Source organism: Phyllobates terribilis, unplaced genomic scaffold (genome assembly GCF_046119375.1).
Source record: "Phyllobates terribilis strain yellow unplaced genomic scaffold, ASM4611937v1 Scaffold_4__5_contigs__length_816908805, whole genome shotgun sequence".
NCBI lineage: Eukaryota > Metazoa > Chordata > Amphibia > Anura > Dendrobatidae > Phyllobates > Phyllobates terribilis.
In genome coordinates, this window is record NW_027362764.1 from 190738290 (window position 1) to 190810378 (window position 72089).

Genomic DNA, 72089 nt, shown 5'->3' on the forward strand with positions numbered 1-72089 from the left:
TTCAGGTATCTTGAAATTGCACCCAAGCCAGACTTGTGCAAGTCCACAATTCTCTTCCTGATATTTTGGCTGATTTCTTTAGTCTTTCCCATGATGCTACACAAAGAAGCCGTGTATTTTAGGTGTTCATTAAAATACATCCACAGGTGTGTCTCTAATTAACTCAAATGTTGCCAAAAAAACAATCAGAAGCTTCCAAACACATGACATAATCATATGGGCAGTCCAGAATTGTTTAAAGGCATAGTAATCTTAGTGTATGTAAACTTTTGAGTTTGCAGTAAATAATAAAAATGCCTTTAAACATTCTGTCTCTCTCATTATTCTGGCATTTGGCAAATATTCAAAATTATGGTAATCCTAATTGACCTTAAACGGGAAAGGTTTATTGTGATTTCATGTCAGATATTGAGAAAAAACATGTATATGTGTCTTTTTATATAGTGTATGTAAACTTGTGGTTTCAACTGTACGTATTTGATCACCTACCAGCCAGCAAGAATTCTAACTCTCAAAGACCTGTTAATTTTTCTGTAAGAAGCCCTGTATTATTTGCACCTGTTTGAACTTGTTACCTGTATAAATGACACCTATTCACACACTCAATCAATCACACTCCAACCTCTCCACCATGGCCAAAACCAAAGAGCTATCTAAGGACACCAGGGACAAGATTGAAGACCTGCACAAGGCTGGGATCGGCTACAGGACAATAGGCAAGCAGCTTGTTGAGAAGACTACAACTTTTGCTTTTAACCTGGTCTTCTGCCAGCTCTGCTCACTGTATGACTTTGCTAACTTCCCTCTCCCACTCTCTGACCACAACCTTCTTTCATTCTCTGTCAAGAATTGTCACCCCACTCAGGACACCCCCACTTTCCACACATATAGAAATATATGAAGAAAAAAGGGGAAAAACTCCAGCGTAGAATAAAGTTAAAACATAGTAGTTTATTAAATCCAAGATAAAAAAATCGAGTTCATCTGAGAAATACAAGCAACATCACATGTATCACATGTATAAGTATGTATATGTATGTATTTTATACATGTGATGCTGCTTGTATTTCTCGGATGAACTCGATTTTTTTTTTATCTTGGATTTAATAAACTACTATGCTTTAACTTTATCGTACGCTGGAGTTTTTCCCCCTTTTTTCTTCATTGTGCCGACCCGAGCCAGGGCGGCTCCCTGCGAGGATCTCTGGATAGAGGATTTGCAAACTGCATTCCGGTGAGCTGACTCTCCCTTTCTTTCCTTCCCTGTTTCCATATAGAAATATATGTGCCATTAACACTCAGATACTTATGAAAAATTTGCAGTCATCATTGGTCCCAATCTCCTCCCTCTCATGTCCTGATTCTGCACTGAAACATTATAATGTGTAGCATCAGCATCTCTGCCTCCTGCCGGGCAGAGACGCCGTTCCCCTCACCGCTGTGGTCCCGGTCCGGCATCTTCCTGTTCTTCTGCTGCTAAGACGCGCACTGCGTGCAGCTTCCCGGGCACTGTGCTTAGGGCGCGCGCGCTCCCTCCCTCTTAAAGGGGCCACGTGCGCTGTCCTAAAGAGTCCCCGGCCAATAGCCGGAGGACTGCCCCTATATTAAGCACCTCCTCCAATATGGAGGTGCCTGTGCAAGGTTGTTGTTTGTGTGCTAACACTCTCCTCAGCCCTCAGGTTCCTTGCCCGCCAGTCTGTCTAACAGTCCTGCCCGCCAGTCTGTCTATCAGCCATGCCCTCCAGCCTGCCTACTCAGAGCACCTGCCAGTTACCTGCCGTGCCCGCCAGCCTGCCAACCCGGAGCACCTGCCAGTTACCTGCCATGCCTGCCAGCCTGCCTACCAGGAGCACCTGCCAGATTACCTGCCGTGCTCGCCTGCCTACCCGGAGGTCCTGCTAAGTTACCTGCCGTACCCGCCTGCTCGTTTACCCGGAGTACCTGTCTGGCTATCCCCCGTACCCGCCTGCTTGTCTACCCGGATCACCCGCCAGCCTACCTGTCGTGCTTTTCCGCTGTACCGGTCAGCTCCTGTCATCTGACCTGTGGGAGTCACCTGCTGTCACACAAGGTCGGTCCCAGAGTGGCACCTGGCTCACCTGCCCGGTCCCTCCTTGGTTCACGGAGTTGACTAAGCCGCCATGTGACCAGGGTCCGTCCAAGTAGGCACTTAGTTATGCCCCTCTGGTCCCTCCTTGCATCAAAGCACAGAGGTTCCACCACCCGGATCCGTAACATAATGAAGATATAGAAGATGAAGACAAAAGTGATCCATCCACAGTTTCCATATTCATTGGCATTACTGTTGAGCGAGTATGCTCGTTTAACCAGGATGCTCGCCGAGTAGTTTCGGAGTTGGAGTGGGTTGGAGTAGTGGTATTACAACCACTAGGGTCAGCACTGGCAGACCGTGTATTCAGTAATTAGCCAGAGGTCAGTACACGGGAGCAGCAGTATAGTTTGAAGGATAAGCAGGTTGTGGAGTCCTTCAAACTATATCCTTAAAACAATACTGCTGCTCCCGTGTACCAACTTCTGGCTAATTCTTGACAACGCGGTCTGCCAATGCTGCCCCTATGGGTTGCAATACCACTACTCAAACCCAGGTCAGTTCACAACATATACTGTAGATGACAGAAATTAAACCACACATGACTTACTCTTATGATTAGGAAGGCTATTAACCCCTTAACAACATTAGACTTACTAATACGCGTCTGTGCCCTGGGACTTAAGAGCCAGACCCGTATTAGTACATCATCGCGATCGTGCGCACACACAGGCTGTGCGGGCGCGATCGCCGCCGGGTGTCAGCTGATTCTCACAGCTGACACCCGGTACTATGTGCAGGGAGCGGTCCCGCACCACTCCCAGCACATTAACCCCCGCAATGCTGCGATCTAAGTCGATCGCAGCATTGCGGTGGCAAGGGGAGGTGATCGCAGATATTCACCTCCTCTTCCGGCCTCCAGCGCTGTCTGCCGTGGCTTCCAGGATGTTGCCATGACGACCCGATGTCGTCATGACAACATCCGGGTCACCAGACAGCAGGAAGATTTTTTGGACATGCGCAGTGCATCTCCAAACTATCTTCTCCCTGTCCAGCGCTGACAGCCTGCACGGCACAGGGATGGTGCTCCATCCCTATGCTGTGCAGGCGATCAGAATAAAAAAAGTGAAAGTCCCAGAGTGGGACAAAGTAAAATAGTGTAAAAACTGATGAAAGTGAAAAAAAAAAAAAAAAAAATTGTAAAAATCTAAAAAAAAAAATTAAAAAATAATCCACCATAAATTAAAATATAATGTACCCATCAATAAATATTATTATAAAAAAAAACAAAAAAAAACAATAAAAGTACACATATTTGGTATTGCCGCGTCCGGAACAACCTGACCTATAAAACTGTCCCACTAGTTAACCCCTTCAGTGAACACGGTGAAAAAAAAAAAAAAACGAAGCAAAAAACAATGCTTTATCATCATACCGCCAAACAAAAAATGGAATAACACACGATCAAAAAGACGAATATAAATAAAAATGGTACCGCTGAAAACATCATCTCGTCCCGCAAAATACAAGCCACCATACAGCTCCATCAGCCGAAAAATAAAAAAGTTCTAGCTCTCAGAATAAAGCTATGCTAAAAAATAATTTTTTTCTATAAAATTGCTTTTATTATGTAAAAGTGCAAAACATAGAAAAACCATATAAATGTGGTACCGCTGTAAACGTACTGACCCGAAGAATAAAGCTGCCTTATCAATTTTACCACACGCGGAACAGAATAAAAAAAAACAAAAAAAACAATTCCTGAATTGCCGGTTTTTGTTTATTCTGCCTCCCAAAAATCGGAATAGAAAGCGATCAAAAAATGTCATGTGCCTGAAAATGGCACCAATAACAACGTCAACTGATCCCGCAAAAAACAAGCCGTCACATGACTGTCTGCCAAAATCTGGAAAAATTATAGCTCTCAAAATATAGCGATGCAAAAACTAGATTTTACAAAAAATGCGTCTTTTAGTGTGTGACAGCTGTCAGTCATAAAAACCCCATATGATTCTGGTATCACTGTAATCGCAACGACCCGAAGAATAAAGTCGTCTAATCACTTATACTGCACGAGGAACGGCGTAAAAAATAAACTCTCGGGTTAGGGTTGGGCTAGGGTTAGGGCTAGGGTTAGGGCTGGGTTTGGGGTTAGGGTTGTGATGGGGTTGGGATTTTTTTCAAAAGTAAGAAAAAAAGATGACGATATGGCGACTAGTGTTGAGCGCAAGTGCTCGCTACTTGAGTTTGCATCGGGTGCTCGGGTATGCATTGAGTATCGTGGGTATTTGAGTGACATGCTCGAGTCTCCGCCCCATATGCTTCGCGGCCAAAAAAACTTTGCGCGGATTGCCTGTCATGCACGAGCGATCCCCGCATGTTTTTTTTTGGGTGTCTAATAACCGTGAAACATGTGGGGCAGGGATACGATGCATGGACCCGATGCAAACTCAAGTAGCGAGCACTTGAGCTCAAGACTAATGACAACTTATTCAATATGATGATCTAATGTTATCAAATTCTGTGTCGTACCTCTGGGTTCAAAATGTTCACTATACACCTTAATAAAATCCTTGAGGGGTATAGTTTCCAAAATGGGGTCACTTGTGGGGGAGCTCAAATTGATTTGTAAAAATGAAAAAGTGAAAAAAAAAACACTTTTTCATTTTTACGAATCAATTTGTGAAGCACCTGGGGGTTCCAAGTGCTCACTATGCATCTAGATAAGTGCCTTGGGGGGTCTAGTTTCCAAAATGGGGTCACTTGTGGGGGAGCTCCAATGTTTGGGCACACAGGGACTCTCCAAATGCAACATGGTGTCCGCTAACAAATTGAACGGCTCAAATTGTTACCGGACACCATGTTGCGTTTGGAGAGCCCCTGTGTGCCCAAACATTGGAGCTCCCCCACAAGTGACCCCATTTTGGAAACTAGACCCCCCAAGGCACCTATCTAGATGCATAGTGAGCACTTGGAACCCCCAGGTGCTTCACAAATTGATTCGTAAAAATGAAAAAGTGAAAAAAAAAACACTTTTTCATTTTTACGAATCAATTTGTGAAGCACCTGGGGGTTCCAAGTGCTCACTATGCATCTAGATAGGTGCCTTGGGGGGTCTAGTTTCCAAAATGGGGTCACTTGTGGGGTAGCTCCAATGTTTGGGCACACAGGGACTCTCCAAATGCAACATGGTGTCCGCTAACAAATTGAATGGAAAATCAGCTCAAATTGTTAGCGGACACCATGTTGCGTTTGGAGAGCCCCTGTGTGCCCAAACATTGGAGCTCCCCCACAAGTGACCCCATTTTGGAAACTAGACCCCTCAAGGCACCCATCTAGATGCATAGTGAGCACTTGGAACCCCCAGGTGCTTCACAAATTGATTCGTAAAAATGAAAAAGTGAAAAAAACAAACACTTTTTCATTTTTACGAATCAATTTGTGAAGCACCTGGGGGTTCCAAGTGCTCACTATGCATCTAGATAGGTGCCTAGGGGGGTCTAGTTTCCAAAATGGGGTCACTTGTGGGGGAGCTCCAATGTTTGGGCACACAGGAGCTCTCCAAACGCAACATGGTGTCCGCTAACAATTTGAGCCGATTTTCCATTCAATTTGTTAGCGGACACCATGTTGCATTTGGAGAGTCCCTGTGTGTCCAAACATTGGAGCTCCCCCACAAGTGACCCCATTTTGGAAACTAGACCCCCCAAGGCACCTATCTAGATGCATAGTGAGCACTTGGAACCCCTAGGTGCTTCACAAATTGATTCGTAAAAATGAAAAAGTGAAAAAAAAAACACTTTTTCATTTTTACGAATCAATTTGTGAAGCACCTGGGGGTTCCAAGTGCTCACTATGGATCTAGATAGGTGCCTTGGGGGGTCTAGTTTCCAAAATGGGGTCACTTGTGGGGGAGCTCCAATGTTTAGGCACATCAGGGGCTCTCCAAACGCAACATGGCGTCCGCTAATTATTCAAGCAAATTTTACAATCAAAAAGTCAAATGGCGCTCCTTCCCTTCCGAGCCCTGCCGTGCGCCCAAACAGTGTTTTTTCCCCACATATTGGGTATCTGCGTGCCCAGGGGAAATTGCACAACAAATTTTGGGGTCCATTTTTTCTTGTTACCCCTGTGAAAATAAAAAAAATTGGGTCTAAAGTAACATTTTTGTGAAAAAAGTTAAATGTTCATTTTTTTCTTCCACATTCCAAAAATTCCTGTGAAGCACCTGAAGGGTTAATAAAGTTCTTGAATGTGGTTTTGAGCACCTTGAGGGGTGCAGTTTTTAGAATGGTGTCACTTTTGGGTATTTTCTGTCATAAAGACCTCTCAAAGAGACTTGAAATGTGATGTGGTCCCTAAAAAAATGGTTTTGTAAATTTTGTTGGAAAAATGAGAAATCGCTGGTCAACTTTTAACCCTTTTAGCTCCCTAACAAAAGAAAATTTTGGTTCCAAAACTGTACTGATGTAAAGTAGACATGTGGGAAATGTTATTTATTAACTATTTTGTGTGACATATCTCTCTGATTTAAGGGCATAAAAATTCTAAATTTGAAAATTGCAAATTTTCAAAATTTTCGCCAAATTTCCATTTTTTTCACAAATAAACGCAAGTGATATCGAAGAAATTTTACCACTATCGTGAAGTACAATATGTCACGAAAAAACAATCTCAGAATCAGGGGGATCCATTGAAGCGTTCCAGAGTAATTACCTCATAAAATGACAGTGGTCAGAATTGTAAAAATTGGCCTGGTCATTAACGTGCAAACCACCCTCGGGGGTTAAGGGGTTAAAGACAAAAAGAGGATTTAAAGTATATAAAGAGAGGTCAGCTCTGCCATTTTACAACTACAAGGAGCCACATAAAATCTGTAAAAAAAAAATCAGATCAGCTAAAGTAGATAGTGAATCAAGTTGGATGAAACACGTAAAATGGGCTGCGCTGCTGGAGTAAATTAATTCTTCAAAAATGATGATGATAATAATGTTCTTTATTCACAACGCATTTCAACGCCGTACCGGCGTCTTTATCAGGTGAAGAAAACAAATGTGTAAAACATGATAATAGATGGATTTTTAAAGGCCCAACCCCAAAATGAATGCCAATTAAATATGGGAATGCCCATAGGGATGCTTAAAGGGGTATTCTCATCTCCAAGAACCTATCTCAATATGTAGTAGGTGTAATAATAATAATATTAGCAAATGCCTCCAATTAGAAATGTAGTATAGTATTTTTGATTCGCTATGCCACTTACCTCATGTGCAGGCAATACAGGACCTTAGGTATCCACGGTTACGACCACTAGCAGCTAGCTAACTAACTGTCACTTTATCAGTGGACGTAACCATGGATACCTAAGGTCCTGCAATGCCTGCACATGAGGAAAGAGAGATAGCGAATCAAAAATACTATATTATATTTATAATTGTAGGTATTTGCTAATATTATTATTATTACACCTACTATATATTGGGATAGGATCTTGGAGATGGGAATGCCCATTTAAACCAATAGGGAAATAGGGAAGGGGAGGGAAGTTCAATTGGCAATTGAGAAATGATTAAAGTTATAGAAAAACAAAACCTACTTATAAAAGATAAAATGTTAATGCAGTATAGTCTCCTTTTTTTCCCTCTAACTTTAATAATTTCTCAATTGCTGGTTGAACTTTCCACCCTTTTCCTATTTCTCTATTTGTTTAACCGGTTCGCGACGGCCCACTGTAGATAAACGTCGGCGCTTGCTAGGCTCTGTGCAGCGCTGACGTTTAAAAACGGTGGGTGGTCTCGCAGCGCTCAGGACCTCCAGGGTCCTGCAAGCGCTGCGATTCCGGTGCAGAGCGTTAGCTCTGACAGGGAACATCATCGGGACCTGATTGGATCAGGTCCCAGTGATGTTAACCATTTGGTATGTTCTATATGCCACGATCTATAGTGATCGCGGCATATAGAAGATAGACAGAGGAGAGTGGGTCGTCTTTAGAGATGAGCGTTGTTCGACTCGAACTGTTTGCCAATCTAAAATTCGAGCTGTTTTGGGCGGTGTTCGAGCTGTTCCGCGAACACGAACGATTTGAAAAAAATTCGGCTGTTCGAGGTTATGTTCGATAACTGTTCGTGCACCAAAATCATAACTGGATTTTTTCTCAGTAATGCTGAAAATTAATGTTAATACGCAGTTTGAGTGTACAGCGGGGCGAATGGAGGGGCAGGGGATGGATCTCTGCAGGAATAATGAAGATCTCCATTTTTTTTTTCTCTTTCCCGCATTTACAGTGGGGAGGTGCAATCTGTCAGCCTATCAGCAGAGCACACACGGAGCGAACTGCTTTTTTTCACACAAGCAAGGGCATGTGTCATTGGCAGTGTATGTCACATGTCCTTGCCCTATAAGACCCAGCCATTTTCCCCGTCGCCACCATTTTCTCACTGCTGCAGCTGCGTGTTAGACGGCACCGCTGTTGCTGTGTGCGCTATACCTTGTTAATTTCAAGCCAATTTTCGCACAAATCTACAGATAGCTTGGGAGTAGGGAACAGTTGTGATTGCAGTCCTTTTAAGGACTAGGTTACAGCATTTCCTACAACTTTTATCAGGCAGGTCTGTGCTCTTAAATAGATAGATTGGGAGTAAAGACTAATTGTAATTGCAGTCCTTTTCAGGACTAAGTTACATCAGTTCCTATCAGTTTTTGCCAGGCAGGTCTGTGCCAGTGCTGTGCAAGTTTTTTTCACAGCATTTGGCTAAATCTAGCAAAGCTAATCCTTTTTGGCCTATTGCAGAGTGTGTTAGTCAGTGGAGTAGCCTATCTGTGTTGCAAGCTACACCACCTGTGTATAGAATACCAATTTTTTACCGCACCTAGTGAAGTAAAACCTTTTGGGCATAGCATCATTCTATTAGTCCATCTATACTGACCTCCATCAGTTTGCAAATTGAATATAATTTTTTTATGCATCTAGCTCTGAAAAAATATTTGGCCTTCTAGCAGTGTGTGGGACTTGGTCTATTAGTCCATCTATACTGACCTCCATCAGGTTGCAAATTGAATATAATTTTTTTCTGCATCTAGTTCTGAAAAAATATTTGGGCTTCTAGCAGTGTGTGGGACTTTTTCTATTAGTCCATCTATACTGACCTCCATCAGGTTGCAAATTGAATATAATTTTTTTCTGCATCTAGCTCTGAAAAAATATTTGGGCTTCTAGCAGTGTGTGGGACTTGGTCTATTAGTCCATCTATACTGACCTCCATCAGGTTGTAAATTGAATATAATTTTTTTCTGCATCTAGGTCTGAAAAAATATTTGGGCTTCTAGCAGTGTGTGGGACTTGGTCTATTAGTCCATCTATACTGACCTCCATCAGGTTGCAAATTGAATATAATTTTTTTCTGCATCTAGCTCTGAAAAAATATTTGGGCTTCTAGCAGTGTGTGGGACTTGTTCTATTAATCCATCTATACTGACCTCCATCAGGTTGAAAATTGAAAATAATTTTTATCTGCATCTAGCTCTGAAAAAATATTTGGGCTTCTAGCAGTGTGTGGGACTTGTTCTATTAGTCCATCTATACTGACCTCCATCAGGTTGCAAATTGAATATAATTTTTTTCTGCATCTAGCTCTGAAAAAATATTTGGGCTTCTAGCAGTGTGTGGGACTTGGTCTGTTAGTCCATCTATACTGACCTCCATCAGGTTGCAAATTAAAAATAATTTTTATCTGCATCTAGCTCTGAAAAAATATTTGGCCTTCTAGCAGTGTGTGGGACTTCATCTATTAGTCCATCTATACTGACCTCCATCAGGTTGAAAATTAAAAATAATTTTTATCTGCATCTAGCTCTGAAAAAATATTTGGCCTTCTAGCAGTGTGTGGGACTTGTTCTATTAGTCCATCTATACTGACCTCCATCAGGTTGCAAATTGAATATAATTTTTATCTGCATCTAGCTCTGAAAAAATATTTGGCCTTCTAGCAGTGTGTGGGACTTGTTCTCTTAGTCCATCTATATTGACCTCCATCAGGTTGCAAATTGAATATAATTTTTTTCTGCATCTAACCCAGACGATAGTTTTGGCCTAATACCACAGTTTGGCCACTCAGCTCTGCTCGGTTCCCATCCATTGTTTTTTTGTGCAAACAACTCCAGAGTTGTGAATTAGTTAACCACCAAAATGATTGGAAAAAGGCCTGCTGCTGGTGGAAAGGTGAATAGGCGTGTTGGGAAGGGGAAAAAGGTTGTGTCCGTGGGGTAGGTGTTAAAGCCACAGTAACATCTGCAGAAGAAAGACCATCGTCCAGCCAAACTAAAATGTCTACTTCTTTTAGCGGACAATGTGATAAGATCCCTTTCTTACGGCCACGCCAATCGCTACAAATTCCAGATGAGGCACAAAAACAGCAGGTGCTTCAACGGATATCAAGTGCTCCTTTAAGTGGGCTCTCCTCCACATCAACTTCAACATCACAAATACTCCAGTCCTCAGAGGTGTCACCCCAATCGCACTTGCTTCCTCACAGCTCCCAAATCTCCAGCTGCCCGTCTGAGTATGAGGTAGAACAGATGGTTGAGTCTGCAGAGCTGTTTACTCATACTATAGCCTGGGAATCAGAGGTCGGCACCAGCGCTTCTGTGAATCCAGACGAGGAAATTATCTGCACTGATGCCCAGAATCTTTATGAGTCGGATCCAGGACCAGACGCAGAAGGTTCTGAACATAATGTAGACCCTCATTCCCAAACTGTAACTCCTGTTGGTGGAGACAATGAGGAAGACGATGATGAGGCTCAAATACCTGATTGGAGCGACAACTTTAGTTTTTTGTCAGGGCAGGAACAGGTTGGCTCTGAGGACAACGGGTGTGATAACACACAGGGTGATGATGATGAGGTTGGAGATCCCACTTACTGTCAACCCACAGTCAGCCAAGAGATGAGGTCAGCAGAGGAGGTGGAAGAGGATGCTAGTGACGACGAGGTCAGGTTGCCCCTTCCTGGACAGAGACGTAGTACTGGAAGCACTTCAACAACTGCATCCTCAAACACAACTCTGCCTCTGACCACAAGTCATGGTGGCTCTTCAGGTCACATGGGTGCTAAGCCTTGCATAGCCTGGGCATTTTTTCAGATCGATAAAGATGACCCAACTCGTGTTATCTGTAACATTTGTCAACAAAAGCTAAGTAGAGGCCAAAAAATACATAGTTTGAGTACTTCATGCATGAACCGGCACATGGACATGAAGCATAAGTTGCAGTGGGAAGCTCACTGTGCTACAATGCGGCCTAGCCGGCCGGGCCAACCACCATCTGCCCCATCTTGTGCATCTGTGGCCTCTTCATCCTCTGTGACTGGGGGGACAGCAGTCACACCTGTTTTGGGACGCAGACCTGCCACCTCTTTACCCGCAACAGCCAGCGTGATTGGCAGGTCATCATTTTCTTTGGAGGTGGTAACACCAGCTGGTGTTGAGCGCTGTCCGACATCGATAGTACCACCTTTGGATCAAGGCAACCTAACATGTCCGCCTGCATCTTCCTCACAGACCGGCAGTTTGCCGGGGACACCCTTATCAACCCCGTCTAAGCACAACAGCCAGCCCTCGGTCCCTCAAATGTGGACAAGTAAAAGACCATTTCCTCCTAGCCATGAGAAAGCTAAGAGGTTGAATTTCACCATCTGCAAGCTCTTGGCTACAGAAATGCTGCCTTTCCGCCTGGTGGACACAGAGGATTTTCGAGACCTTATGTCCGTCGCAGTGCCCCAGTACCAGATGCCCAGTCGGCACTACTTCTCAAAGAAAGGTGTGCCTGCGCTCCACCAGCATGTTGCACACAACATCACCGCTTCTTTAAGAAACTCTGTGTGTGACAGGGTGCATTTCACCACAGACACTTGGACGAGTAGGCATGGACAGGGGCGTTACATGTCGCTGACTGGGCACTGGGTAACTATGGTGACAGCAGGACAAGGGGCTGCTGTCCAAGTCTTGCCGTCCCCACGAGTTGTGCGTCAATCCTCTTTATCTCAAAGTTCCTCCACTGCTTCTGCCTCCTCAACCTCCTCTCGGTCCTCCACCTGCACCCAAAGCCTGTCTGGTCATGCCACAAGCTTTCTAACTGCACAGAAGGGATCCTGCACACCTCCTTACTATGCTGGCAGTAGGGCTCAACGTCATCAGGCGGTTTTTACTTTGAAATGTCTGGGAAATGTGAGTCACACAGCTGAGGAGTTGTGGTCAGCTCTGGAGAACCAATTTCATGAATGGTTGTCTCCACTGGACCTGAAACCAGGGAAGGCCGTGTGCGACAATGTTGCAAACCTGGGTGCGGCCCTTCGCCGGGGCAATGTCACACACGTGCCTTGTATGGCTCACATGTTGAACCTGGTTGTCCAGCAATTTTTAGCCCACTATCCCGGACTAGATGGCCTTCTGCAGAGGGCACGGTCGCTGTGTGCTCACTTCCGCCGTTCGCATCCCGCAGCTCAGCGACTTACATCTGTACAGAAGTCGTTGGGCCTGCCACTTCACCGGCTAAAATGCGATGTGCCTACCCGGTGGAATTCAACTCTGCACATGTTGCAGCGACTGTGGCAGCACCGACAAGCCCTGGTGCAATACGTTCTGACGTATAGCCTGGGCCAAAGAGATTCAGAGGTGGGGTAAATCACTCTGGAGGAGTGGTCTCAGATCAGGGACCTATGCACCCTTCTGCACAGTTTTGAAATGGCGACGAAGATGTTTAGTGCTGACGATGCCATTATCAGCATGTCTATTCTGGTGATTTACATGCTGGAGCACATGTTAAACAGAATTCGGAGTCAGGTGGTGGCACAAGAGGAGGTGGAGGAAGTAGAGGAGGAGGAGTTGTATGCGGAAGGGCTAACATCTGCAAGGTCCAGACGGTCGGCAGCAACAAGGCGGCAGGCATGTGAGGGTGGGGGAGATGGTTTTACCAGGGCGCATGGTAGCAGCCAAACTAGTGAGGAAGGTGCAGGAGCCCAGGAAGAAGTGGAGGACGAACTGATGGAAGACTCATCAGATGAGGGAGACCTTGATCACATTTCTGTTGTGCGAGGTTGGGGGGAGAGGACAGAGGAAGGAAGCATGATTGTTACCTCGCCACCAACACAACAGGGACTTGGTGCTCCTGGATGCGCAAGACACATGAGTGCCTTCTTGCTGCACTACCTGCAACATGACCCTCGAATTGTGAGAATTAGAAATAATCCTGACTACTGGGTTGCCACACTGTTAGATCCCCGGTACAAAAATAGTCTCCTGCAGCTAAAGTCAGGCAGGAGACTCTGACTGTGAAACACTCAGCGAAGATCTCATGTAATGTAATAAATGTCTATTACATTACATGAGAACAGTGATCAGAAAAATAAAAATTAATGTCCCATACAGGGACTGAGTAAAAATGTAAAAAAAAGTAAAAAAAAAGTTTTAAACTGTTAAAAAAACCCACACAAAATAAATAAAAATAAATAAATAAAATATTAAACCAATATATCCTTATATTTTTACAAACCAAAAAATGTACACATATTTGGTATCGCCACATCCGAAACAACCCGAGCTATAAAACTGTCACACTAATTAACTCCTTCTGTGCATACCGTAATAAAAATAAATAAAAAAACGGAGCAAAAAAATATGCTTTTTCATCATATTGCCAAACAAAAAGTGGAAAAAAATGCGATCAAAAAGCAAAATAAAAATAAAAATGGTACCGCTGAAAATGTCATCTTGTTCTGCAAAAAAAAAGCTGCCATACAGCTCCATCAGCCGAAAAATAAAAAAGTTATAGCGCTCAGAATAAAGCAATGCAAAAAAAATATTTTTTTCTATAAAATTGTATTATTATGTAAAAGCGAAAAAACATAAAAAAAATACAATAAGTGTAGTATCGCTGTAAACGTACTGACCCGAAGAATAACGCTGCCTGATCACTTTTGCCACACGCAGAACGGCATAAAAAAAACCCTCAAAAAAAATTCCTGAATTGTTGGTTTTTGTTAATTTTACCTCCCAAAAAACGGAATAGAAAGCGATCAAAAAATGTCACGTACCCAAAAATGGTACCAATAAAAATGTCAACTCGTCCCGCAAAAATCAAGCCATCACATGACTCTGTCGGCCGAAATATGGAAAAATTATAGCTCTCAAAATATGGTGATGCAAAAACTAGATTTTGCAAAAAAAAGCGTCTTTTAGTGTGTGACAGCTGTCAGTCATAAAAACCCGTTATGAATCTGGTATCTCTGTAATCGCTCCGACCCGAAGAATAAAGTGATCTAATCATTTATATCACACTAGGAACGGCGTAAAAAATAAATAAAACCAATTCTTCACCTGCTACTGATTTGTTTATTATGTCTCCCAAAGATCGCAGTAAGGCTCTGCTCACATTTATCCTGCGCTCTGCGCTAAGCGCTTACACCAGAGTTTCCGTGTAAATCACTGAAATACGTGATTCAGACGGAACCCATGACGGAAGATTCCCTGTAATGAGGCAGATATAGGCCACTGTGGACGCCGTCTAGCCTGGGATCCCACGGTGTCATTTATTTTAGGCGTGCATAAAAGTGCGGTTGGCCACAGTTTTGTGCACTTCTGAAAAAAAGGACACCGCTAAACAGAGGCCAGACGGAGTCCAGAGTAACTCTGCTGCCTCATTACAGTGAATGGATCCCGCAGGGGTTTCATCTGAATTACATCACTTGGAAATTTAGATGGAAACCCCGATGTAAGTGCTCAGCCTAGAGCGCCGGATAAATGTTACGTAAAATGTTCCCAATAAAAGCTTCAACTCAGTCCTCAAAAAAAGCTAGTCCCCACTCAGGTCCGTCATCTGTTAAAAATATAAGGGACTTCCAAGTTACTGGTAGCAGAAAGGCTCTGGAAAAGCGAAATGGCCCTTGCCCCCCAAAAGAAATTCAGAAAATTTTGTGCTCCCAAATCCAAATGCCTATTCTACAATAATTTGTTCTCCAATTGTCAAATAGCACTCCGTCCCCCCCAGATCTCGCGGTATGGCTGAGCGGTACGATACAGCCACATATGGGGTATTGACACTTTTAGAAGAAATTGTGTGACACATTTCGGCACCATTTTTACCCATTGCCCTGTGTGAAAACGTAAAATCTGAGGGTAAAACATTTTTTTGTGGTAAAAATATAATTATGCTTTTTTCACTGCCCAATGGTATAAATTAAAAAAATAAAAAATACTCACTACTTCCCTAGATGAATTCCTTGAGAGGTGTAGTTTACAAAATGGGGTCACTTGTGGGGGTTTCTGCTGTTTCGGCATGTCAGCGACTCTTCAAATGTGACATGGTGTCTGCCACCTATTCCAGCCAACATAGCGCTCCTTTCTCTTCCGAACCCTGCCGTACACCAAATCAGAGGTTTTCCCCCACATATGGGGTATCGGCGTACTCAGGAGAAATTGCACAACAAATTTCATGGTGCAATTTCTCCTGTTACCCTTATGATAATGCAAAATTAGGGAATGAAAAACATTTTTTGTGGGAAAAATGTGAAAATTTTATTTTTACGGCTCAATATTATAAACTTCTGTGAAGCAACTGGGGGTGCAAGGTGCTCACCACACATCTAGATAGGTTCCCTAAGGGGTCTAGTTTCCAAAATGGTGACACTTGTGGGGGGTTTCCACTGTTTAGGCGCATTAGGGGCTCCCCAAATGCGACATGGCGTCTGCTAATTATTCAAACAAATTTTACATTCAAAAAGTCAAATTTCGCTCTTTCCCTTTCCAACGCTGCCGTGTACCCAAACAGTGGTTTGCCTCCACATATGGGGTATCAGCGTGTTAAGGAGAAATTGCACAACAAATTTCATGGTGCAATTTTTCCTATTACCCTTATCATAATGCAAAATTAAGGGATGAAAAACGTTTTTGTGGGAAAAATGTTGAAATTTTATTTTTACAGCTCAATATTATAAACTTCTGTGAAGCACCTTGGGGTTCAAGGTGCTCACCACACATCTAGATAAGTTCCCTAAGGGGTCTAGTTTCCAAAATGTTGTCACTTGTGGGGGGTTTCCACTGTTTAGACACATCAGGAGCTCTCCAAACGCAACATGGCGTCTGCTAATTATTCAGACAAATTTTACATTCAAAAAGGCTAATGGCGCTCCTTCCCTTCCGAACCCTGCAGTGCGCCCAAACAGTGGTTTTCCCTCACATATGGGGTATCAGCACGCTCAAGAGAAATTGCACAAAAAAATTTGGGGTCCATTTTTTCCTGTTACCACTGTGAAAATAAAAAAAATTGGGTCTAAAGTAACATTTTTGTGAAAAAAGTTAAATGTTAATTTTTTTCTTCCGCATTCCAAAAATTTCTGTGAAGCACCTGAAGTGTTAATAAAGTTCTTGAATGTGGTTTTGAGCACATTGAGGGGTGCAGTTTTTAGAATGGTGTCACTTTTGGGTATTTTCTGTCATAAAGACCCCTTAAAGTGACTTCAAATATGATGTGGTCCCTTAAAAAATGTTTTTGTAAATTTTGTTGGAAAAATGAGAAATCGCTGGTCAAATTTTAACCCTTATAGCTCCCTAACAAAAAAAAAATTTGGTTCCAAAATTGTGCTGATGTAAAGTAGACATGTGGGAAATGTTATTTATTAACTATTTTGTGTGACATATCTCTCTGATTTAAGGGCATGAAAATTCAAAGTTTGAAAATTGCAAAATTTTCAAAATTTTCGCCAAATTTCTGATTTTTTCACAAATAAACGCAAGTTATATCGAAGAAATTTTACCACTATCATGAAGTACAATATGTCATGAAAAAACAATCTCAGAATCAGGGGAATACGCTGAAGCGTTCCAGAGTAATTACTTCATAAATTGACAGTGGTCAGAATTGAAAAAATTGGCCCGGTCACGAAGGCAAAAACAGGCTCTGGTACGAAGTGGTTAAACATCTCTATGCACGTTCCCATATGCTTATGGGCACTGCATACCACTGTATGCCTAGAACTCAGTGTCATAGAGGAAAATCCATAAGACAACTTCAAGTAGGGGGCATTCACCCCCCCCACCTTGCACACAGAGCATCAGGGACAAAGAGCTGACACTTTGGGCATATGGGGAAGGGGAAGCCAGTTATAGGTAAGAAGTGACAAAACTAATTAAAACTCCTTTTAAAGCCAGAGTGTCATGGGTGTGTCGGATGTGACTGACAGTCATTCTGGATCTCGCTGTAGAAGGTTGCTGTGCTTGGCCTTGCAGACACCTTCTTGATCCATTCACCATCCTTCCCTCTCTAGGACCCAGCGGTGAGCTCCACTTTCTGCTGCTAATTAACACGCCCTTGCTGGACCTCTAAGTAACACCCAGTCTCTCCAGAGAATTGCTGGTGATAGAAGTATATTCCTGTGTTCAGGCCTGAAGTTCTAGCAGTCGACTAGTTTCTTCTTGGAATTCCTTTGTGATTGTTGTCATGATCGCTTTGGTGTCTTCTCAAAGCTAAGTGTATCCCCTTGTCTGTTTACCTTGCTTGTCTTTAGTTGCAGTGGGGCTGACTAGTGCTCACCCCTCCCTACCTAGGGCCTAGCTCCAGAGTCAGCCAGAGCTAAGGTATCCTGCTTGGTGATAGGTGAGGAACCTATTTAGAGATGGTAGGGGAGCCAGGGTGTTGTAAGATCTACCTAGGGGTCTCCACACTCCCTTTCCCTAATTATTGGGCTTCCCCTCCTTTTCCCCTCATTGTACGCTGGGTCTTTCCCATACCTAGCATGACACAGAGGCTCCCTGCAGTGACCAGGTGGTTGAAACAGGATATCTATTATGGGAAACAGACATAGAGTCTAAGATTTGTAGATTGAAGAGACAAAAGCTGATATGATGAAAGAATCTCTCCAGCCACGCCGTCTCCGATGGTCAGATATGAATATTAGGTTGTGTATCCATCCGATACGTACAACATATAGATTTTCGGCTTCGTAGCGAGTGGACGGGCAGGATGCATTAACCTACATCAGTGTAGGGCTGCTAGAATCCCCCCAATTGCATAATGGTCTGATAGATGGTGCGAACTGGGTCATCTTTGGTCTCTAAGTAAAAATAAAATCGTGATAGGTGTAACAATGCTACTCACTTGGGAGCAATCTGAGATATTGCAGGAAACGTTTCTATTTAAAGTCCAGCTGGTTTATATTAATCCTCATAAAACACATCACAGGAAACTCAAATACAGCCTTTGTCCGGGACAAAGTAAAACATAAGCAACAAGTCCATACAATAGTCTGGTTAGCCCACCTAACTTAGAGTCCAGTTTCTGAGTCATTTAGCACAGGCACTCAATCCAGTAGATCGGCACACCTCCATACGCTCATCCATGTGTGAGACAAATAGGTCTCAATTTTACATAGTGAAACACACCCAGGAGTGGAGATATGGTGAGCAGCCCCATCTCTCACAACTTCAGCTGCTCAAAATCAAACTGTCATGGCCGATTAACCCCTTTTAGCCCTAAATGTGCTAAAGCATTTCTCCAAGTTTATCTCCTATCCACTAGGTGTCCTACAGCCACCTTACATAAGTCAGATGACAGTAATATCTACCTTCTCTGATCCCCAGGGGCAGAGATATCCTGGAAGTTGGGAATCTCATAATTTTCTGAAAGTGAAGCCACATCGCATGACCAGCCCTGTTATGAGTCACCACAGGGGAGGTAACTTGCATTAATAAAAGGCATTGGACTTTGTCAGTATTGAGGAAGACATAGCTCACTGTGAAATTTGTTCCATTTTCCAATTGGATCAGTTCCGTCCGCTAAGCTCTGAGCCATCTGTGACCAGTGTTTATTGAGATTCTTTTGTTAATGGGAATGTAATTGTATATGCTGTATTGTTTTATCCCCTTTCTAAAATATTTTGTATATTTTTTTATTAACACTGCCTATTAGTGATGTGCGAGCACTAAATTGTTCGGGTGCTCGATGCTCGAGTCGAGCACATTGGAATACTCGGGTGCTCGACCCGAGCAACGAGCCCATTGTAAGTCTATGGGAAACTAGAGCATTTTTCAGGCGGCTCCCCCCGGCGGTCTGCAGAGGGCCTAAAAATTGCCCAAATCAATGGGAACAGTGCTCAAATGACATGGGAACAGCATGGGGAAGACCCCTGAAAGCATTTCTTATGCCACTTTTACGGACTCACAATAAAACATACAAAATCAAAACCAAAATGGATTTTCTTGGGAAATATGTTAAGGAACATCCTTTCTAGGGTAATGACTTGTATATAAAGCAAAATAAATAACCAAAAACAAAAATACTCCTCCACACCTTGGGCTATGTTCACACTTAGCGTTTTTGATGCGTTTTTGCACTTTTGCATTGCTTTAAACCGTGACAAATGCATTCACCAGGAAATGTCATTTTAACATTTTACAACCACGTGGTGTGTGAGATATCATCAGACACATCGTGTTTCATTTATATAGGAGGGACTCTGAAAGTCACAAAGCCTATTTTTACAGGGCCATCAGGCGGCCTTTGCTATTCTTAAAGGGCCAGCAGTCGGCCCTCACTATTCTTTGAAGAGACTTAGAGGAGGGCCTCCTGAAAACAATGTTCCCATTATTAGGAAGTAGGTCTCCCATTGTGCTTGCCTATGCAGTGAATGCAAGGGTTGTCAAAAATTTGGAGGCACTCCAATGCCCCTTGGAAGAGACGTGGAGGTCAGAGGGCCTCCTGAAAACAATGTTCCCATTATTAGGAATTGGTTCTCCCATTGTGTTTGCCTAGGCAGTGAATGCAAGGATTGCCAAAAATGTGGAGGCACTTCAATGCCCCTTGGAAGAAACGTGGAGGTCAGAGGGCCTCCTGAAAACAATGTTCCCATTATTAGGAAATGGGTCTCCCATTGTGTTTGCCTATGCAGTGAATGCAATGGTTGCCCAAAATTTGGGGCACTCCAATGCCCCTTGGAAGAGATGTAGAGGAAGGCCTCTTGAAAAAAAATGTTCCCATTATTAGGAAGTGGGTCTCCCATAAAGTTGGCCTATGCAGTGAATGCAAGGGCTGCCAAAAATTGGGAGGCACTCCAACGCCCCTTGGAAGAGACGTGGAGGAGGGCCTCATAAAAAATGTTCCCATTAGAAAGGAGCGGGTTTCCTATACTTGTAATGCCCATGCACTAAGTGTATGGCCTGACAAACATTTACTCCTGGGGGGTATGCATGAACATACTGTATAAATTTTTTTTTACGGGCATCATAAACACCCTTTAAAAAAATTATGTGGGTGTTGCATCACGGACCACGGTCACCCTGGTGATATGGTGGTGGAGGATGAGGATGAGGAGAAGGAGGAGGACAAGAGCAAATAGCCAAAATCAGGAAGCGTATACCCATGTGTGTGTGTGAGGAGATGCATGGGAATACACCTCCAAAAAAAAGACACTGGATTTGAGTTTATGTTACGTTGCTATCATTCGGTGGTGTTGAGAAGTCTGGCCCAATCCAGCCCTTGTTCATTTTTATAAGTCAGCCTGTCAACATTTTTAGTTGACAGGCGGTAGCACTTAGTTATAATTCCACCAGCGGCACTAAAAACCCGCTCTGATAAAATGCTAGCGGCAGGGCAGGCCAGGACCTCCAAGGCATAGAGAGCCAATTCATTACACGTATTCAGCTTGAATACCCAATAATTATAAGGCACAGAGGAATCACGGCGGACGTTGGTACGGTCGGCAAGGTACTCCCTCAGCATCTTCCCAAACTTTGCACTCCTTGTGAGAGTACCCCGCACCTCAGGGCCTGTGCGATGGAAGGGACTGAGAAAATTCTCCTAGAACTTTGATAGTGTTCCCCTGCCTCTGCTGGATTGAAGTTGTGTCTCTCTCGCCTGTACTCCTTGGTTGTCCAACGAAGTGTGCCCTCTGCTGCCAGCGTTTTAAGATGGGAATTTTTTTAATAGCTCCGCAACAAGGGCCTTCTGGTACTGCCCCATTTTTGTAGACCTATCCGCCTCAGGAATAAGAGATATAAAGTTCTCCTTGCAGCGTGTCTAGAAGTGTCACCAACCAGTAATGACTGTCACCCAAAATTTTGAGAATGCGAGGGTCATGGGAAAGGCACTGTAACATAAACTCAGCCATGCGTGTCAGACTGGTAACAGGCAAGACTTCCGTGTCCTCACCAAGAGGATGACTGACCATGCTCTCCTCCTCCTCCTCCTCTTTGTCCTCTGGCCATCCACGCTGAACAGACGGTATGACAGTTGTGCAGGTAGTATTGTCTATAGTGCATGAAACTATCTCCTGTTCTTCCTCCTCCTCCTCTTCCTCATTATCACCCAATCCACGTTGGGATGAGATGAGGCTGGGCTCTGTGTAATCACCCTGTATGGTTCCTTGCTCCATCTCATCATACTCCGCCTGCAATGTATCCTCCTTGATTGTGAGCAGAGAGGATTTCAGAAGACAGAGAAGCTAGATGGTGATGCTAATTATGGTGTCATCACCGCTCACCATCTTGGTGGAGTCCTCAAAGTTTTGGAGGATGGTACATATGTCTGACATCCATGTCCACTCCTGAGGTCTAATGTGTGGAGTCTGAACTGAATACCGACGGCCTTGTTGATGCTGGTACTCAACAACTGCCCTCTTCTGCTCACAAATCCTTCCCAATATCTGCAGAGTAGAGTTCCAACACGTGGGGACATCACACACCAGTCTGTGAGCCGGAAGCTGCAAACGCTGCTGAAACACGGCAAGGGCGACGGAAGCTGTAGGTGACTTTATAAAATGGGCACACAGACGGCGTACTTTAAAAAGCAGATCCGGCAGCTCCGGGTAGGGTTTGAGAAACCGCTGAACCACGAGGTTAAGCACATGGGCCAGGCATGGTACATGAGTGAGCTCGCCTCGCCTCAGAGCCCCCACCAGGTTCGGGCCATTGTCACATACGCCCAAGCCTGGCTGTAGGTTCAACGGTGTGAGCCACAGATCTGCCTGCTCTTTCAGAGCTGTCCACAACTCTTCAGCATTATGTGGTTTGTCACCTAAGCATATTAGCTTCAGCACAGCCTGTTGCTGCCTTACCGAGGCAGTGCTGCAGTGCTTCCAGCTTGTGACTGATGTGGTCATTTTGGAGATGGAGGCTGAAGAGGAGGAGGAGGCTCAGGAGGATGAGGTGCAGGAGCTTTAGATTGTCGCCCTAGGTCATTCAGGGTTGCCCCCACATGGTTGCCCCCGCAATCCTTGGCGTCAGGAGGACATGTTCCGTCCCAAGGTCCGATTGGGTCCCAACTTCCACTATGTTAACCCAGTGTGCCGTCAGCGAGATATACCGTCCCTGCCCACAAGCACTTGTCCATGTGTCCGTGGTTAGGTGGACTTTCCCGGTAACTGCATTGTTGAGGGCACGGCTAATGTTTTGGGACACATGCTTGTGTAATGTGGGGATGGCACACCGCGAGAAATAGTGGCGGCTGGGAACCAAGTACTGAGGGACGGCTGCTGCCATCAGGTTGTGGAATGCTTTCGTCTCCACGATCCTAAAAGGCAACATTTCGAGCGCAAGCAGTTGTGAAATGTGGGAATTTTGTAGTGTGGCCTGTGGGGTGTTGGCTGCGTATTTGCGCTTCCATTCCAAGGACTGGGGTATGGACAACTGAAAGCTGCACTGGGACAAGGATGTGGACGTGCTTCCTGATGCTGCTAATTGAGAGTGTGCAACGACAGGTGCAGGGCAGGAGCCATCTTCGCATGCACCATGGACAGGGGATTGGCTTGCATACACAACAGCGGAAGAAGCAATGGTGCCACCCGCAGACACTCTTCCTGGACCCTTGGGTTCGGCCCACAAAGTTGGGTGCTTTGCTGCCATGTGCCTGATCATGCTGGTGGTGGTCAGGCTACTAGTTTTGCCACCCCCCGCTGATGCTGGCCTGGCAGGTGGTGCAAATGGCCTTTTTATGGTTATTGGCAGAGTCTTTAAAAAACAACCAGACTCGGAAGACCTAACAGTTGTACTGGCAATTTCCTTCGTGTTGGTGTTACGGGGAACAGTTGCCTGCCTTCTGTCTTCGGCCACCACACTGCTTCTTCCTGCCTGTTGGGGTGCTATGCCTCCCTCCCCCTGTGTGCTGCTGTCCTTGCTCTGCTTGTCCTCCTGTCAGTTTGGGTCAGTTAGTATATCATCCACCACCTCGTCTTCCACTTCCGCACCCTGGTCCTCCTCCTGACTTTCTGGCAATTGTGTCTCATCATTGTCCACCTTTTTTGACACTTTCCCACCGTCACCTTCGTGTGACCGTGGCTGCTCAATTATTTGGGCATCGCTACATGCGATCTCCTCTTGCCCCACTTCAAGTGGACCGGGCGAGAGGCCCGAATCTATTAATGGGAAAGTGACCAGCTCTTTAGAGTGTTCAAGTGTGGGATCAGTTGTCTCCGGGCACTCGGCATGGTGGGAGGATCAGGGTGAGGAATATGCAGTCCAGACTCACGGCTACTGAGACTTGACCGTGTGGAAGACAGGGTGGTGGTGGTGGTGGCTAAGTGATTGGAATCATTATCCGCTATCCAACCAACAACCTTTTGACACTGCACTGGGTTCGATAGTGGTGTGCTGCGGTCCCCTCGGAATTGGGACAGGAAGGTCAGGCGAGAAGATGTGGGTGTTTGTTGTGGCACAATTTCAGCTTGCCCACGGCCTCGACCTCTGCATGCACCATCACCATAACGTTCAGTTCCCCGTCTCTTGCCACGCGCCTTGCCCATTTTAAATGGAGGACAATATCTTCCATGCTCACTACAAATGGCTGAATTTGGAGCAAACTTATATGTAATCCGCAGTAGGTAACTATTTTGAACAGCAAACCGGTGTTAAAAACTTTGCTGACACACTGAAAAAAAATTTAAATGGAGGCCAGAAATGGCAGAATTTTCAGAAAACGTATATGTGATCCGTGTGATGGACAAACCACAGTTTTAAATACCTGGCCTGTAAGTAACTATTTTGAACAGCAAACCGGTGCCAAAAACTTTGCTGACACACTGAAAAAAAATTTGAATGGAGGCTAACAATGGCAGTATTTTCACTGCAATTATATGTGATCCGTGTGATGGACAAACCACAGTTTTAAATAGCTGGATTTTTAGCACTGTAATGTCGAAAGGACCTAGCTGTATTCTGCAGTGCCAACAAGGAAATGGCTCAGAAAAACGGTGTTCTCTGGATTGCTTTTTACGCAAATAATGAGGATTAAGATCCCCAAAAAATTATTCCTGGCCCCTGAGACCTGGGCCTTTGTCTAGAAATGTCTAACAGCAGCAGAAGTCAGAACTGGAATGGAGCCTCTTGTGCTATATGCACTGCAGTCTGCTATATACACAGCCTGCCTATATACCCTGCCTGCCTGATATCTCTGCAGATGGATTAGTCCTCAGAAGGACTGTTTGTTGAGATGGATATGTGTAATGTACTTGTTTTCTCCCTACACTATCTAATACACAACCAAATCTATCCCTAGCTCAGCAGCACCTCTCCCTACACTACCTGATTGCGGAGTAGACTGACGAGCACGAGCACTGACGACTGATATAGACCTGATGACGCTGTGCGGCCAGCCAATCACTGTAATGCCACAACCAACATGGCTGCGGCATTACAGTGAGTGGCAGGCAATCCATGCGCCAAACATGCAGGGAGGGGACCCGAACATCTGCCCGAGCATCTCGCAAGTACTCAGCGAGCTCCGAGCATCTCGAGTACTGAGATGCTTGGGCGAGTACCGAGTACTTGCGGGTATGCTCGCTCATCACTACTGCCGATTTTTCTGGATTAAATATAACATTTAATAGTTCTGTTCCTTTTGTTCTTTCCTGAAAGCCATACGTTGCCTGTAATGAGTGTCCAATTGGTCTGTAAAACAATTGGTGGTGGAAGCTAATAATCTTTCTTGGGTTATTGTGGAGTTGTCAGTGACCGTACCCAGGTATATACATATTCCTTGTGTTGGAATCGGAGCTGCATATACGATACCTTCACTGCGAGTTCCCCAATAATCGGCCTAATAGTGGAAAAAAGCCTGCAGCCCCCTCCGTTGATCGTCGGTCAATTGCGTCAACAAAGGGCCGTTCATGACAAAAAGGTTACAGCGGGGTGGTTAAGCGTGACCCTTCCCTGGCTTCGATCTTTGACACTCAGACATAAACTGAGTGAAAGCACCTTAACCCTTTCACTGGGATAATTTATTATCATGTTTCACAAGCATACAACATTTTTTATAGGTTCTATTTTAGAAAGAATGGAATTTACTGTTCCTTTGCAATACTTTAATTACAATAAAACTTTTTTAGGTCTTAAAAAGCTTATTGCAGAAATATTCAGCTTCATAGTTCTTCAACAGGACTGGCATACATCTCATATTTAAATATGGAAACTGTGCTGGAAAAACTCCAGTGTTGCTCTAATCGGTGCTGTGATATTTCATAGAGCGGGATATAAAAATAAAATGCCGTAATAGCAAAAGTATTATATAACAATGACATTTTTCATTAAGATGAATAGGATAAAAAACACGATTAAAACACTGACTGCGCTAGGAGAACATTTTCTTTGATATAGAGAATCAGACATTTCTTGTTATTATCAAATTATAGCCAGTTTTAAAGGGGCATTGACTCTATGGAAAGTACAGAAACATAATTTTGCTAACAAGACAAAAACAATATTTGTATATGAAAGATGATACGTATTTTGCATGTACACAGTAAACTGACACTTGGCTCAAACTCGCATATGTTTAAGCAGAGTGTCATTATACATAATTATAATTACTGTGCAATGTAGAAATTCCACTTTGCATCAATTCCTTGTGACAATTTTCACTGTGGATTGAACCCTTTGCATTGCATAGGGTAAAATGTGCAGCAAAATTTGCATGTAATAAGTGTAAATATTGGAAACACAGATAAAAATAGGCTATGTCTCAAGTTTTTTTTTCTGCAATGAAAAAAAAAAGACAGACGAAAAAGAATACTCATTATAATGGGTCCGCTCACCTTCCAATTTTTCAAGAACAGAAAGAGGAACAAATCATGCTGCTTGCTTAGCGCGCTGTGGAAAATTATGGCCACTCCCATGGTCACATCCCAATCCACACTCATTTACCATTATTTTCTACTCCGGAAGGAGGAGATGTCAGAGAGGCGCTGGCAGTGAGTGAAATTCATCAGATGTTCTAGACTGCAGGGCGTAGACCCAAATCCGTTACTGTCCAATGTATCCATGACAGGTGGGACTAGAGATGAACGGATCGATTCACAGGTCTCCGGTCCAGCGTGCAGGTCAATGCTACCTGGCGGCTGGAGGGAGGCCGCGAATCTCTTACCATCCGGCATCCCTGGCGCGGCTTTTGATCACCCAGAGCTGGCGTGACGTCATCTGTGTGTCCTGTTCATCTCTAGCGGGATCTGTGGATTTATTTTTTGTTCCTTCACGTTGCATAAATACTGTGTTTTTTGTTTTCTGCAGGTATCCACAGCAAACTGCACAGTAACAATATATTCTGGTTATTGCATTTTTGCTGCATATTTTAGGCCTTTTCCCTTATTTGATGTGTTTCTGGTGCATAAATGAAGCCGCATTTTTAATATGCCTTTTATAGTACAGGAAAGCTTTGATTCTGCACTTAATAAAGAAACTGCAGTTTTTTACATGCATTTTTTTAGGCTCCACATAAAAGCCTCCAGAGGAAAAAAAGCACCAAAACTGCACAGTTCAGCAGCGTCTTTAGACGACAAAGGGCACAGTTTTCATGATATCATATCCACTTTGCTTGGACAGTTAAACACAGCAGAATTTCTGTGCAAAAAAAGCAGCAGAAAAAAAGCAGCATTTACGCTACATGTGACGCTCGCAGCCCTAACCCTGGGAAGATGAGGGACTCGGAGCCGGGTCCTATGTTGTCGATGGGGTGCAGCCGTGGCCTGGACCCGTTCCGTGCCCCGGGCCGTCACATTAAAAAGGATGTAATGGGCTATCAGGGTTGAGTGGTTGCTATCGACTACGCCACCTGTGGTACCTGGTGAAGGCCACCAGCGCCGCTGCAGTCCTCCGAGGCGGGATGTTGTGGCAGCCGAAGTTGTTACTACTCCCCACAGGCGGAGCAGGGCCTCGGGGCAGAGACAAGGATGGAGAGGGTTGTAGTGTAGGAGGTCTGGTGCTGCGTAGTGCGGTGCGGTGCAGAAATAAAGAGTCCAGAGGCCATAGGGGTTGACTTCCAGGGTTTTTACTCACGTTGGAGAGTACAGCTGCAAGGCTTCTTCCTGCTCCTCTACGGAGTTCTGCGGTCACCAGGGACGGGGGTCCGACAACCTCCGAGTAATTCAAGTGTTTAATCAGGACCCCGCACGAGAGTGTTCCTAGACTTCAGACTGAGTCCTCTCCTGTCTGTGTGTGTGTAGATAGGCCGGGTCTCCCTCTGAACTTCACTCAGAAAAAGGGTACGGGTGCAGCTCCGCTCCGTCCGTTACCCGGTGGGATCCTCTGGGCCTGCCGGGCTTCCCTGACTAGGACGTGGAGTAGCAAAGTCAGGTGTCGGGGGCCGGTACCCCTTTTGCAGCTGGAATCCCTCTGACTAGATCAGCATAGCGGGGACAGGTGGCGTATACCGCTCCATCTGCATCCCCCCTGGGATCCATTTGCGGTGGAGCTACACTCCTGAGCTCCGGGCCTTCTTGGTCATGGTCCTTGACCGGGCCAGGGTACGAGGGCCGTGTCTCCATCCTCTGCAGGTCCACACAGGATCCACTCTCAGGGAGGGAGATCACGATCAAATAACAGTCAAAGAACCAAGAGCCAAGATGGCTGTGTATTAGATATGAAATGAAAGTGTCACTAAAATGTGAGTCCTCCACCCTCACCCACTAGTTGTTTCCCCTATCTCTTGGTTCCCCAGTCTCCCAACTTCCAGTGTGGGCAGCACCTAGTGCCTACTAGCCCCCTCTGGTGGGAGAAGTGTGGTGTTGGATGTGAAGGAAGGGTCCTGACTATCGCACTGTTCTTACCTCAGAGGAGGAACACTACACCCCATTAGAGAGGTGCAGCATCCCTGTGGCGGTCGAACCCTCAGGGGCGCCACAAACATGGATGTGTTTTCATGAAATCTCCACCCTCTATGCGTCCAAAGAAAGACGCTGCTGAACTCTGTGGTTTTGGTGCATTTTTTCTTTATAAGATTCTTCTGAAAAGAAATACATGAAAAAAGTGTAGAATCAAAGCTTTTCTGTAGTATTAAAAAAGCATTAAAAACTCTGCTTCGTATCTGCACCAAAAATCATATTAAATAAGGGGTAAAATGCATAAAATAAACACAGCAAACACACAATAATCAGAGAAGATTGTTATTGCATCTTGTGGTGCGGACATCTGCAGAAAACGTGCAGGAGGAAATAAGCAGTAGTGGAAATGCAGCATTTAAGCTATGTGTGAACACGGCCTCAGTGTAAAATTTTTGTTACATCTTTTTATGGGTTCAATAGAGAAAAAATATCAATCACTCGATTTTTTTACGCCATTTACGGATTCCTGTATATAATCTGATCTCTTTGTTGCGCGGATTGTTGCAATTACAGGGATACCAAATATGTTAGTGTTATTTGCTGATTTGTGATGATTACTATTTAAAAAAAATAAAATAAAAATGATATTATTTTAAGTATTTTCCATTATTTTTTAGTAATTTTATACGAAGAAAAAAAAATCTTTTAGTCTCCCCCTAGAATCCATGCACATATAAATACACTACTGTGTACAATGTACTTGTAATAGTGGGGAAGGGCGTAGCCTTCCCTTGGTACTGAGATAGTTAAAGGAAGTGTCCCTGAGGTCAGACCTCCCTAACTGTAGTAGACCAAGCTAAGGGGGTTAGCTTTAGTGGTCCAGTTAGTAGAGTAGAGGGGGAACTTAGTGCCCTTATCAAGCCTAGAGAGATATAGAGCTTGTTCCTGGTATAATTCCTTCTGGGCTGTAGTACCTGAAAACAGCCACAAGATGCCACTGTTCTGGGTGCAGATGTCAGGTTGAGTCTGCTAGCAAAGTTATAGACAGTGATGGGTTAAAGTTCTGTGATGACAGCTCACTGAGGGTGGGCATATTAGGAAAGTCTCTGTTTAGTTTCCAGAATCAGGAAGTGATTCTTCAGTACGAGTTGAGACCTCAAGTTGTTCAGACAGCCTGATTATAGTGGCTGCTAGGGTAGACGGGAGCTCCGTACCCTCAGACAGTGGGATCCCAGTGTGCAAGTCTCCCCACACAAGAGCACGAGTCCTTTCAGCCCGCCGGAGAAACTCATCAAAGCGCAGTGAGGACACGGGACACTTCTAGTCTGCAGGAAGCAGAGGAAGCTAGATAGGACTCCAGGCTAAGACGTGGGGAAGAGATATCGGATCCAGGTCACTGTCAATACAGAGGAGTCTCTTGGGCCAGGGATTATAGCCACAGAGATGCTCCGCTTAAAGAGGGAACCAGGGCTGAAGCAGTTAACAGCGCCTGTGAGAGAGATGATTGCCTGTCGGGCCTTATCCATTATATCTGACTGTAAATATTGTATATATTCCTCTTCCCCAAGTAAAGTCCAAGTTCTGGTTAAGAACCTCGTGTCCTCTGAAATTATTGCTGCCCTGGTCTCAGAAGAAAATTGCCTGGAGACAGCCACGATCGGATGGCTTGAAGTAAGTGAAGAGCACTACATACATAGCCACACTTCAGAGGGAGGACACGTATTGTCTGTAGGGTGCCATAGCGAGAGGGGGCTACAGCTCGCCCACGACTACCTCGCTGGGGCACCTTACATTTGGCGTAGTTGGCAGGATGCGAGCTCCTCGCATGAAGAAAGCGGGGAAGAGCCGACGCAGAACACTGAGGAGAAAGTGTTGGAAGGCATGCGGCCCAAGATGGCGGCCCGAAGCATGGATTCCAAGATGGTGACGACGGCGGTAAAGTCTGGGAGAAGAACCGCCTATCGTGGGAGTGGACGGCGCTGGAGAGCACAAAAAGATGTCCAGCCCCTACGAGTTCCGGCCCGAAGAGGGAGGGGCCCAGCGGTGAAGATGCATCCCAGGATGGGACGTCCAGAGAGGAAGAGGGCGCGGCGCAGAGTGAAGCCCGGCCCCGTGAGTATCAGCGCGCACAGAGAGGGGGCGCGGCTGAAGGCGGAGCGGCCGAGAGTGACGAGTGACGCGGCGGTCGCGTCAGAGGTCCGGCCTAGGAAGAGGCGGAGTTGAACGCGCAGGAAGCGCGTCACCAAGAAGCGACGGCGCCATTTTCCATCCGTTACGTGAGGAGAAGGAGGCGCTGCGGTGAACGCTCCGGAAGAATGGCAGACGGCGGCTCGGACGACCTGCCCGGAGTGCGGAGTGAGGAAGAAATGTTGGAGCTGAGTACCCCAGGGGCTGCAGGCGAGAGTCGCTCGCTTGCGGATGTCGCCCGTGAGTTTCTACCCCCAGTGGCTGTGCAGAGGACTACTAGGCCCGAACTGGATCTGGGCCTGCTCATCCATGAGCTCCGTGTGTGGACTTGGAGCCAGATGCTGGGAAGCCCGTCCCCCTCGGCCGAGGGTGGAGAACATCCCAGTGGGGCTGGAGCAACAGCTGCGATGGAGACTGACGGAGGTGAGCAGCCTATACCACAGCAGCCGGTTTCGCCTGCCGCGGCAGCTTCCACGGCGACAGGGGGTGGCGCGGAGGCGAGGCCTCCGAGGAAGAAGGCCCCGCAGGAGAACTTTTGGTCGCTGGCCTTGGAGGCCCTGCACTCCTCCTCAGCAGGGCGGTCCACCAAGCCCGGAGGTCCACAGTGGGCTACTCACGACCCCCCGATGACCCCGCGCGAGCAGCGACGGTGGACCGACACCTTCCTCAGAGGCTGGCTGGAAGGGTCCAACGTGGCGCGGAGAGAGTCAGTGGAGGCGTCCCAGACTCGGGGGTGAGTCCTCGAGTTCCACATTCGTGAGGGGTACGGGTTCCTGGAGGAGGAGTGGACCGGGGACGAGGTATTTGTCACCCGTGAGGTCATCAAGCGTGACTACCTGCCTGATCGTCTCCACAACCTACGCGTGGGGGACATTGTCCTCTTCGTGAAATGTGAATGTACAAGGGGGTGGTACGCAGCTGCGGTCACCCACCCATATAAATGGGAAGACGTCCTAGAGAAGGACCGACAGGTCTTCGAGAGGAGGGCCAAAAGAGAGGCTAAGCAGCGCTGGGCTAGGGAAGCCCCTAAAGGCTTTCTGTCCCCACCTAAGGCCAGTACTCCACCGACAGAGGAGCCTAGGAGGCGGCAGTGGGGAGATATTGTGAGCGACGAGGAGGAGGATGTCGCAAGCAGCAAGGAAGCCGATTTCCTTAGTGAGGTGCCGGAGAAGGAGTCGGCACCACAACACCCAGGAGGGGCTGAGGCAGTTGAGCAGGGGGCTGCCAGAGAGACTCAGGCTGGTGTTAGCCAGGAGGTCCATCATTTTTCTGTCACCAGCTACGGCCCTACCCAGGTCGGCTGTGGCAGTGCTACGTCCTCAGACGAGGACCCCGGGCCTTGCAGATACCCCGATCAGCCGTGGAAGTGGAGGAAGCCACCTTCATCTGCAGCATTGGCCGCCTTCATGAAGGAACGGGGGGAGGCCTGGAAGAAGTAAGCTAACTAGTTAAGGGTCCGTTGACCTTTCATCTCTTCCTTTATCAGGACCCACCAGCGGTGGTCCAGTTTCTGGGACTTGTACCCAATGGGGGCGGAGTGCCCCATGTTGAGTTAAAATGGAGGACTGTTCCCCTACCTCCCAGGCCTGGAAGGCCTTAAGCAGCACCCAAAAGTTGCGTGCCCGGGAGAGCTGCTCTTTTTGTTTTTACTTTTGTTTTCTTTTTGTTGCGCTTGTTGCGCCTTTTTCTGCTGGAATTTAAAATGCTGAGGCACACCTTGAGGATGGATATCCTCCAAATCAAAAAGACTTGCGGCCTAGCGGGAAGAACCGGTGACCCCCGCTAGGGCCAAGAAGAAAGAGACTCACAGGGTGTTACCTGTGACTGTGTGCCTCAGAATGTAGCCCCAGGAGGGGATTGGGGGCTATTGAGGTGTTGACCTGACTTAAAACTGTGGACACTTCGTTTCCAGGGTCCTTACCAAGAAGGACCGGTGCCTCTGAAAAAAAAGTTGATAATGGACTGTCCTGAATTGCTGTTCCAGGGTCCTTAACCGAGAAGGGCCAGTCTTCCATCCAAGAAGATGACCTCAGGACCAGTCGTTTACTAAAAATGTTTTAGTAAAATTTAAGCTGTTGATTGATGTTTATTGCTTAGTGTGGTCAGGGACGACCAAATTAAAGTGTCGGGGAATGTAATAGTGGGGAAGGGTGTAGCCTTCCCTTGGTACTGAGATAGTTAAAGGAAGTGTCCCTGAGGTCAGACCTCCCTAACTGTGGTAGACCAAGCTAAGGGGGTTAGCTTTAGTGGTCCAGTTAGGAGAGAAGAGGGGGAACTTAGTGCCCTTATCAAGCCTAGGGAGATATAGAGCTTGTTCCTTCTGGGCTGTAGTACCTGAAAACAGCCACAAGATGCCACTGTTCTGGGTGCAGATGTCAGGTTGAGTCTGCCAGCAAAGTTATAGACAGTGATGGGTTAAAGTTCTGTGATGACAGCTCACTAAGGGTGGGCATATTAGGAAAGTCTCTGTTTAGTTTCCAGAATCAGGAAGTGATTCTTCAGTACGAGTTAAGACCTCAAGTTGTTCAGACAGCCTGATTATAGTGGCTGCTAGGGTAGACGGGAGCCCCGTACCCTCAGACAGTGGGATCCCAGTGTGCAAGTCTCCCCACACAAGAGCACGAGTCCTTTCAGCCCGCCGGAGAAACTCATCAAAGCGTAGTGAGGACACGGGGCACTTCTAGTCTGCAGGAAGCAGAGGAAGCTAAATAGTAGAGATGAGCGTTGTTCTACTCGAACTGTTCGCCAATCTCAAATTCGAGCTGTTTTGGGCGGTGTTCGAGCCGTTCGGCGAACACGAACAATTTGAGAAAAATTCAGCTGTTTGAGGTTATGTTCGATAACTGTTCGTGCACCAAAATCATAACTGGATTTTTTCTCAGTAATGATGAAAATTAATGTTAATACGCAGTTTGAATGTACAGCGGGGTGGGGGGAGGGGCAGGGGATGGATCTCTGCAGGAACAATGAAGATCTCCATTTTTTTTTCTCTTTCCCGCATTTGCAGTGGGGAGGTGCAATCTGTCAGCCTATCAGCAGCGCACACACGGAGCGAAGTGCTTTTTTTCACACAAGCAAGGGCATGTGTCATTGGCAGTGTATGTCACATGTCCTTGCCCTATAAGACCAAGCCATTTTCCCCGTCGCCACCATTTTCTCACTGCTGCAGCTGCGTGTTAGACGGCACCGCTGTTGCTGTGTGCGCTATACCTTGTTAATTTCAAGCCAATTTTCGCACAAATCTACAGATAGCTTGGGAGTAGGGAATAGTTGTGATTGCAGTCCTTTTAAGGACTAGGTTACAGCATTTCCTACGACTTTTATCAGGCAGGTCTGTGCTCTTAAATAGATAGATTGTGGGAGTAAAGACTAATTGTAATTGGAGTCCTTTTCAGGACTAGGTTACATCAGTTCCTATCAGTTTTTGCCAGGCAGGTCTGTGCCAGTGCTGTGCAAGTTTTTTTCACAGCATTTGGCTGAATGTAGCAAAGCTAATCCTTTTTTGCCTATTGCAGAGTGTGTTAGTCAGTGGAGTAGCCTATCTGTGTTGCAAGATATACCACCTGTGTATAGAATACCAATTTTTTTACTGCACCTAGTGAAGTAAAATCTTTTGGGCATAGCATAATTCTATTAGTCCATCTATACTGACCTCCATCAGGTTGCAAATTGAATATAATTTTTTTCTGCATCTAGCTCTGAAAAAATATTGGGCTTCTAGCTGTGTGTGGGACTTGTTGTACTAGTCCATCTATACTGACCTCCATCAGGTTGCAAACTGCATATATTTTTTTCTTCATCTACCTCTGAAAAAATATTGGGCTTCTAGCTGTGTGTGGGACTTGTTCTATTAATCCATCTATACAGACCTCCATCAGGTTGCAAACTGAATATCATTTTTTTCTGCATCTACCTCTGAAAAAATATTTGGCCTTCTAGCTGTGTGTGGGACTTGTTCTATTAGTCCATCTATACTGACCTCCATAAGGTTGCAAACTGAATATAATTTTTTTCTGCATCTACCTCTGAAAAAATATTTGGCCTTCTAGCTGTGTGTGGGACTTGTTCTATTAGTCCATCTATACTGACCTCCATAAGGTTGCAAACTGAATATAATTTTTTTCTGCATCTACCTCTGAAAAAATATTTGGCCTTTTAGCTGTGTGTGGGACTTGTTCTATTAGTCCATCTATACTGACCTCCATCAGGTTGCAAATTGAATATAATTTTTTTCTGCCTCTAGCTCTGAAAAAATATTGGGCTTCTAGCTGTGTGTGGGACTTGTTGTACTAGTCCATCTATACTGACCTCCATCAGGTTGCAAACTGCATATATTTTTTTCTTCATCTACCTCTGAAAAAATATTGGGCTTCTAGCTGTGTGTGGGACTTGTTCTATTAATCCATCTATACAGACCTCCATCAGGTTGCAAACTGAATATATTTTTTTCTGCATCTACCTCTGAAAAAATATTGGGCTTCTAGCTGTGTGTGGGACTTGTTGTATTAGTCCATCTATACTGACCTCCATAAGGTTGCAAACTGAATATAATTTTTTTCTGCATCTACCTCTGACAAAATATTTGGCCTTCTAGCTGTGTGTGGGACTTGTTCTATTAGTCCATCTATACTGACCTCCATAAGGTTGCAAACTGAATATAATTTTTTTCTGCATGTACCTCTGAAAAAATATTTGGCCTTCTAGCTGTGTGTGGGACTTGGTCTATTAGTCCATCTATACTGACCTCCATAAGGTTGCAAACTGAATATAATTTTTTCTGCATCTACCTCTGAAAAAATATTGGGCTTCTAGCTGTGTGTGGGACTTGTTCTATTAATCCATCTATACAGACCTCCATCAGGTTGCAAACTGAATATATTTTTTTCTGCATCTACCTCTGAAAAAATATTGGGCTTCTAGCTGTGTGTGGGACTTGTTCTATTAATCCATCTATACAGACCTCCATCAGGTTGCAAACTGAATATATTTTTTTCTGCATCTACCTCTGAAAAAATATTGGGCTTCTAGCTGTGTGTGGGACTTGTTGTATTAGTCCATCTATACTGACCTCCATAAGGTTGCAAACTGAATATAATTTTTTTCTGCATCTACCTCTGACAAAATATTTGGCCTTCTAGCTGTGTGTGGGACTTGTTCTATTAGTCCATCTATACTGACCTCCATAAGGTTGCAAACTGAATATAATTTTTTTCTGCATCTACCTCTGAAAAAATATTTGGCCTTCTAGCTGTGTGTGGGACTTGTTCTATTAGTCCATCTATACTGACCTCCATCAGGTTGCAAACTGCATATATTTTTTTCTTCATCTACCTCTGAAAAAATGTTGGGCTTCCAGCTGTGTGTGGGACTTGTTCTATTAATCCATCTATACAGACCTCCATCAGGTTGCAAACTGAATATATTTTTTTCTGCATCTACCTCTGAAAAAATATTTGGCCTTCTAGCTGTGTGTGGGACTTGTTCTATTAGTCCATCTATACTGACCTCCATAAGGTTGCAAACTGAATATAATTTTTTTCTGCATCTACCTCTGAAAAAATATTTGGCCTTCTAGCTGTGTGTGGGACTTGTTCTATTAGTCCATCTATACTGACCTCCATAAGGTTGCAAACTGAATATAATTTTTTTCTGCATCTACCTCTGAAAAAATATTTGGCCTTCTAGCTGTGTGTGGGACTTGTTTCTATTAGTCCATCTATACTGACCTCCATAAGGTTGCAAACTGAATATAATTTTTTTCTGCATCTACCTCTGAAAAAATATTTGGCCTTCTAGCTGTGTGTGGGACTTGTTCTATTAGTCCATCTATACTGACCTCCATCAGGTTGCAAATTGAATATAATTTTTTTCTGCATCTAGCTCTGAAAAAATATTGGGCTTCTAGCTGTGTGTGGGACTTGTTGTACTAGTCCATCTATACTGACCTCCATCAGGTTGCAAACTGCATATATTTTTTTCTTCATCTACCTCTGAAAAAATATTGGGATTCTAGCTGTGTGTGGGACTTGTTCTATTAATCCATCTATACAGACCTCCATCAGGTTGCAAACTGAATATATTTTTTTCTGCATCTACCTCTGAAAAAATATTGGGCTTCTAGCTGTGTGTGGGACTTGTTCTATTAATCCATCTATACAGACCTCCATCAGGTTGCAAACTGAATATATTTTTTTCTGCATCTACCTCTGAAAAAATATTGGGCTTCTAGCTGTGTGTGGGACTTGTTGTATTAGTCCATCTATACTGACCTCCATAAGGTTGCAAACTGAATATAATTTTTTTCTGCATCTACCTCTGACAAAATATTTGGCCTTCTAGCTGTGTGTGGGACTTGTTCTATTAGTCCATCTATACTGACCTCCATAAGGTTGCAAACTGAATATAATTTTTTTCTGCATCTACCTCTGAAAAAATATTTGGCCTTCTAGCCGTGTGTGGGACTTGTTCTATTAGTCCATCTATACTGACCTCCATCAGGTTGCAAACTGCATATATTTTTTTCTTCATCTACCTCTGAAAAAATATTGGGCTTCCAGCTGTGTGTGGGACTTGTTCTATTAATCCATCTATACAGACCTCCATCAGGTTGCAAACTGAATATATTTTTTTCTGCATCTACCTCTGAAAAAATATTTGGCCTTCTAGCTGTGTGTGGGACTTGTTCTATTAGTCCATCTATACTGACCTCCATAAGGTTGCAAACTGAATATAATTTTTTTCTGCATCTACCTCTGAAAAAATATTTGGCCTTCTAGCTGTGTGTGGGACTTGTTCTATTAGTCCATCTATACTGACCTCCATAAGGTTGCAAACTGAATATAATTTTTTTCTGCATCTACCTCTGAAAAAATATTTGGCCTTCTAGCTGTGTGTGGGACTTGTTTCTATTAGTCCATCTATACTGACCTCCATAAGGTTGCAAACTGAATATAATTTTTTCTGCATCTACCTCTGAAAAAATATTTGGCCTTCTAGCTGTGTGTGGGACTTGTTCTATTAGTCCATCTATACTGACCTCCATCAGGTTGCAAATTGAATATAATTTTTTTCTGCATCTAGCTCTGAAAAAATATTGGGCTTCTAGCTGTGTGTGGGACTTGTTGTACTAGTCCATCTATACTGACCTCCATCAGGTTGCAAACTGCATATATTTTTTTCTTCATCTACCTCTGAAAAAATATTGGGATTCTAGCTGTGTGTGGGACTTGTTCTATTAATCCATCTATACAGACCTCCATCAGGTTGCAAACTGAATATATTTTTTTCTGCATCTACCTCTGAAAAAATATTGGGCTTCTAGCTGTGTGTGGGACTTGTTCTATTAATCCATCTATACAGACCTCCATCAGGTTGCAAACTGAATATATTTTTTTCTGCATCTACCTCTGAAAAAATATTGGGCTTCTAGCTGTGTGTGGGACTTGTTGTATTAGTCCATCTATACTGACCTCCATAAGGTTGCAAACTGAATATAATTTTTTTCTGCATCTACCTCTGACAAAATATTTGGCCTTCTAGCTGTGTGTGGGACTTGTTCTATTAGTCCATCTATACTGACCTCCATAAGGTTGCAAACTGAATATAATTTTTTTCTGCATCTACCTCTGAAAAAATATTTGGCCTTCTAGCTGTGTGTGGGACTTGTTCTATTAGTCCATCTATACTGACCTCCATAAGGTTGCAAACTGAATATAATTTTTTCTGCATCTACCTCTGAAAAAATATTGGGCTTCTAGCTGTGTGTGGGACTTGTTCTATTAATCCATCTATACAGACCTCCATCAGGTTGCAAACTGAATATATTTTTTCTGCATCTACCTCTGAAAAAATATTGGGCTTCTAGCTGTGTGTGGGACTTGTTCTATTAATCCATCTATACAGACCTCCATCAGGTTGCAAACTGAATATATTTTTTTCTGCATCTACCTCTGAAAAAATATTGGGCTTCTAGCTGTGTGTGGGACTTGTTGTATTAGTCCATCTATACTGACCTCCATAAGGTTGCAAACTGAATATAATTTTTTTCTGCATCTACCTCTGAAAAAATATTGGGCTTCCAGCTGTGTGTGGGACTTGTTCTATTAATCCATCTATACAGACCTCCATCAGGTTGCAAACTGAATATATTTTTTTCTGCATCTACCTCTGAAAAAATATTTGGCCTTCTAGCTGTGTGTGTGACTTGTTGTATTAGTCCATCTATACTGACCTCCATCAGGTTGCAAACTGCATATATTTTTTTCTTCATCTACCTCTGAAAAAATATTGGGCTTCCAGCTGTGTGTGGGACTTGGTCTATTAATCCATCTATACAGACCTCCATCAGGTTGCAAACTGAATATATTTTTTTCTGCATCTACCTCTGAAAAAATATTTGGCCTTCTAGCTGTGTGTGGGACTTGTTCTATTAGTCCATCTATACTGACCTCCATAAGGTTGCAAACTGAATATAATTTTTTCTGCATCTACCTCTGAAAAAATATTTGGCCTTCTAGCTGTATGTGGGACTTGTTCTATTAGTCCATCTATACTGACCTCCATAAGGTTGCAAACTGAATATCATTTTTTTCTGCATCTACCTCTGAAAAAATATTTGGCCTTCTAGCTGTGTGTGGGACTTGTTTCTATTAGTCCATCTATACTGACCTCCATAAGGTTGCAAACTGAATATAATTTTTTTCTGCATCTACCTCTGAAAAAATATTTGGCCTTCTAGCTGTGTGTGGGACTTGTTCTATTAGTCCATCTATACTGACCTCCATCAGGTTGCAAATTGAATATAATTTTTTTCTGCATCTAGCTCTGAAAAAATATTGGGCTTCTAGCTGTGTGTGGGACTTGTTGTACTAGTCCATCTATACTGACATCCATCAGGTTGCAAACTGCATATATTTTTTTCTTCATCTACCTCTGAAAAAATATTGGGATTCTAGCTGTGTATGGGACTTGTTCTATTAATCCATCTATACAGACCTCCATCAGGTTGCAAACTGAATATATTTTTTTCTGCATCCACCTCTGAAAAAATATTGGGCTTCTAGCTGTGTGTGGGACTTGTTCTTTTAATCCATCTATACAGACCTCCATCAGGTTGCAAACTGAATATATTTTTTTCTGCATCTACCTCTGAAAAAATATTTGGCCTTCTAGCTGTGTGTGGGACTTATTCTATTAGTCCATCTATACTGACCTCCATAAGGTTGCAAACTGAATATAATTTTTTTCTGCATCTACCTCTGAAAAAATATTTGGCCTTCTAGCTGTGTGTGGGACTTGTTCTATTAGTCCATCTATACTGACCTCCATAAGGTTGCAAACTGAATATAATTTTTTTCTGCATCTACCTCTGGAAAAATATTTGGCCTTCTAGCTGTGTGTGGGACTTGTTTCTATTAGTCCATCTATACTGACCTCCATAAGGTTGCAAACTGAATATAATTTTTTTCTGCATCTACCTCTGAAAAAATATTTGGCCTTCTAGCTGTGTGTGGGACTTGTTCTATTAGTCCATCTATACTGACCTCCATCAGGTTGCAAATTGAATATAATTTTTTTCTGCATCTAGCTCTGAAAAAATATTGGGCTTCTAGCTGTGTGTGGGACTTGTTGTACTAGTCCATCTATACTGACCTCCATCAGGTTGCAAACTGCATATATTTTTTTCTTCATCTACCTCTGAAAAAATATTGGGATTCTAGCTGTGTGTGGGACTTGTTCTATTAATCCATCTATACAGACCTCCATCAGGTTGCAAACTGAATATATTTTTTTCTGCATCTACCTCTGAAAAAATATTGGGCTTCTAGCTGTGTGTAGGACTTGTTCTATTAATCCATCTATACAGACCTCCATCAGGTTGCAAACTGAATATATTTTTTTCTGCATCTACCTCTGAAAAAATATTGGGCTTCTAGCTGTGTGTGGGACTTGTTGTATTAGTCCATCTATACTGACCTCCATAAGGTTGCAAACTGAATATAATTTTTTTCTGCATCTACCTCTGACAAAATATTTGGCCTTCTAGCTGTGTGTGGGACTTGTTCTATTAGTCCATCTATACTGACCTCCATAAGGTTGCAAACTGAATATAATTTTTTTCTGCATCTACCTCTGAAAAAATATTTGGCCTTCTAGCTGTGTGTGGGACTTGTTCTATTAGTCCATCTATACTGACCTCCATAAGGTTGCAAACTGAATATAATTTTTTTCTGCATCTACCTCTGAAAAAATATTGGGCTTCTAGCTGTGTGTGGGACTTGTTCTATTAATCCATCTATACAGACCTCCATCAGGTTGCAAACTGAATATATTTTTTTTCTGCATCTACCTCTGAAAAAATATTGGGCTTCTAGCTGTGTGTGGGACTTGTTCTATTAATCCATCTATACAGACCTCCATCAGGTTGCAAACTGAATATATTTTTTTCTGCATCTACCTCTGAAAAAATATTGGGCTTCTAGCTGTGTGTGGGACTTGTTGTATTAGTCCATCTATACTGACCTCCATAAGGTTGCAAACTGAATATAATTTTTTTCTGCATCTACCTCTGACAAAATATTTGGCCTTCTAGCTGTGTGTGGGACTTGTTCTATTAGTCCATCTATACTGACCTCCATAAGGTTGCAAACTGAATATAATTTTTTTCTGCATCTACCTCTGAAAAAATATTTGGCCTTCTAGCTGTGTGTGGGACTTGTTCTATTAGTCCATCTATACTGACCTCCATCAGGTTGCAAACTGCATATATTTTTTTCTTCATCTACCTCTGAAAAAATATTGGGCTTCCAGCTGTGTGTGGGACTTGTTCTATTAATCCATCTATACAGACCTCCATCAGGTTGCAAACTGAATATATTTTTTTCTGCATCTACCTCTGAAAAAATATTTGGCCTTCTAGCTGTGTGTGGGACTTGTTCTATTAGTCCATCTATACTGACCTCCATAAGGTTGCAAACTGAATATAATTTTTTTCTGCATCTACCTCTGAAAAAATATTTGGCCTTCTAGCTGTGTGTGGGACTTGTTCTATTAGTCCATCTATACTGACCTCCATAAGGTTGCAAACTGAATATAATTTTTTTCTGCATCTACCTCTGAAAAAATATTTGGCCTTCTAGCTGTGTGTGGGACTTGTTTCTATTAGTCCATCTATACTGACCTCCAGAAGGTTGCAAACTGAATATAATTTTTTTCTGCATCTACCTCTGAAAAAATATTTGGCCTTCTAGTTGTGTGTGGGACTTGTTCTATTAGTCCATCTATACTGACCTCCATCAGGTTGCAAATTGAATATAATTTTTTTCTGCATCTAGCTCTGAAAAAATATTGGGCTTCTAGCTGTGTGTGGGACTTGTTGTACTAGTCCATCTATACTGACCTCCATCAGGTTGCAAACTGCATATATTTTTTTCTTCATCTACCTCTGAAAAAATATTGGGATTCTAGCTGTGTGTGGGACTTGTTCTATTAATCCATCTATACAGACCTCCATCAGGTTGCAAACTGAATATATTTTTTTCTGCATCTACCTCTGAAAAAATATTGGGCTTCTAGCTGTGTGTGGGACTTGTTCTATTAATCCATCTATACAGACCTCCATCAGGTTGCAAACTGAATATATTTTTATCTGCATCTACCTCTGAAAAAATATTGGGCTTCTAGAGGTGTGTGGGACTTGTATTAGTCCATCTATACTGACCTCCATAAGGTTGCAAACTGAATATAATTTTTTTCTGCATCTACCTCTGACAAAATATTTGGCCTTCTAGCTGTGTGTGGGACTTGTTCTATTAGTCCATCTATACTGACCTCCATAAGGTTGCAAACTGAATATAATTTTTTTCTGCATCTACCTCTGAAAAAATATTTGGCCTTCTAGCTGTGTGTGGGACTTGTTCTATTAGTCCATCTATACTGACCTCCATAAGGTTGCAAACTGAATATAATTTTTTCTGCATCTACCTCTGAAAAAATATTGGGCTTCTAGCTGTGTGTGGGACTTGTTCTATTAATCCATCTATACAGACCTCCATCAGGTTGCAAACTGAATATATTTTTTTCTGCATCTACCTCTGAAAAAATATTGGGCTTCTAGCTGTGTGTGGGACTTGTTCTATTAATCCATCTATACAGACCTCCATCAGGTTGCAAACTGAATATATTTTTTTCTGCATCTACCTCTGAAAAAATATTGGGCTTCTAGCTGTGTGTGGGACTTGTTGTATTAGTCCATCTATACTGACCTCCATAAGGTTGCAAACTGAATATAATTTTTTTCTGCATCTACCTCTGACAAAATATTTGGCCTTCTAGCTGTGTGTGGGACTTGTTCTATTAGTCCATCTATACTGACCTCCATAAGGTTGCAAACTGAATATAATTTTTTTCTGCATCTACCTCTGAAAAAATATTTGGCCTTCTAGCTGTGTGTGGGACTTGTTCTATTAGTCCATCTATACTGACCTCCATCAGGTTGCAAACTGCATATATTTTTTTCTTCATCTACCTCTGAAAAAATATTGGGCTTCCAGCTGTGTGTGGGACTTGTTCTATTAATCCATCTATACAGACCTCCATCAGGTTGCAAACTGAATATATTTTTTTCTGAATCTACCTCTGAAAAAATATTTGGCCTTCTAGCTGTGTGTGGGACTTGTTCTATTAGTCCATCTATACTGACCTCCATAAGGTTGCAAACTGAATATAATTTTTTTCTGCATCTACCTCTGAAAAAATATTTGGCCTTCTAGCTGTGTGTGGGACTTGTTTCTATTAGTCCATCTATACTGACCTCCATAAGGTTGCAAACTGAATATAATTTTTTTCTGCATCTACCTCTGAAAAAATATTTGGCCTTCTAGCTGTGTGTGGGACTTGTTCTATTAGTCCATCTATACTGACCTCCATCAGGTTGCAAATTGAATATAATTTTTTTCTGCATCTAGCTCTGAAAAAATATTGGGCTTCTAGCTGTGTGTGGGACTTGTTGTACTAGTCCATCTATACTGACCTCCATCAGGTTGCAAACTGCATATATTTTTTTCTTCATCTACCTCTGAAAAAATATTGGGATTCTAGCTGTGTGTGGGACTTGTTCTATTAATCCATCTATACAGACCTCCATCAGGTTGCAAACTGAATATATTTTTTTCTGCATCTACCTCTGAAAAAATATTGGACTTCTAGCTGTGTGTGGGACTTGTTCTATTAATCCATCTATACAGACCTCCATCAGGTTGCAAACTGAATATATTTTTTTCTGCATCTACCTCTGAAAAAATATTGGGCTTCTAGCTGTGTGTGGGACTTGTTGTATTAGTCCATCTATACTGACCTCCATAAGGTTGCAAACTGAATATAATTTTTTTCTGCATCTACCTCTGACAAAATATTTGGCCTTCTAGCTGTGTGTGGGACTTGTTCTATTAGTCCATCTATACTGACCTCCATAAGGTTGCAAACTGAATATAATTTTTTTCTGCATCTACCTCTGAAAAAATATTTGGCCTTCTAGCTGTGTGTGGGACTTGTTCTATTAGTCCATCTATACTGACCTCCATAAGGTTGCAAACTGAATATAATTTTTTCTGCATCTACCTCTGAAAAATTTTTGGGCTTCTAGCTGTGTGTGGGACTTGTTCTATTAATCCATCTATACAGACCTCCATCAGGTTGCAAACTGAATATATTTTTTTTCTGCATCTACCTCTGAAAAAATATTGGGCTTCTAGCTGTGTGTGGGACTTGTTCTATTAATCCATCTATACAGACCTCCATCAGGTTGCAAACTGAATATATTTTTTTCTGCATCTACCTCTGAAAAAATATTGGGCTTCTAGCTGTGTGTGGGACTTGTTGTATTAGTCCATCTATACTGACCTCCATAAGGTTGCAAACTGAATATAATTTTTTTCTGCATCTACCTCTGACAAAATATTTGGCCTTCTAGCTGTGTGTGGGACTTGTTCTATTAGTCCATCTATACTGACCTCCATAAGGTTGCAAACTGAATATAATTTTTTTCTGCATCTACCTCTGAAAAAATATTTGGCCTTCTAGCTGTGTGTGGGACTTGTTCTATTAGTCCATCTATACTGACCTCCATCAGGTTGCAAACTGCATATATTTTTTTCTTCATCTACCTCTGAAAAAATATTGGGCTTCCAGCTGTGTGTGGGACTTGTTCTATTAATCCATCTATACAGACCTCCATCAGGTTGCAAACTGAATATATTTTTTTCTGCATCTACCTCTGAAAAAATATTTGGCCTTCTAGCTGTGTGTGGGACTTGTTCTATTAGTCCATCTATACTGACCTCCATAAGGTTGCAAACTGAATATAATTTTTTTCTGCATCTACCTCTGAAAAAATATTTGGCCTTCTAGCTGTGTGTGGGACTTGTTCTATTAGTCCATCTATACTGACCTCCATCAGGTTGCAAACTGCATATATTTTTTTCTTCATCTACCTCTGAAAAAATATTGGGCTTCCAGCTGTGTGTGGGACTTGTTCTATTAATCCATCTATACAGACCTCCATCAGGTTGCAAACTGAATATATTTTTTTCTGAATCTACCTCTGAAAAAATATTTGGCCTTCTAGCTGTGTGTGGGACTTGTTCTATTAGTCCATCTATACTGACCTCCATAAGGTTGCAAACTGAATATAATTTTTTTCTGCATCTACCTCTGAAAAAATATTTGGCCTTCTAGCTGTGTGTGGGACTTGTTCTATTAGTCCATCTATACTGACCTCCATAAGGTTGCAAACTGAATATCATTTTTTTCTGCATCTACCTCTGAAAAAATATTTGGCCTTCTAGCTGTGTTTGGGACTTGTTTCTATTAGTCCATCTATACTGACCTCCATAAGGTTGCAAACTGAGTATAATTTTTTTCTGCATCTACCTCTGAAAAAATATTTGGCCTTCTAGCTGTGTGTGGGACTTGTTCTATTAGTCCATCTATACTGACCTCCATCAGGTTGCAAATTGAATATAATTTTTTTCTGCATCTAGCTCTGAAAAAATATTGGGCTTCTAGCTGTGTGTGGGACTTGTTGTACTAGTCCATCTATACTGACCTCCATCAGGTTGCAAACTGCATATATTTTTTTCTTCATCTACCTCTGAAAAAATATTGGGATTCTAGCTGTGTGTGGGACTTGTTCTATTAATCCATCTATACAGACCTCCATCAGGTTGCAAACTGAATATATTTTTTTCTGCATCTACCTCTGAAAAAATATTGGGCTTCTAGCTGTGTGTGGGACTTGTTCTATTAATCCATCTATACAGACCTCCATCAGGTTGCAAACTGAATATATTTTTTTCTGCATCTACCTCTGAAAAAATATTTGGCCTTCTAGCTGTGTGTGGGACTTGTTCTATTAGTCCATCTATACTGACCTCCATAAGGTTGCAAACTGAATATAATTTTCTTCTGCATCTACCTCTGAAAAAATATTTGGCCTTCTAGCTGTGTGTGGGACTTGTTCTATTAGTCCATCTATACTGACCTCCATAAGGTTGCAAACTGAATATAATTTTTTTCTGCATCTACCTCTGAAAAAATATTTGGCCTTCTAGCTGTGTGTGGGACTTGTTTCTATTAGTCCATCTATACTGACCTCCATAAGGTTGCAAACTGAATATAATTTTTTTCTGCATCTACCTCTGAAAAAATATTTGGCCTTCTAGCTGTGTGTGGGACTTGTTCTATTAGTCCATCTATACTGACCTCCATCAGGTTGCAAATTGAATATAATTTTTTTCTGCATCTAGCTCTGAAAAAATATTGGGCTTCTAGCTGTGTGTGGGACTTGTTGTACTAGTCCATCTATACAGACCTCCATCAGGTTGCAAACTGCATATATTTTTTTCTTCATCTACCTCTGAAAAAATATTGGGATTCTAGCTGTGTGTGGGACTTGTTCTATTAATCCATCTATACAGACCTCCATCAGGTTGCAAACTGAATATATTTTTTTCTTCATCTACCTCTGAAAAAATATTGGGCTTCTAGCTGTTTGTGGGACTTGTTCTATTAATCCACCTATACAGACCTCCATCAGGTTGCAAACTGAATATATTTTTTTCTGCATCTACCTCTGAAAAAATATTGGGCTTCTAGCTGTGTGTGGGACTTGTTGTATTAGTCCATCTATACTGACCTCCATAAGGTTGCAAACTGAATATAATTTTTTTCTGCATCTACCTCTGACAAAATATTTGGCCTTCTAGCTGTGTGTGGGACTTGTTCTATTAGTCCATCTATACTGATCTCCATAAGGTTGCAAACTGAATATAATTTTTTTCTGCATCTACCTCTGAAAAAATATTGGGCTTCTAGCTGTGTGTGGGACTTGTTCTATTAATCCATCTATACAGACCTCCATCACGTTGCAAACTGAATATATTTTTTTCTGCATCTACCTCTGAAAAAATATTGGGCTTCTAGCTGTGTGTGGGACTTGTTGTATTAGTCCATCTATACTGACCTCCATAAGGTTGCAAACTGAATATAATTTTTTTCTGCATCTACCTCTGACAAAATATTTGGCCTTCTAGCTGTGTGTGGGACTTGTTCTATTAGTCCATCTATACTGACCTCCATAAGGTTGCAAACTGAATATAATTTTTTTCTGCATCTACCTCTGAAAAAATATTTGGCCTTCTAGTTGTGTGTGGGACTTGTTCTATTAGTCCATCTATACTGACCTCCATCAGGTTGCAAACTGCATATATTTTTTTCTTCATCTACCTCTGAAAAAATATTGGGCTTCCAGCTGTGTGTGGGACTTGTTCTATTAATCCATCTATACAGACCTCCATCAGGTTGCAAACTGAATATATTTTTTTCTGCATCTACCTCTGAAAAAATATTTGGCCTTCTAGCTGTGTGTGGGACTTGTTCTATTAGTCCATCTATACTGACCTCCATAAGGTTGCAAACTGAATATAATTTTTTTCTGCATCTACCTCTGAAAAAATATTTGGCCTTCTAGCTGTGTGTGGGACTTGTTCTATTAGTCCATCTATACTGACCTCCATAAGGTTGCAAACTGAATATCATTTTTTTCTGCATCTACCTCTGAAAAAATATTTGGCCTTCTAGCTGTGTGTGGGACTTGTTCTATTAGTCCATCTATACTGACCTCCATAAGGTTGCAAACTGAATATAATTTTTTTCTGCATCTACCTCTGAAAAAATATTTGGCCTTCTAGCTGTGTGTGGGACTTGTTTCTATTAGTCCATCTATACTGACCTCCATAAGGTTGCAAACTGAATATAATTTTTTTCTGCATCTACCTCTGAAAAAATATTTGGCCTTCTAGCTGTGTGTGGGACTTGTTCTATTAGTCCATCTATACTGACCTCCATCAGGTTGCAAATTGAATATAATTTTTTTCTGCATCTAGCTCTGAAAAAATATTGGGCTTCTAGCTGTGTGTGGGACTTGTTGTACTAGTCCATCTATACTGACCTCCATCAGGTTGCAAACTGCATATATTTTTTTCTTCATCTACCTCTGAAAAAATATTGGGATTCTAGCTGTGTGTGGGACTTGTTCTATTAATCCATCTATACAGACCTCCATCAGGTTGCAAACTGAATATATTTTTTTCTTCATCTACCTCTGAAAAAATATTGGGCTTCTAGCTGTTTGTGGGACTTGTTCTATTAATCCATCTATACAGACCTCCATCAGGTTGCAAACTGAATATATTTTTTTCTGCATCTACCTCTGAAAAAATATTGGGCTTCTAGCTGTGTGTGGGACTTGTTGTATTAGTCCATCTATACTGACCTCCATAAGGTTGCAAACTGAATATAATTTTTTTCTGCATCTACCTCTGACAAAATATTTGGCCTTCTAGCTGTGTGTGGGACTTGTTCTATTAGTCCATCTATACTGACCTCCATAAGGTTGCAAACTGAATATAATTTTTTTCTGCATCTACCTCTGAAAAAATATTTGGCCTTCTAGCTGTGTGTGGGACTTGTTCTATTAGTCCATCTATACTGACTTCCATAAGGTTGCAAACTGAATATCATTTTTTTCTGCATCTACCTCTGAAAAAATATTTGGCCTTCTAGCTGTGTGTGGGACTTGTTCTATTAGTCCATCTATACTGACCTCCATAAGGTTGCAAACTGAATATAATTTTTTTCTGCATCTACCTCTGAAAAAATATTTGGCCTTCTAGCTGTGTGTGGGACTTGTTTCTATTAGTCCATCTATACTGACCTCCATAAGGTTGCAAACTGAATATAATTTTTTTCTGCATCTACCTCTGAAAAAATATTTGGCCTTCTAGCTGTGTGTGGGACTTGTTCTATTAGTCCATCTATACTGACCTCCATCAGGTTGCAAATTGAATATAATTTTTTTCTGCATCTAGCTCTGAAAAAATATTGGGCTTCTAGCTGTGTGTGGGACTTGTTGTACTAGTCCATCTATACTGACCTCCATCAGGTTGCAAACTGCATATATTTTTTTCTTCATCTACCTCTGAAAAAATATTGGGATTCTAGCTGTGTGTGGGACTTGTTCTATTAATCCATCTATACAGACCTCCATCAGGTTGCAAACTGAATATATTTTTTTCTTCATCTACCTCTGAAAAAATATTGGGCTTCTAGCTGTTTGTGGGACTTGTTCTATTAATCCATCTATACAGACCTCCATCAGGTTGCAAACTGAATATATTTTTTTCTGCATCTACCTCTGAAAAAATATTGGGCTTCTAGCTGTGTGTGGGACTTGTTGTATTAGTCCATCTATACTGACCTCCATAAGGTTGCAAACTGAATATAATTTTTTTCTGCATCTACCTCTGACAAAATATTTGGCCTTCTAGCTGTGTGTGGGACTTGTTCTATTAGTCCATCTATACTGATCTCCATAAGGTTGCAAACTGAATATAATTTTTTTCTGCATCTACCTCTGAAAAAATATTTGGCCTTCTAGTTGTGTGTGAGACTTGTTCTATTAGTCCATCTATACTGACCTCCATCAGGTTGCAAACTGCATATATTTTTTTCTTCATCTACCTCTGAAAAAATATTGGGCTTCCAGCTGTGTGTGGGACTTGTTCTATTAATCCATCTATACAGACCTCCATCAGGTTGCAAACTGAATATATTTTTTTCTGCATCTACCTCTGAAAAAATATTTGGCCTTCTAGCTGTGTGTGGGACTTGTTCTATTAGTCCATCTATACTGACCTCCATAAGGTTGCAAACTGAATATAATTTTTTTCTGCATCTACCTCTGAAAAAATATTTGGCCTTCTAGCTGTGTGTGGGACTTGTTCTATTAGTCCATCTATACTGACCTCCATAAGGTTGCAAACTGAATATCATTTTTTTCTGCATCTACCTCTGAAAAAATATTTGGCCTTCTAGCTGTGTGTGGGACTTGTTCTATTAGTCCATCTATACTGACCTCCATAAGGTTGCAAACTGAATATAATTTTTTTCTGCATCTACCTCTGAAAAAATATTTGGCCTTCTAGCTGTGTGTGGGACTTGTTTCTATTAGTCCATCTATACTGACCTCCATAAGGTTGCAAACTGAATATAATTTTTTTCTGCATCTACCTCTGAAAAAATATTTGGCCTTCTAGCTGTGTGTGGGACTTGTTCTATTAGTCCATCTATACTGACCTCCATCAGGTTGCAAATTGAATATAATTTTTTTCTGCATCTAGCTCTGAAAAAATATTGGGCTTCTAGCTGTGTGTGGGACTTGTTGTACTAGTCCATCTATACTGACCTCCATCAGGTTGCAAACTGCATATATTTTTTTCTTCATCTACCTCTGAAAAAATATTGGGATTCTAGCTGTGTGTGGGACTTGTTCTATTAATCCATCTATACAGACCTCCATCAGGTTGCAAACTGAATATATTTTTTTCTTCATCTACCTCTGAAAAAATATTGGGCTTCTAGCTGTTTGTGGGACTTGTTCTATTAATCCATCTATACAGACCTCCATCAGGTTGCAAACTGAATATATTTTTTTCTGCATCTACCTCTGAAAAAATATTGGGCTTCTAGCTGTGTGTGGGACTTGTTGTATTAGTCCATCTATACTGACCTCCATAAGGTTGCAAACTGAATATAATTTTTTTCTGCATCTACCTCTGACAAAATATTTGGCCTTCTAGCTGTGTGTGGGACTTGTTCTATTAGTCCATCTATACTGATCTCCATAAGGTTGCAAACTGAATATAATTTTTTTCTGCATCTACCTCTGAAAAAATATTTGGCCTTCTAGTTGTGTGTGAGACTTGTTCTATTAGTCCATCTATACTGACCTCCATCAGGTTGCAAACTGCATATATTTTTTTCTTCATCTACCTCTGAAAAAATATTGGGCTTCCAGCTGTGTGTGGGACTTGTTCTATTAATCCATCTATACAGACCTCCATCAGGTTGCAAACTGAATATATTTTTTTCTGCATCTACCTCTGAAAAAATATTTGGCCTTCTAGCTGTGTGTGGGACTTGTTCTATTAGTCCATCTATACTGACCTCCATAAGGTTGCAAACTGAATATAATTTTTTTCTGCATCTACCTCTGAAAAAATATTTGGCCTTCTAGCTGTGTGTGGGACTTGTTCTATTAGTCCATCTATACTGACCTCCATAAGGTTGCAAACTGAATATCATTTTTTTCTGCATCTACCTCTGAAAAAATATTTGGCCTTCTAGCTGTGTGTGGGACTTGTTCTATTAGTCCATCTATACTGACCTCCATAAGGTTGCAAACTGAATATAATTTTTTTCTGCATCTACCTCTGAAAAAATATTTGGCCTTCTAGCTGTGTGTGGGACTTGTTTCTATTAGTCCATCTATACTGACCTCCATAAGGTTGCAAACTGAATATAATTTTTTTCTGCATCTACCTCTGAAAAAATATTTGGCCTTCTAGCTGTGTGTGGGACTTGTTCTATTAGTCCATCTATACTGACCTCCATCAGGTTGCAAATTGAATATAATTTTTTTCTGCATCTAGCTCTGAAAAAATATTGGGCTTCTAGCTGTGTGTGGGACTTGTTGTACTAGTCCATCTATACTGACCTCCATCAGGTTGCAAACTGCATATATTTTTTTCTTCATCTACCTCTGAAAAAATATTGGGATTCTAGCTGTGTGTGGGACTTGTTCTATTAATCCATCTATACAGACCTCCATCAGGTTGCAAACTGAATATATTTTTTTCTTCATCTACCTCTGAAAAAATATTGGGCTTCTAGCTGTTTGTGGGACTTGTTCTATTAATCCATCTATACAGACCTCCATCAGGTTGCAAACTGAATATATTTTTTTCTGCATCTACCTCTGAAAAAATATTGGGCTTCTAGCTGTGTGTGGGACTTGTTGTATTAGTCCATCTATACTGACCTCCATAAGGTTGCAAACTGAATATAATTTTTTTCTGCATCTACCTCTGACAAAATATTTGGCCTTCTAGCTGTGTGTGGGACTTGTTCTATTAGTCCATCTATACTGATCTCCATAAGGTTGCAAACTGAATATAATTTTTTTCTGCATCTACCTCTGAAAAAATATTTGGCCTTCTAGCTGTGTGTGGGACTTGTTCTATTAGTCCATCTATACTGACCTCCATAAGGTTGCAAACTGAATATAATTTTTTCTGCATCTACCTCTGAAAAAATATTGGGCTTCTAGCTGTGTGTGTGACTTGTTCTATTAATCCATCTATACAGACCTCCATCAGGTTGCAAACTGAATATATTTTTTTCTGCATCTACCTCTGAAAAAATATTGGGCTTCTAGCTGTGTGTGGGACTTGTTCTATTAATCCATCTATACAGACCTCCATCAGGTTGCAAACTGAATATATTTTTTTCTGCATCTACCTCTGAAAAAATATTGGGCTTCTAGCTGTGTGTGGGACTTGTTGTATTAGTCCATCTATACTGACCTCCATAAGGTTGCAAACTGAATATAATTTTTTTCTGCATCTACCTCTGACAAAATATTTGGCCTTCTAGCTGTGTGTGGGACTTGTTCTATTAGTCCATCTATACTGACCTCCATAAGGTTGCAAACTGAATATAATTTTTTTCTGCATCTACCTCTGAAAAAATATTTGGCCTTCTAGCTGTGTGTGGGACTTGTTCTATTAGTCCATCTATACTGACCTCCATCAGGTTGCAAACTGCATATATTTTTTTCTTCATCTACCTCTGAAAAAATATTGGGCTTCCAGCTGTGTGTGGGACTTGTTCTATTAATCCATCTATACAGACCTCCATCAGGTTGCAAACTGAATATATTTTTTTCTGCATCTACCTCTGAAAAAATATTTGGCCTTCTAGCTGTGTGTGGGACTTGTTCTATTAGTCCATCTATACTGACCTCCATAAGGTTGCAAACTGAATATAATTTTTTTCTGCATCTACCTCTGAAAAAATATTTGGCCTTCTAGCTGTGTGTGGGACTTGTTCTATTAGTCCATCTATACTGACCTCCATAAGGTTGCAAACTGAATATAATTTTTTTCTGCATCTACCTCTGAAAAAATATTTGGCCTTCTAGCTGTGTGTGGGACTTGTTTCTATTAGTCCATCTATACTGACCTCCATAAGGTTGCAAACTGAATATAATTTTTTTCTGCATCTACCTCTGAAAAAATATTTGGCCTTCTAGCTGTGTGTGGGACTTGTTCTATTAGTCCATCTATACTGACCTTCATCAGGTTGCAAATTGAATATAATTTTTTTCTGCATCTAGCTCTGAAAAAATATTTGGCCTTCTAGCTGTGTGTGGGACTTGTTCTATTAGTCCATCTATACAGACCTCCATCAGGTTGCAAACTGCATATATTTTTTTCTTCATCTACCTCTGAAAAAATATTGGGATTCTAGCTGTGTGTGGGACTTGTTCTATTAATCCATCTATACAGACCTCCATCAGGTTGCAAACTGAATATATTTTTTTCTGAATCTACCTCTGAAAAAATATTGGGCTTCTAGCTGTGTGTGGGACTTGTTCTATTAATCCATCTATACAGACCTCCATCAGGTTGCAAACTGAATATATTTTTTTCTGCATCTACCTCTGAAAAAATATTGGGCTTCTAGCTGTGTGTGGGACTTGTTGTATTAGTCCATCTATACTGACCTCCATAAGGTTGCAAACTGAATATAATTTTTTTCTGCATCTACCTCTGACAAAATATTTGGCCTTCTAGCTGTGTGTGGGACTTGTTCTATTAGTCCATCTATACTGACCTCCATAAGGTTGCAAACTGAATATAATTTTTTTCTGCATCTACCTCTGAAAAAATATTTGGCCTTCTAGCTGTGTGTGGGACTTGTTCTATTAGTCCATCTATACAGACCTCCATCAGGTTGCAAACTGAATATATTTTTTTCTGCATCTACCTTGAAAAAATATTGGGCTTCTAGCTGTGTGTGGGACTTGTTCTATTAATCCATCTATACAGACCTCCATCAGGTTGCAAACTGAATATATTTTTTTCTGCATCTACCTCTGAAAAAATATTGGGCTTCTAGCTGTGTGTGGGACTTGTTGTATTAGTCCATCTATACTGACCTCCATAAGGTTGCAAACTGAATATAATTTTTTTCTGCATCTACCTCTGACAAAATATTTGGCCTTCTAGCTGTGTGTGGGACTTGTTCTATTAGTCCATCTATACTGACCTCCATAAGGTTGCAAACTGAATATAATTTTTTTCTGCATCTACCTCTGAAAAAATATTTGGCCTTCTAGCTGTGTGTGGGATTTGTTCTATTAGTCCATCTATACTGACCTCCATCAGGTTGCAAACTGCATATATTTTTTTCTTCATCTACCTCTGAAAAAATATTGGGCTTCCAGCTGTGTGTGGGACTTGTTCTATTAATCCATCTATACAGACCTCCATCAGGTTGCAAATTGAATATATTTTTTTCTGCATCTACCTCTGAAAAAATATTTGGCCTTCTGGCTGTGTGTGGGACTTGTTCTATTAGTCCATCTATACTGACCTCCATAAGGTTGCAAACTGAATATAATTTTTTTCTGCATCTACCTCTGAAAAAATATTTGGCCTTCTAGCTGTGTGTGGGACTTGTTCTATTAGTCCATCTATACTGACCTCCATAAGGTTGCAAACTGAATATCATTTTTTTCTGCATCAACCTCTGAAAAAATATTTGGCCTTCTAGCTGTGTGTGGGACTTGTTTCTATTAGTCCATCTATACTGACCTCCATAAGGTTGCAAACTGAATATAATTTTTTTCTGCATCTACCTCTGAAAAAATATTTGGCCTTCTAGCTGTGTGTGGGACTTGTTCTATTAGTCCATCTATACTGACCTCCATCAGGTTGCAAATTGAATATAATTTTTTTCTGCATCTAGCTCTGAAAAAATATTGGGCTTCTAGCTGTGTGTGGGACTTGTTGTACTAGTCCATCTATACTGACCTCCATCAGGTTGCAAACTGCATATATTTTTTTCTTCATCTACCTCTGAAAAAATATTGGGATTCTAGCTGTGTGTGGGACTTGTTCTATTAATCCATCTATACAGACCTCCATCAGGTTGCAAACTGAATATATTTTTTTCTGCATCTACCTCTGAAAAAATATTGGGCTTCTAGCTGTGTGTGGGACTTGTTCTATTAATCCATCTATACAGACCTCCATCAGGTTGCAAACTGAATATATTTTTTTCTGCATCTACCTCTGACAAAATATTTGGCCTTCTAGCTGTGTGTGGGACTTGTTCTATTAGTCCATCTATACTGACCTCCATAAGGTTGCAAACTGAATATAATTTTTTTCTGCATCTACCTCTGAAAAAATATTTGGCCTTCTAGCTGTGTGGGACTTGTTTCTATTAGTCCATCTATACTGACCTCCATAAGGTTGCAAACTGAATATAATTTTTTTCTGCATCTACCTCTGAAAAAATATTTGGCCTTCTAGCTGTGTGTGGGACTTGTTCTATTAGTCCATCTATACTGACCTCCATCAGGTTGCAAATTGAATATAATTTTTTTCTGCATCTAGCTCTGAAAAAATATTGGGCTTCTAGCTGTGTGTGGGACTTGTTGTACTAGTCCATCTATACTGACCTCCATCAGGTTGCAAATTGCATATATTTTTTTCTTCATCTACCTCTGAAAAAATATTGGGATTCTAGCTGTGTGTGGGACTTGTTCTATTAATCCATCTATACAGACCTCCATCAGGTTGCAAACTGAATATATTTTTTTCTGCATCTACCTCTGAAAAAATATTGGGCTTCTAGCTGTGTGTGGGACTTGTTCTATTAATCCATCTATACAGACCTCCATCAGGTTGCAAACTGAATATATTTTTTTCTGCATCTACCTCTGAAAAAATATTGGGCTTCTAGCTGTGTGTGGGACTTGTTGTATTAGTCCATCTATACTGACCTCCATAAGGTTGCAAACTGAATATAATTTTTTTCTGCATCTACCTCTGACAAAATATTTGGCCTTCTAGCTGTGTGTGGGACTTGTTCTATTAGTCCATCTATACTGATCTCCATAAGGTTGCAAACTGAATATAATTTTTTTCTGCATCTACCTCTGAAAAAATATTTGGCCTTCTAGCTGTGTGTGGGACTTGTTCTATTAGTCCATCTATACTGACCTCCATAAGGTTGCAAACTGAATATAATTTTTTCTGCATCTACCTCTGAAAAAATATTGGGCTTCTAGCTGTGTGTGGGACTTGTTCTATTAATCCATCTATACAGACCTCCATCAGGTTGCAAACTGAATATATTTTTTTCTGCATCTACCTCTGAAAAAATATTGGGCTTCTAGCTGTGTGTGGGACTTGTTCTATTAATCCATCTATACAGACCTCCATCAGGTTGCAAACTGAATATATTTTTTTCTGCATCTACCTCTGAAAAAATATTGGGCTTCTAGCTGTGTGTGGGACTTGTTGTATTAGTCCATCTATACTGACCTCCATAAGGTTGCAAACTGAATATAATTTTTTTCTGCATCTACCTCTGACAAAATATTTGGCCTTCTAGCTGTGTGTGGGACTTGTTCTATTAGTCCATCTATACTGACCTCCATAAGGTTGCAAACTGAATATAATTTTTTTCTGCATCTACCTCTGAAAAAATATTTGGCCTTCTAGCTGTGTGTGGGACTTGTTCTATTAGTCCATCTATACTGACCTCCATCAGGTTGCAAACTGCATATATTTTTTTCTTCATCTACCTCTGAAAAAATATTGGGCTTCCAGCTGTGTGTGGGACTTGTTCTATTAATCCATCTATACAGACCTCCATCAGGTTGCAAACTGAATATATTTTTTTCTGCATCTACCTCTGAAAAAATATTTGGCCTTCTAGCTGTGTGTGGGACTTGTTCTATTAGTCCATCTATACTGACCTCCATAAGGTTGCAAACTGAATATAATTTTTTTCTGCATCTACCTCTGAAAAAATATTTGGCCTTCTAGCTGTGTGTGGGACTTGTTCTATTAGTCCATCTATACTGACCTCCATAAGGTTGCAAACTGAATATAATTTTTTTCTGCATCTACCTCTGAAAAAATATTTGGCCTTCTAGCTGTGTGTGGGACTTGTTTCTATTAGTCCATCTATACTGACCTCCAGAAGGTTGCAAACTGAATATAATTTTTTTCTGCATCTACCTCTGAAAAAATATTTGGCCTTCTAGCTGTGTGTGGGACTTGTTCTATTAGTCCATCTATACTGACCTCCATCAGGTTGCAAATTGAATATAATTTTTTTCTGCATCTAGCTCTGAAAAAATATTGGGCTTCTAGCTGTGTGTGGGACTTGTTGTACTAGTCCATCTATACTGACCTCCATCAGGTTGCAAACTGCATATATTTTTTTCTTCATCTACCTCTGAAAAAATATTGGGATTCTAGCTGTGTGTGGGACTTGTTCTATTAATCCATCTATACAAACCTCCATCAGGTTGCAAACTGAACATATTTTTTTCTGCATCTACCTCTGAAAAAATATTGGGCTTCTAGCTGTGTGTGGGACTTGTTCTATTAATCCATCTATACAGACCTCCATCAGGTTGCAAACTGAATATATTTTTTTCTGCATCTACCTCTGAAAAAATATTTGGCCTTCTAGCTGTGTGTGGGACTTGTTCTATTAGTCCATCTATACTGACTTCCATAAGGTTGCAAACTGAATATAATTTTTTTCTGCATCTACCTCTGAAAAAATATTTGGCCTTCTAGCTGTGTGTGGGACTTGTTCTATTAGTCCATCTATACTGACCTCCATAAGGTTGCAAACTGAATATAATTTTTTTCTGCATCTACCTCTGAAAAAATATTTGGCCTTCTAGCTGTGTGTGGGACTTGTTTCTATTAGTCCATCTATGCTGACCTCCATAAGGTTGCAAACTGAATATAATTTTTTTCTGCATCTACCTCTGAAAAAATATTTGGCCTTCTAGCTGTGTATGGGACTTGTTCTATTAGTCCATCTATACTGACCTCCATCAGGTTGCAAATTGAATATAATTTTTTTCTGCATCTAGCTCTGAAAAAATATTGGGCTTCTAGCTGTGTGTGGGACTTGTTGTACTAGTCCATCTATACTGACCTCCATCAGGTTGCAAACTGCATATATTTTTTTCTTCATCTACCTCTGAAAAAATATTGGGATTCTAGCTGTGTGTGGGACTTGTTCTATTAATCCATCTATACAGACCTCCATCAGGTTGCAAACTGAATATATTTTTTTCTGCATCTACCTCTGAAAAAATATTGGGCTTCTAGCTGTGTGTGGGACTTGTTCTATTAATCCATCTATACAGACCTCCATCAGGTTGCAAACTGAATATATTTTTTTCTGCATCTACCTCTGAAAAAATATTGGGCTTCTAGCTGTGTGTGGGACTTGTTGTATTAGTCCATCTATACTGACCTCCATAAGGTTGCAAACTGAATATAATTTTTTTCTGCATCTACCTCTGACAAAATATTTGGCCTTCTAGCTGTGTGTGGGACTTGTTCTATTAGTCCATCTATACTGATCTCCATAAGGTTGCAAACTGAATATAATTTTTTTCTGCATCTACCTCTGAAAAAATATTTGGCCTTCTAGCTGTGTGTGGGACTTGTTCTATTAGTCCATCTATACTGACCTCCATAAGGTTGCAAACTGAATATAATTTTTTCTGCATCTATCTCTGAAAAAATATTGGGCTTCTAGCTGTGTGTGGGACTTGTTCTATTAATCCATCTATACAGACCTCCATCAGGTTGCAAACTGAATATATTTTTTTCTGCATCTACCTCTGAAAAAATATTGGGCTTCTAGCTGTGTGTGGGACTTGTTCTATTAATCCATCTATACAGACCTCCAACAGGTTGCAAACTGAATATAATTTTTTTCTGCATCTACCTCTGACAAAATATTTGGCCTTCTAGCTGTGTGTGGGACTTGTTCTATTAGTCCATCTATACTGACCTCCATAAGGTTGCAAACTGAATATAATTTTTTTCTGCATCTACCTCTGAAAAAATATTTGGCCTTCTAGCTGTGTGTGGGACTTGTTCTATTAGTCCATCTATACTGACCTCCATCAGGCTGCAAACTGCATATATTTTTTTCTTCATCTACCTCTGAAAAAATATTGGGCTTCCAGCTGTGTGTGGGACTTGTTCTATTAATCCATCTATACAGACCTCCATCAGGTTGCAAACTGAATATATTTTTTTCTGTATCTACCTCTGAAAAAATATTTGGCCTTCTAGCTGTGTGTGGGACTTGTTCTATTAGTCCATCTATACTGACCTCCATAAGGTTGCAAACTGAATATAATTTTTTTCTGCATCTACCTCTGAAAAAATATTTGGCCTTCTAGCTGTGTGTGGGACTTGTTCTATTAGTCCATCTATACTGACCTCCATAAGGTTGCAAACTGAATATAATTTTTTTCTGCATCTACCTCTGAAAAAATATTTGGCCTTCTAGCTGTGTGTGGGACTTGTTTCTATTAGTCCATCTATACTGACCTCCATAAGGTTGCAAACTGAATATAATTTTTTTCTGCATCTACCTCTGAAAAAATATTTGGCCTTCTAGCTGTGTGTGGGACTTGTTCTATTAGTCCATCTATACTGACCTCCATCAGGTTGCAAATTGAATATAATTTTTTTCTGCATCTAGCTCTGAAAAAATATTGGGCTTCTAGCTGTGTGTGGGACTTGTTGTACTAGTCCATCTATACTGACCTCCATCAGGTTGCAAACTGCACATATTTTTTTCTTCATCTACCTCTGAAAAAATATTGGGATTCTAGCTGTGTGTGGGACTTGTTCTATTAATCCATCTATACAGACCTCCATCAGGTTGCAAACTGAATATATTTTTTTCTGCATCTACCTCTGAAAAAATATTGGGCTTCTAGCTGTGTGTGGGACTTGTTCTATTAATCCATCTATACAGACCTCCATCAGGTTGCAAACTGAATATATTTTTTTCTGCATCTACCTCTGAAAAAATATTGGGCTTCTAGCTGTGTGTGGGACTTGTTGTATTAGTCCATCTATAGTGACCTCCATAAGGTTGCAAACTGAATATAATTTTTTTCTGCATCTACCTCTGACAAAATATTTGGCCTTCTAGCTGTGTGTGGGACTTGTTCTATTAGTCCATCTATACTGACCTCCATAAGGTTGCAAACTGAATATAATTTTTTTCTGCATCTACCTCTGAAAAAATATTTGGCCTTCTAGCTGTGTGTGGGACTTGTTCTATTAGTCCATCTATACTGACCTCCATAAGGTTGCAAACTGAATATAATTTTTTTCTGCATCTACCTCTGAAAAAATATTTGGCCTTCTAGCTGTGTGTGGGACTTGTTCTATTAGTCCATCTATACTGACCTCCATAAGGTTGCAAACTGAATATAATTTTTTTCTGCATCTACCTCTGAAAAAATATTTGGCCTTCTAGCTGTATGTGGGACTTGTTCTATTAGTCCATCTATACAGACCTCCATCAGGTTGCAAATTGAATATAATTTTTTTCTGCATCTAACCCAGCCAATAGTTTTGGCCTAATACCACAGTTTGGCCACTCAGCTCTGCTCGGTTCCCATCCATTGTTTTTTTGTGCAAACAACTCCAGAGTTGTGAATTAGTTAACCACCAAAATGAGTGGAAAAAGGCCTGCTGCTGGTGGAAAGGGGAATAGGCGTGTTGGGAAGGGGAAAAAAGGTTGTGTCCGTGGGGTAGGTGTTAAAGCAACAGTAACATCTGCAGAAGAAAGACCATCTTCCAGCCAAACTAAAATGTCTACTTCTTTTAGCGGACAATGTGATAAGATCCCTTTCTTACGGCCACGCCAATCGCTACAAATTCCAGATGAGGCACAAAAACAGCAGGTGCTTCAACGGATATCAAGTGCTCCTTTAAGTGGGCTCTCCTCCACATCAACTTCAACATCACAAATACTCCAGTCCTCAAAGGTGTCACCCCAATCGCACTTGCTTCCTCACAGCTCCCAAATCTCCAGCTGCCCGTCTGAGTATGAGGTAGAACAGATGGTTGAGTCTGCAGAGCTGTTTACTCATACTATAGCCTGGGAATCAGAGGTCGACTCCAGCGCTTCTGTGAATCCAGACGAGGAAATGATCTGCACTGATGCCCAGAATCTTTATGAGTCGGATCCAGGACCAGACGCAGAAGGTTCTGACCATAATGTAGACCCTCATTCCCAAACTGTAACTCCTGTTGGTGGAGACAATGAGGAAGACGATGATAAGACTCAAATACCTGATTGGAGCGACAACTTTAGTTTTTTGTCAGGGCAGGAACAGGTTGGCTCTGAGGACGACGGGTGTGATAACGCACAGGGTGATGATGATGAGGTTGGAGATCCCACTTACTGTCAACCCACAGTCAGCCAAGAGATGAGGTCAGCAGAGGAGGTGGAGGAAGATGCTAGTGACGACGAGGTCAGGTTGCGCCTTCCTGGACAGAGACGTAGTACTGGAAGCACGTCAACAACTGCATCCTCAAACACAACTCTGCCTCTCACCACAAGTCGTGGTGGCTCTTCAGGTCGCATGGGTGCTAAGCCTTGCATAGCCTGGGCATTTTTTCAGATCGATAAAGATGACCCAACTCGTGTTATCTGTAACATTTGTCAGCAAAAGCTAAGTAGAGGCCAAAAAATACATAGTTTGAGTACTTCATGCATGAACCGGCACATGGACATGAAGCATAAGTTGCAGTGGGAAGCTCAGTGTGCTACAATGCGGCCTAGCCGGCCGGGCCAACCACCGTCTGCCATATCTTGTACATCCGCGGCCTCTTCATCCTCTGTGACTGGGGGGACAGCAGTCACACCTGTTTTGGGGCGCAGACCTGCCACCTCTTTACCCGCAACAGCCAGCGTGATTGGCAGGTCATCATTTTCTTTTGAGGTGGTAACACCAGCTGGTGTTGAGCGCTGTCCGACATCGATAGCACCACCTTTGGATCAAGGCAACCTAACATGTCCGCCTGCATCTTCCTCACAGACCGGCAGTTTGCCGGGGACACCCTTATCAACCCCGTCTAAGCACAATAGCCAGCCCTCGGTCCCTCAGATGTGGACAAGTAAAAGACCATTTCCTCCTAGCCATGAGAAAGCTAAGAGGTTGAATTTCACCATCTGCAATTTCTTGGCTACAGAAATGCTGCCTTTCCGCCTGGTGGACACAGAGGATTTTCGAGACCTTATGTCCGTCGCAGTGCCCCAGTACCAGATGCCCAGTCGGCACTACTTCTCAAAGAAAGGTGTGCCTGCGCTCCACCAGCATGTCGCACACAACATCACCGCTTCTTTGAGAAACTCTGTGTGTGACAGGGTGCATTTCACCACAGACACTTGGACGAGTAGGCATGGACAGGGGCATTACATGTCGCTGACTGGGCACTGGGTAACTATGGTGACAGCAGGACAAGGGGCTGCTGTCCAAGTCTTGCCGTCCCCACGAGTTGTGCGTCAATCCTCTTTATGTCAAAGTTCCTCCACTGCTTCTGCCTCCTCAACCTCCTCTCGGTCCTCCACCTGCACCCAAAGCCTGTCTGGTCATGCCACAAGCTTTCTAACTGCGCAGAAGGGATCCTGCACACCTCCTTACTATGCTGGCAGTAGGGCTCAACGTCATCAGGCGGTTTTTACATTGAAATGTCTGGGAAATGTGAGTCACACAGCTGAGGAGTTGTGGTCAGCTCTGGAGAACCAATTTCATGAATGGTTGTCTCCACTGGACCTGAAACCAGGGAAGGCCGTGTGCGACAATGCTGCAAACCTGGGTGCGGCCCTTCGCCGGGGCAATGTCACACACGTGCCTTGTATGGCTCACGTGTTGAACCTGGTTGTCCAGCAATTTTTAGCCCACTATCCCAGACTAGATGGCCTTCTGCAGAGGGCACGGTCGCTGTGTGCTCACTTCCGCCGTTCGCATCCCGCAGCTCAGCGACTTACATCTCTACAGAAGTCGTTGGGCCTGCCACTTCACCGGCTAAAATGCGATGTGCCTACCCGGTGGAATTCAACTCTGCACATGTTGCAGCGACTGTGGCAGCACCGACAAGCCCTGGTGCAATACGTTCTGACGTATAGCCTGGGCCAACGAGATTCAGAGGTGGGGCAAATCACGCTGGAGGAGTGGTCTCAGATCAGGGACCTATGCACCCTTCTGCACAGTTTTGAAATGGCGACGAAGATGTTTAGTGCTGACGATGCCATTATCAGCATGACTATTCCGGTGATTTACATGCTGGAGCACATGTTAAACAGAATTCGGAGTCAGGTGGTGGCACAAGAGGAGGTGGAGGAAGTAGAGGAGGAGGAGTTGTATGCGGAAGGGCTAACATCTGCAAGGTCCAGACGGTCGGCAGCACCAAGGCGGCAGGCATGTGAGGGTGGGGGAGATGGTTTTACCAGGGCGCATGGTAGCAGCCAAACTAGTGAGGAAGGTGCAGGAGCCCAGGAAGAAGTGGAGGACGAACTGATGGAAGACTCATCAGATGAGGGAGACCTTGATCACAGTTCTGTTGTGCGAGGTTGGGGGGAGAGGACAGAGGAAGGAAGCATGATTGTTACCTCGCCACCAACACAACAGAGACTTGGTGCTCCTGGATGAGCAAGACACATGAGTGCCTTCTTGCTGCACTACCTGCAACATGACCCTCGAATTGTGAGAATTAGAAATAATCCTGACTACTGGGTTGCCACACTGTTAGATCCCCGGTACAAAAGTAAATTTGCAGAAATTATTCCTGCCATAGAAAGGGATGTACGCATGCAGGAGTATCAGCAGAGACTGTTGCAGAATCTTACATGTGCTTTTCCACAAAATACCAGTGGTGCACGTTGTGAATCTCACAGTTCCAACTTGCCAACCGTGGGACCGTCAAGTGTTCAGCACTCAAACCGTAACAGAACCACAGTATCTGCTGGTAACATCAATTTTGCGGAATCATTTCACCACTTTTTTAGCCCATCCTTTGCAAGGCCACAGGAGACAAGAAGTCTGACACATAGTCAACGCCTAGAGACGATGGTACAGGAGTATCTCCAAGTAAACATTGAAGCCACGACTGTGTCACTGGACCCTTGCTCTTTTTGGGCTTCCAATCTGGATAAATGGCCGGAGCTAGCCACTTACGCCTTGGAGATCTTGTCATGCCCCGCAGCCAGTGTTCTGTCTGAACGTGTGTTCAGCGCTGCTGGTGGTGTGCTGACAGATAAGCGCACGCGGCTCTCCACTGATAATGTAGACAGACTCACGTTCATAAAGATGAACAAATCATGGATCCGAAACGACTTTTCTACCCCTGTGTCATCCTGGGGAGAGTAAAAGCTTGATGATTGGTTAAAATCACCCTACCAACCGTTTTAAGCATTCAAATTACTAATCATGTTTATCTGTATCTTGGCTGGAAAATAATTTGGTCTTTGTAGCAGTGTGCAGCACTGATTCTATTAGGCCATCTATAATAAGCTCCACCAGATTTAAAATTACTAATCATGTTTATCTGTATCTTGACTGGAAAATAATTTGGGCTTTGTAGCAGTGTGCAGCACTGATCCTATTAGGCCATCTATACTAAAGCTTCACCAGATTTAATATTAATAATAATTTTTAGCTGCATCTAGCCCGGAAAATAATTTTGGGGCTCCGAGATGCGCAAGACACATAAGTGCCTTCTTGCTCCACTACCTGCAGCATGACCCTCATATTGTCAGAATTCGATGTAATCATGACTACTGGGTTGCCACACTCTTAGATCCCCCAAACTTTTCGATCAAACTTTTCATTTTAATAAAGACCAAAAAAATGGTCATTTTTGAAATTATAAGCATTAGCAGGTTGTTAGAAACTGAAATCAAACAGTTTTCAACTCAAAACTTTATTCTAGGTGATGTTACATTTTCACATAGGACCCCTTGTTCGAAAGGAGCTTCTGAACTCTCTCGTCCATTGAATTTGTCAGGTTTTGGATGGTTTCTGCTTCAATTGTTTTGCATGAGGACAGAATACCCTCCCAGAGCTGTTGCTTAGATGTGAACTGCCTCCCGCCATCATAGACACTCCTTTTAATGATGCTCCAGAGGTTCTGAATGGGGTAGAGGTCAGGGGAGCATGGGGGTCACACCATAAGTTTGTCCCCTTTTATGCCCATATCAGCCAGAGATGCAGATGTTTTATGTGCAGCATGAGATGGTGCATTATCATGCAAAAAAATGATCTTGCTGTGAAATACATGGTTCTTCTTCTTGAACCATGGCAGGAAGTGCTGTTTGAGAAAATCCACATACATTATGGAGTTCATCTTTAGCGCCTTCAGGGATCCTAAAGGGGCCGACAATCTCTCTCCCCATGATTCCAGCCCAAAACATTACTCCACCTCCTCCTTGTTGGCGCTGTAGCCGTGTTTGCGTGGGGTGTCCATCAACCAGCCATCCTCCACTCCATCCATCTGGACCATCGAGCGCTGCACGGCACTCATCCGTGAACAAAACAGTTTTGAAATCAGTCTTCATGTAATGTTTGGCCCACTGGAGCCGTTTCTGCTTATGTGAAGTGGATAGAGGAGGTCGACAGGATGGCATATGCACAGCTGCAAACCTCTGAAGGACCCTGCATCTTGTTGTTCGGGGGACGTTGGAGGCACCAGCAGCTTCAAAAACTTGTCTGCTGCTATGACAAGGCTTTTTGCCGCTGCTCTTTTAACCTGACGTAATTGCCTGTAGGACAGAGTCCTCAATTTGCCCTTATCAGCACGCACACGTGTGTACTGTGAATCAGCTACATACTTCTTGATTGCCAAGACACTTCATCCTGATCATCGCACAATGTTGATTGTAGTCATGCCTTGACCTAAACACTCCACAATTTGTTGCTTCTCAGCAGCCGACACATCCTTTTTCTTTCCCATTTTGGCAGAAAATGTAGGCTGCTTAATAATGTGAGACAGCCTTCTTAAGTAGTCTTGCCTTTCATTGGACACACCTGCCAAACTAATTAGCACAGGTGTCTGCAATTGCTTACAGTGATATAAAGAGCCCTGACACACATCACCATCAATGAGTTTAACTGACAAACAAACAAATTCTTCCCTTATCACTCCTAAACACTTTTTGCATAATAATTTGGAACACAGTGTACATGTGCTTTTCCACAAAACACCAGTGGTTCACGTAGTGAATCTTACAGTTCTAACTTGCCAACCGTGGTCTGTATGGAGTTGTTCAATAAAGGGCCCAAAATTAAGATAACATAGATGGGAGAGGTCTCTATGAATAGGAATTCCTAAGTATTTGATACCCTGTGAGGGCCAGGCAAAGGGAAAGTTGGACTGGATGGAATCCTATATGGATTTGGGGAGGGAGACATCGAGGGCCTCAGACTTCGCTGCATTGATTTTAAAATTTGACCATGTAACAAAGTGATCTATTTCAGCCATAACAGCATGGATGGATATATGTGATTGAGTGATATATACTAGTACATCATCAGCAAATAGAGAGCACTTGTACTCGGTGCCTCCCACCTCAATCCACCTAATATTGGGGTTATGGCGAATTGATGAGAACAGGTGCTCCGTCACTAGGATGTATAAGAGAGGGGACAGAGGACATCCCTGCCTTGTCCCATTGGTGATTGTGAAAGGTGATGAAAATGTTCTGATGCACCCCCTGGGCCTTGGGACACCCGGAGCCGGACCCTTTTTGGTGGATGCTGGTGGTTGTAGTCTTCGTGGCGGCGACCCGTTTCCGTGGCTCAGGGTGGTCAAACCAGTGGCGGAACTATTTATGTGGTTTTGATGTTTAAATGTCCGACTACGCCACCCGTGGATTGCGGTCAGAGTGAACCGCCGCTGCAGGGCAGACCGCTGAGGCTGGTGTTGTGGGTGCAGCAGAGCGTAGCATAACTCCCCACGGGAGGAGTATAGCCTCAGGGCAGTGTATGCGGAGGATGGGGGTGATGGTGCAGGGCAGCAGCAGTAATGACACGGAATCAGTGATGCAGTCCAGGGCCTTTACTCACAGTTCTTATTATCCAGACCACGTCTGCAGGTAACGGCTGCCCACATCGTACTGTGCTCACCAGGTGAGGGGCTCAGACAACTCCCAGATAACTTTGGAGCGCTTCACAGGACCCCCTTTGTGTGTCCTTTGTCTGGCCTTTCTTACCAACCCTTCTGTCCGGCTGCCTCGGGCCTCCTCTTGGTAAACTTGGCGCCAGTTTCCCTGACCCTATGTGCTGCCCTCCTAGCGGGTGTAGCGAGGGGCTGCACCACATAAAATGTCACAGCCTCCGGTTTCTAGCTGAGGGTCGTTTCCTGCCTCCACTAGTTTCGGGGACTGGTCTCCCCCTTTGGCCTGACCCCTCCATGCAGGTGGATTCGGGCGTGCGGTGGCGACTCGCCCGTCCACACCCCTGGGATCCCTTCGTTCCTCGTTCCTGGAGCCTTCTCCGCTCCTCTTCCTTCCTTCTCCCTCTTCCAGGCCTGGGCCTCTGTTACTAGGCCCGCCTCCGGAGCAGAGCTCATGCAGAGCCCCTGCTCCCTGCCACTTCTGCTCAGACTTCTCTGCACTGAATTAAGATGGTGCCCACCTTTTATACTCCCTTCTCAATGCACCCAGGAACTGCTTCCTCCCTGCTCCTGCACTACAGGGTTCCCCTTCCTCAGTGTTCCCTCCCCCCACTCCAGCCAGGGACAGGGACTGTCGTGCCCATCTCAGGGGCATATTGGTCGCCCTGCCCCACGGCAATGTGGTGTAATGCATGCAGGTGTCGGGTCCTGATCCACACTCCATCCTTACCTGAGAGTGAGATATCACACCTCTGGGTGAGGTGCAATACGTCTGTAGCAACCGAGCCCTCAGGGTGCTACAGTTCCATTTATCTTCAGCCTAGGTGACGTATTGCGATACAGGGCCGTGATTTTGGCTATAAAAGGGTCCCCTAGACCCCTACCCCAAGCTTTTTAAGAGAATCATATATGGCGTGCCAGGAGACTCTATGGAATGCTTTCTCAGCATCCAAAGAGAGTATCTAATTACAAATTTTTAACTGCATCTAGCCCAGGAAATACTTTGTGCCTAGTAGCAGTGTCTGCTAGTCAGCGGATTATCCCGGCTGTTAAGCAAGCTACACCACCTGTAGTTTGGACACTTCATTTTTTCAAAGGAAATGCTTCGGGACCGCGGGATACTCAGTGAAGAGCATCAGGAGGCACCCCAAGGCATAGGGGCTGGGACTGGCAGTAGGATGCCTTGCGGTGGACAGCCGAGCTCGATCCTTATAAAAGCTTTTTAACTGCAGCAACTTTAGTGGACGCTACTGGAGCTGGAATTACGCGGCTGCTGGCATGAGACTTGCCCTCCAATAGATCCTTGTAAATGGATTTAAAGTGTATTCATTCAAATTAGAGAGACAATTTAAATTAAAAAGCTTAGAGCTGCCTCCACCACATGGGGGGCTCGCTCGACCCACCAGCGGACAGGCACCAGTATTGGGAGAGGGGGGCTGGCCGTCAGGGTTCACCGCGGCTCTGGCACAAACCCGGCGACACGGAGGTGGCACGGGCAGGAGCGGACTGAACGTGTCGGCTTCTCACTTTTTGGATTTTAGAAGGGCATGACATGCCTATATCTGTGTCTCCCCCTCCTTTTACTCCTCCACCTCTTTTCTTTTCTCATGACTATATGTACTTGTCACTTTTCCATGTGTTAGTTGTGTCTTCTGAGCAGTTTGTCAGCTTTTGGACACCTTTGAAGGTGTTTTCTATGTGTTTCTATGTGTTTTTGTTTGCCTGCCATTGGTTTTAACGGTGTTCGAAGGTGTTTGACGAACAGTTCGACGAACAGTTCGGCGAACACACGGGTGTTTGACGAACCGAACCGAACTCGAACACTACGGGGTGGCTCAACACTAATTGTGAGCGACGAGGAGGAGGATGTCGCAAGCAGCAAGGAAGCCGATTTCCTTAGTGAGGTGCCGGAGAAAGAGTCGGCACCACAACACCCAGGAGGGGTGAGGCAGTTGAGCAGGGGGCTGCCAGAGAGACTCAGGCTGGTGTTAGCCAGGAGGTCCATCATTTTTCTGTCACCAGCTACGGCCCTACCCAGGTCGGCTGTGGCAGTGCTACGTCCTCGGACGAGGACCCCGGGCCTAGCAGATACCCCGATCAGCCGTGGAAGTTGAGGAAGCCACCTTCATCTGCAGCATGGGCCGCCTTCATGAAGGATCGGGGGGAGGCCCGGAAGAAGTAAGCTAACTAGTTAAGGGTCCGTTGACCTTTCATCTCTTCCTTTATCAGGACCCACCAGCGGTGGTCCAGTTTCTAGGACTTGTACCCAATGGGGGCGGAGTGCCCCATGTTGAGTTAAAATGGAGGACTGTTCCCCTACCTCCCAGGCCAGGAAGGCCTTAAGCAGCACCCAAAAGTTGCGTGCCCGGGAGAGCTGCTCTTTTTGTTTTTACTTTTGTTTTCTTTTTGTTGCGCCTTTTTCTGCTGGAATTTAAAATGCTGAGGCACACCTTGAGGATGGATATCCTCCAAATCAAAAAGACTTGTGGCCTAACGGGAAGAACCGGTGACCCCCGCTAGGGCCAAGAAGAAAGAGACTCGCAGGGTGTTACCTGTGACTGTGTGCCTCAGAATGTAGCCCCAGGAGGGGATTGGGGGCTATTGAGGTGTTGACCTGACTTAAAACTGTGGACACTTCGTTTCCAGGGTCCTTACCAAGAAGTACCGGTGCCTCAAAAAAAAGTTGATAATGGACTGTCCTGAATTGCTGTTCCAGGGCCCTTAACCGAGAAGGGCCGGTCTTCCATCCAAGAAGATGACCTCAGGACCAGTCGTTTACTAAAAATGTTTTAGTAAAATTTAAGCTGTTGATTGATGTTTATTGCTTAGTGTGGTCAGGGACGACCAACATTAAAGTGTCGGGGAATGTAATAGTGGGGAAGGGCGTAGCCTTCCCTTGGTACTGAGATAGTTAAAGGAAGTGTCCCTGAGGTCAGACCTCCCTAACTGTGGTAGACCAAGCTAAGGGGGTTAGCTTTAGTGGTCCAGTTAGTAGAGTAGAGGGGGAACTTAGTGCCCTTATCAAGCCTAGAGAGATATAGAGCTTGTTCCTGGTATAATTCCTTCTGGGCTGTAGTACCTGAAAACAGCCACAAGATGCCACTGTTCTGGGTGCAGATGTCAGGTTGAGTCTGCCAGCAAAGTTATAGACAGTGATGGGTTAAAGTTCTGTGATGACAGCTCACTGAGGGTGGGCATATTAGGAAAGTCTCTGTTTAGTTTCCAGAATCAGGAAGTGATTCTTCAGTACGAGTTGAGACCTCAAGTTGTTCAGACAGCCTGATTATAGTGGCTGCTAGGGTAGACGGGAGCTCCGTACCCTCAGACAGTGGGATCCCAGTGTGCAAGTCTCCCCACACAAGAGCACGAGTCCTTTCAGCCCGCCGGAGAAGCTCATCAAAGCGTAGTGAGGACACGGGGCACTTCTAGTCTGCAGGAAGCAGAGGAAGCTAAATAGGACTCCAGGCTAAGACGTAGGGGAGAGATATCAGATCCAGGTCACTGTCAATACAGAGGAGTCTCTTGGGCCAGGGATTATAGCCACAGAGATGCTCCGCTTAAAGAGGGAACCAGGGCTGAAGCAGTTAACAGCGCCTGTGAGAGAGATGATTGCCTGTCGGGCCTTATCCATTATATCTGACTGTAAATATTGTATATATTCCTCTTCCCCAAGTAAAGTCCAAGTTCTGGTTAAGAACCTCGTGTCCTCTGAAATTATTGCTGCCCTGGTCCCAGAAGAAAATTGCCTGGAGACAGCCGCGATCGGATGGCTTGAAGTAAGTGAAGAGCACTACATACACAGCCACACTTCAGAGGGAGGACACGTATTGTCTGTAGGGTGCCATAGCGAGAGGGGGCTCCAGCTCGCCCACGACTACCTCGCTGGGGCACCTTACGTACTGTATCAGTATAATCTGCCTGTGGAGTGAGAGCCTGCACTACAAATCAAGTACACAAACTTCTCCTCATGATATCATCAGAGCTTGTGGCTCTATAGCTTTAGCTTCTGCCTGTAATGTTGAGGGTTGTGGGTTTGATTACTGGGGAAAAATTACATTTTTATAATAGCTTATTATTTTTATTACTTTTATATTAACAAAAAAATCTGACTTTTTCTTCACCTCAGTATACAAATACAAAGAAATACACTGCTGTATACAATGTACATGTATAAGCTCCTTCTGGGTTCACTGCCTGCAATACATGTCAAGATTACCAAAATCTCCTATGTTTATCATTATGAGCAGTGGCTCATAGATAAAGCTGCCACCTGTGACTATAGAAAAGTGAGTTTGTGCCCCAGGAGTCCTGATCATAGAAGCGAATATATTAAATTTAATTTATGCTTAGCAGAGAGAAGAAGCACTGCCCCCAGAGGAGGAGCTACGAAGCGATGAAGTCGTCGGAGAGATAAGTATACAAGCCTGGACAAATCACGGACGTGGTGGGACTGAGCCCTCAAAGCGGGACAGTCCTGCTGATATGGGACGATTGGGAGCTATGGGTCCGTGATCTATCTCCAAAAAGGATGGATAGCACATGTACCAAAAAATCTGATGTGTGAAAGAGCCCTTATTGACAAAGATGGGACAATGACCCCAAACACACCTCCAGGCTGTGTAAGGGCTACTTGACCAAGCAGGAGAGTGATAGGGTACTACGCCAGATGACCTGGCCTCCACAGTCACCGAACCTGAACCCAATCGAGATGGTTTGGGGTGAGCTGGACCGCAGAGTGAAGGTAAAAGGGCCAACAAGTGCTAAGCATCTCTGGGAACTCCTTCAAGATTGTTGGAAGACCATTTCCGGTGACTACCTCTTGAAGCTCATCAAGAGAATGCCAAGAGTGTGCAAAGCAGTCATCAAAGCAAAAGGTGGCTACTTTGAAGAACCTAGAATATAAGACATATTTTCAGTTGTTTCACACTTTTTTGTTAAGTATATAATTCCACATGTGTTAATTCATAGTTTTGATGCCTTCAGTGTGAATGTACAATTTTCATAGTCATGAAAATACAGAAAAATCTTTAAATGAGAAGGTGTGTCCAAACTTTTGGTCTGTACTGTATATGTTATTAAAAGCTATTTACACTTTGGTGTCTCATGCCACAGGCAATACAGGTA